This window comes from Lotus japonicus, chromosome 2 (genome assembly GCF_012489685.1).
Source record: "Lotus japonicus ecotype B-129 chromosome 2, LjGifu_v1.2".
Taxonomy (NCBI): domain Eukaryota; kingdom Viridiplantae; phylum Streptophyta; class Magnoliopsida; order Fabales; family Fabaceae; genus Lotus; species Lotus japonicus.
This window is the reverse complement of record NC_080042.1, coordinates 14,752,676-14,824,764: the sequence shown is the minus strand read 5'-3', so window position 1 is coordinate 14,824,764 and position 72,089 is coordinate 14,752,676. Positions and strand designations below refer to the sequence as shown.

General features: G+C 38.0%; 3 protein-coding genes across 4 annotated transcripts; 1 reads left to right on the top strand and 2 right to left on the bottom strand.

Moving 5' to 3' along the window:
* Positions 1-13,472: 13,472 nt before the first annotated feature.
* Positions 13,473-15,492, bottom strand: LOC130737652 (MLP-like protein 328). The gene is made up of 2 exons (XM_057589468.1): positions 15,232-15,492; positions 13,473-14,172 (listed from the first exon to the last, which is right to left on the bottom strand). Exons 1-2 carry the CDS (start codon positions 15,419-15,421, stop codon positions 13,919-13,921), a joined length of 444 nt encoding a protein of 147 aa, XP_057445451.1. The 5' UTR covers positions 15,422-15,492; the 3' UTR covers positions 13,473-13,918.
* A 14,708-nt stretch (positions 15,493-30,200) lies between these two features.
* On the top strand, positions 30,201-30,863 carry LOC130736100 (uncharacterized). Its single transcript, XM_057587948.1, has one exon. It carries the CDS (start codon positions 30,201-30,203, stop codon positions 30,861-30,863), a length of 663 nt encoding a protein of 220 aa, XP_057443931.1.
* A 12,722-nt stretch (positions 30,864-43,585) lies between these two features.
* LOC130737651 (uncharacterized) lies at positions 43,586-50,092 on the bottom strand. 2 transcript variants are annotated; one of them, XM_057589467.1, is made up of 8 exons: positions 49,682-50,092; positions 47,782-48,023; positions 47,573-47,695; positions 47,099-47,215; positions 46,817-46,999; positions 46,570-46,711; positions 45,183-45,287; positions 43,586-44,403 (listed from the first exon to the last, which is right to left on the bottom strand). In XM_057589467.1, exons 1-8 carry the CDS (start codon positions 50,034-50,036, stop codon positions 44,384-44,386), a joined length of 1,287 nt encoding a protein of 428 aa, XP_057445450.1. In that variant the 5' UTR covers positions 50,037-50,092; the 3' UTR covers positions 43,586-44,383. The 2 variants fall into 2 exon arrangements, with proteins under 2 accessions (XP_057445450.1, XP_057445449.1); XM_057589466.1 differs by lacking the exon at positions 43,586-44,403 and having other exon boundaries at positions 44,469-45,287.
* Positions 50,093-72,089: the final 21,997 nt, after the last annotated feature.

The following is a 72,089-nucleotide window of genomic DNA, read 5'->3' as shown; positions in this document are numbered from 1 at the left end:
GTGTGACAGTCTGTTATGATTGCGTGTAGATGTGCTTCTCTCCTGTGTGTGATTTGTGTATTTACTGATAATATCTATCTTTAATTTTCAACCGTTGATTTTAAAGTGCTTTTTGAATCAACAACGGTTATTTGTCAAAACCCACTATACACACACGATCTCTTTCACTTCCGGTTTTTACTCTCTCTCTCTCTGCTATTTCAAAACCGCTTATCCTCGATTTCTCTCTCGATCTCTCTTCATCTTTCAACCTTCATCTTCTACCTCAAACCTTCAACCGCTTCAAAAATGGTGAGTCAAACCAGAAGAGCTACTGCAGATGCAACCCAGTTCCCTCACATGGTAGTTGGTCTAGCAACGGGTCAAAGGGGCCCTGAGAATCCGACACAAGATCAAGGTCAAGCTCAAGAGCAGATTATTCCAATCGCAGAACGGGGCTGTGCCGTTCACTGCGTTTATGCTCCTGAGGAACTTCAAGTACTGGCAGAATGGAGATTCGACCTCGACAACCTTGCTACAAATGGGTATGATCTTCGTCCTGAAGTCCAAGTTCAAGGTTGGGGAAATTACTTCAACAGGCTTCGAGGACCGGTGTATGATAAACTGATCAAGGAATTCTGGAAGCACGCCGACTGCGATGATACTCAGGTGGTATCTCACATTCTTGGAAGAAAGATCATCATCACAGAGAAGTCTTTCGTGAACTTGCTGGGTGCAGAAACTGCTTTTGGGTATCGTTTCCAATTCACGGAATCGAAGCTGAAACCCAAGACGAAGGATGAGACCAACAAGGCCCTGTACACCAATTACAAACCGGGCAAGACGAATTACAAGGTGATGGACCTTCATCCCAAGCTCAGGATCTGGCACAAAATTTTGCTCTACTCCATAAACCAGAGACCAAAGGGCAGTTCCCCAGACTACATCAACTTCAACCAGAAGGCGATGCTGTTCTTCATCCAAGACAAGAAGAAGATTTGTCTTCCCTACTTCCTGTTCTCCTACTTGAAGGAGTGTATCCGAAAGTCTCGTACCACTGCCTCCATCAAGTCAGCAATCAAGTATATTCCCTTCGGGAGACTGTTGTCTGATCTCTTCATTGAGAGTGGCCTCATTCAAGATCTGATAAATGCTGGATGCACAGAGGATCTGACCACCATTGTCAGTGATGTCTTCACTGCAAATTCTCTAAAGAAGATGGGCCTAATCAAGAAGAAGATTGCTCCTGCCCATGAAGACACATCTTCTGAGATCAGAAGTAGAAGGGTGCCTCTGAATGACTACCCTCTGTGGACACAGGCTGACAATCCTGAAGCCATTAGGTGCAATGTTGAAGATCTAAGGGCTCAAGGATTTGAAATTGATCTCGATGAATTCTTCAGCAGACTGCCGCCAGCTCCAGAGTTTCCTTCTCCTCCCAAGAAGAAAGTTCAGAGGAAGATGATCCTAGAAGAATCTTCTGAGGAATCAGATGTCCCTCTGATCAAAAAGAAGAAGGCTGGTCAAACCAAGAGAAAGCAAGATGAAACCAGCAAGCCTGATGATGGTGATGATGGTGATAATGAGGATGGTCCTCCTAAGAAGAAGAAGAAGCAGGTCAGAATTGTGGTGAAGCCTACTCGGGTGGAACCAGCTGCTGAAGTGATCAGAAGGACTGAACCTCCTGCCAGAGTGACAAGATCATCAGCACATTCAAGTAAGTCTGCAATTGCTTCTGATGATGATTTGAATTTATTTGATGCACTCCCCATATCTGCCATGCTCAAACACTCTTCAAATCCCCTCACTCCTATTCCTGAATCCCAACCAGCTGCACAAACCACCTCTCCACCACATTCCCCAAGGTCTTCATTTTTTCAACCTTCTCCTACTGAAGCACCTCTCTGGAATTTGCTCCAGAACCAACCCTCTAGGTCAGAAGAACCAACCTCTCCCATTACCATCCCGTACAACCCATTAACTTCTGAACCCATCATTCATGAACAACCAGAGCCTACCCAAACAGAACCTGGACCCAGAACCTCTGATCACTCTGTCCCAAGAGCATCAGAACGACTGGCTCTCAGACCCACGGATACAGACTCTTCCACAGCCCTTACACCTGTATCCTTCCCAACCAATGTTGCTGACTCTTCTCCCTCCAATAACTCTGAATCCATTAGAAAATTCATGGAGGTCAGAAAAGAAAAGGTGTCTACCTTAGAAGAGTATTATCTCACTTGTCCAAGCCCTAGGAGATATCCTGGCCCTAGACCTGAACGTCTAGTTGACCCAGATGAACCTATCTTGGCCAATCCTTTACATGAGGCAGACCCTTTGGCTCAACAAGCTCACCCTGCCCCTGACCAACAAGAGCCTATTCAACCAGAACCTGAACCAGAACAATCTGTGTCTAACCAATCATCGGTTAGATCACCCCATCCTCTGGTTGAAACTTCAGAACCTCACCTTGGAACCTCTGAACCCAATGCTCAAATGTTTAACATTGGCTCTCCACAAGGTGCCTCTGAAGCCCACAGCAGCAATCACCCAGCCTCTCCTGAAACCAACCTCTCCATAATTCCTTACACTCACCTCCGACCCACATCTCTCTCTGAGTGCATCAATATTTTCTATCATGAAGCCTCTTTGATGCTACGCAATGTGCACGGTCAGACTGACCTAAGCGAGAATGCTGAACATGTGGCTGATGAGTGGAACAATCTGGGCACTTGGCTAGTGGCTCAAGTTCCAATTATGATGCAGCTCCAGCATGCAGAAGGAAGTTAGAGGATCGAGGCTGCAAAGCAAAGGTTTGCTAGAAGGGTGGCTCTTCATGAACAAGAACAGAGACATAAGCTTCTTGAAGCTATTGAAGAAGCTAAGAGAAAGAAAGAACAAGCAGAAGAAGCTGCACGTCAAGCAGCATCTCAGGCTGAACAAGCCAGATTAGAGGCAGAACGACTTGAAGCTGAGGCTGAAGCCCTTAGATGCCAAGCACTTGCACCAGTAGTGTTTACTCCTGCTGCTTCTGCTTCCATTCCAGATCCTCAAGCTGCTCAGAATGTTCCTTCCAGTTCTACTCAGTCAAGCTCGTCCAGACTCGACATCATGGAACAGCGTCTTGACACTCATGAATCCATGCTAATTGAAATGAAGCACATGATGATGGAACTTCTGCTCGAACTGATAAACCCTAGTTTTAGGATCTCTTCGTTTTTCTTTTTCTTTAACGTTGTTCTATTTTGTTAACTTCTGTTTCTTTTTATTCTACTTTGTTCGTTTGTGATTATCTATGCATATCTATATATATTTGTGTCACATATGTTTGCAAAAATCTTTTTATTCATAATCTCTTTATGTTTACATCATACATTCTTTCCCTAAAGTCTAGAATGGAGGATCCCTCCTCATTCTTCTGCACTCCTGGCGCTGCTCTGACCTATCCTTCTCCAGACGCTCCAGTGCATACTGGATGTTGCTGAGCCTGTCTTTTAGCTCATCCCTCTCCAGAATCTCTTCTGCAGTCTTGAGCTTCTCTTCCAAGATCTCTTTTTCTTCCAGCAGCTTGAGTTCAAGCCGGCTGAGTTCTTGCACCTCCTCCACGAAGGCAAGAAATTCCATCAGGTCTCTCTTCAACTCTGGACGTAGGTCCTCCTCTTCAAGCAGTGTCGTTGTCAGCTCATGTATTGTTCGTGTCCCATCCGGGTGCCGAATGTTCAGGAACATGTCTTCCTCGAAGGCCTTCTTCCTCAGCTCTTCTAGTGCTACGATGTATGATACCATTTTTTCCTTACTGAAAATTGTTCGAGTTGTGAAGCTTACCTCTCTCTCCCACTCTTTATATAGGCTTCACCTTCTCTCTGAAAGTTAATGCTCCTACAGTTTCTCGAGGTTAAGTTCTTGGTAACTGACCCTTCTCTTTACTCCCTTGACCGGTGGTAAACGTTCTTCTCTTGCATTAACTCTTCTATTTATTTCGCCTAACTCTGATTCTTGCATCGTTTTCATTTTCTTTAAACTTAGACCTTCTCTAAGGGGGTGTACCTTGTACTTCAAGCTAAGTTTTTCACACCCAGTTTTTGATGTGTAAGATGTGTTAGTGTGATTTATTTTTTCTTTTGGAGAATTTAAGAGTTCCACCTTCATGACTATAGATGTGTCACTGGGCAAATACAAGGAATACATTTCACTTCTTCTGAAGTGATTCTAAGTTGACTCTGATACCCAAGACTCTGATACCTTGTCCGTGACTCTGATTACTTATGCGCTCTGATTACTCGATTTTCATCTATGTCATAAGTTTTTCACTCTGAACTCTTATATCATTTAGCTCAGAATCTAGACTTTACTAACGTTTTCATCAAGTATTAGATTCAGGGGGAGCTAAGCTCAGAATCAAGCAGTGACTTGAATTCAGAATGAGCAAGATAAACTATTCACATCAGGATAAGTCTTATTCTATATCTCTAAACTCTGAGTGAATTTAGTTTAATGTTTAAGAATTGTTCATCAAAAATCTTAGTTTTGTCATCATCAAAAAGGGGGAGATTGTAAGATCAAGTTTTGATCTAGTAGTACAACTCTATGTTTTGATGATTACAAGTTAACCTTTTGATATGAACAATTGTGGTACTCTAACGTGTTTTTCTGAGTGTGCTATTTACAGGCTCTGACCTCAACTCAATCTCACACAAATCAGAAGCACTGTGTATAAAGAGCGACCCAAGCAACGCTTTCGCATTCACCATGTTCAGTATGAACAGTGGAAAAGCTTCAGAAGTTCTGAAGTTATACAAACTCTGATGTGGACTCAGTCACTAGAAGTTCTGAAGATCCAGAAAGTCTGATAACCAAGAAACACTGAAGGCTCAGATATTCTGATGGTGTAGAAGACTCTGAAGATCCAGAAGCTGATTAGTGAAATTCTATTGTCCAGAAGCTAGATACTCTGAAGACCATGTTCTTCCCTCTGAGTTCAGAATCAGAAGAAATAATGGTCAGAGGATCTGGGCTTTCCCTCTGACTCTGATCAACCGGCTTCACAAGTTCCAATATGAAGCATTCCCCTGATCAGAAGTCTCCTAGGTTTAAAGGTCAAGTCGCTATCCAAGTACAAAAGCAACTGTACCTTCCTGACGACCTACCTAACAGTCTCAGACATAGCAGAAGCTGGATTTTCCAGAACTGCCCTCCAACGGTAGCATTTTCCATGCAACGCTCAACCCTAATCCTTGGAGTATATAAAGAGGCTGAAGACTGAAAGAAGCGGCTAGAAGCATTCACATACGCGCAAGACATATTCAAATTCTTCTAAGCTTTCTTTCATCTGAAATTCATTGAGTTTACTATTAGCTTTTTAGAAGCAAATCTCTTGTAAACAATTCTTTGATAAATAGTTTGTTTAGTTCCTTTAGGAGATCAAGGTTGATCGGATCCTAGAGAAGACTAAGAGAGTGAATCTTAGTGTGAGCTAAGTCAGTGTAATTGTTAGTCACTTGTAGGTTTCAAGTGCAGTTGTAACTCTTACCTGATTAGTGGATTGCCTTCATTCTAAGAAGGAAGAAATCACCTTAACGGGTGGACTGGAGTAGCTTGAGTGATTTATCAAGTGAACCAGGATAAAATCCTTGTGTGCTTTTCTATCTCTTATCTTGAGCACTTAAAGTTCTCGAAAGATTTGTCAAAATCTTTAAGGTGGAAGCTTTATACTGAAAACATTATTCAAACCCCCCCTTTCTACCGTTTTTCATACCTTCAATAATCACACTTTTGATTTGGTGAAATTGCCAAAAGGCAAGAAGGCTTTGGAAAACAGGTGGATTTACAGGGTGAAGCAAGAGAGTAATTCTACATCTCCGAGGTATAAAACCAGATTGGTGTGAAAGGTTTCAGACAAAGAAAGGGTGTTGATTTCAATTAGATTTTTTCTCCTGTGGTGAAGATGTCATCCATTAGAACCTTGTTGAGTTTGACTGCTACTCTTGATTTGGAGGTAGAGCAAATGGATGTAAAAACTGCTTTCCTTCATGGTGATTTGGAGGAAGAGATTTACATGAAGCAACCTGATGGTTTTCTTGTTGAAGGCAAGGAGGACTATGTTTGCAGGTTGAGGAAGAGCTTATATGGCTTGAAGTAGGCTCCAAGCCAGTGGTACAAGAACTTTGAGTCTGTTATGTGTGAGCAAGGCTACAAGAAGACTACTTCTGATCACTGTGTCTTTATTAAAAAGTTTGCTGATGATGATTTCACTATCCTGTTATTGTATGTTGATGACATTCTTATTGTTGGGAAAAATATTTCCATGATTGACAGGTTAAAGAAGCAATTGGGCGAGTCATTTGCCATGAAAGACATGGGAGCTGCTAAGCAGATTCTTGGTATAAGAATCATGCGTGATAGAAAAGAGAAGAAACTTTGGCTGTCACAGGAACATTATGTTAAAAGGGTGCTACAGAGGTTCCATATGCAAAAGGCTAAGGCGGTAAGCACTCCTCTTGCTCCTCATTTTAAATTGAGTGCTAAACAAAGTCCTTCAAATGAAGCTGAAAAATTAGATATGCAACGGGTTCCTTATGCATCTGCTGTGGGTAGTTTGATGTATGCAATGGTGTGCACAAGACCACATATAGTGCATATTGTTGGTACAGTCAATAGATTTCTGTCTAATCCAGGTAGAGAGCACTGGAATGCTGTGAAATGGATTTTGAGGTATCTTTATGGCACTAGTAGTATGAGGCTTTGTTTTGGAGGTGATAAGCCTACCCTTGTGGGCTATACTGATTCTGATATGGCTGGAGACATTGATTCCACAAAGTCCACTTCAGGCTACTTGATTAAGTTTGCAGGGGGAGCTGTAGCATAGCAATCCAGATTGCAGAGGTGTGTTGCATTGTCCACTACTGAGGCAGAGTTCATTGCCATTACAGAAGCATGCAAGGAATTGATTTGGTTGAAGAAATTCTTGCAGGAGCCTGGTTTCTTCTCTTTTCTTCTGAGTTCAACAATTCCTCACACCTACTCTTCTTTTAAATTCTCTCTTTTGTTACTCTGCTCTATTTTTGTCTCTTTGCAGAAATCCTCTCCATCTCCCTTCCCTTCTTCCTTCCCAGAACCATGAAACTTTTCCCCATGGAAGCCACCATCATGCTCAAACTGTTGGGGTTTTGGGCTCCCTTCCTATGTGGAGAAAGGCCCAAATATGTAAGCCCACTTTGTCTCACTTAAACAAGTGGAGAGGGATCAGCTAGGGTTGAGAGAGAGGTCTAATTTGGCAAGAGAAGCAAAGAGAAAAGTGAGAGAGAAGAGAAGAAAAAGGATTTTCGCACAAAGTCTGAGCAGCGTTTTTAGATCTTCTGCCACGCCTTCGTTCACCGTCTGATCGGGCTGAAATTTGGACAGCAAGTTCGTGACGCATGGTTATTCAATCTGAACGGTGTGATTGGCGAGATGATTCCTGTGTTGGGAGAAAACTGCGTCGGACAGTAGCTGCAAAATCTGGTTTTTTCTGGTTTTCTTGGTTCTCTGTTTCATACTTGTTGCTTTGCTGTTTGGCCAATTATTGTGCGCGAATTGTGCTGTGTATTAAGACTCTCTTGTAACCTGATTTGACAATAGTGGGGCTCTATAACTGGCTTGGTCCCATGGATGTTTTCCTTCTCACATTGAGAAGGTTTTTACCACGTTAAAATCTTGGTGTCTCTTTGTTTGTGATTTTTAGTTGCTGCATTATTTGTTGTTGCTCCTCACAGATACAGCAAGTTGGGGAAATTATTATCCGCTGTGCATTGCTTTGTTAGAGTTGTTATTGTTATTTGTGTTGAATTTCCCATCACAAACTTTACAAAATCTGTCCAAACTCCTCTAAAAATCACTTAATCTTGTTTCTGGAAGTCTGAAAATCAATTCTGGAAATTTTGACATGATTCTGGGTTGAATTGGACCAAATTTGGGTTCAATCTTCATCATATTCATCGTGTTCTTCACGTTCAAAGTTGTCCCTCTTCTAATCCTTCCTAAAACTAGACCAAATCCCTCCAAAAAATGTATCATCGTATTAAATCTGAAAGGTTTGGTGCAGTTCTGGGCTGTTTTGAGACGTTTCTGGCTGTTGTTCTTCAGCTCAAGCGTGAGGTTGAAGATTCCGGCGAGCTGGCCGAAAAATCATCACCTTCAGACGTGTTTTTCCCCCTCATCCGACCTCCGATTGAGACAATTCCAAAACCTAAGTTCTTATGGAAGAAAGTAGCATCATTTCCCCTGCCCAGATCCGATCATCGCCAAACCTCCGCCGTATCCAGTCATCTTCTCCGGCGAGTCCTTCGCCGGAAAATTCATAACTTGCCCATAATTTTTCCAGAACTTTTATTCTGTAAGTTGTCGATCCTATGAGTTCATTTCTGACCTCTAATCTTCGAATTACCTAAAGGAAAGTAAAAGAAATCAAGTAAAAAGTGATTTTTAACTATAAACCAATATTAAGCAACTTTGAATTGAGAACAAATAAGGCTTAGAGGAAGATTTTTATGTTAAGCCAAGCCAAAAAAGTGATAGGGAAAAATATGAAGAAATTGATTCTGAAGTTAGATTTTGAAAAAGTTGAAGAGTGAATTTTGAGAAGTGCTTTTCCAAAGAACATAACTTTTGAACCCTTAATTAAGTGGAAAATAAACATGAATTTAAGATTGAGATCTCAACAGTGAATATTTCCATCAAACTTAGGATTGTGGACTTGACCATTTATGACCTCATGGGAGTATGTGATTTTGACGGACTATATGGACTTTGAGGCCTCAATAAGGACTTAAATTAAGCAAGAAGACTTAACTGGTTAAGAGGATTAATTAAATTTAATTAAGAAATATAATATATTTGTATGATGATTATTTTGCGCAGCGTAAGCGGAAGGAATGGGTCAAGGCGTACAGGTAGCAAGGTGAACAGGTAGCAAGGAATACAAGTAAGAGGGGAGAAGTCATCAACTCAGGATGGAGAATAGTATGAGGGAATGGATTTGGACCCTCCTAGGTCCTTGTGTGTGCTCTTTGAGAGTGATGATTGTCTGAGTTACAATCCTTATACTTAATCTATGATATTTAATCTGTGATGTTTGATAGATGATTCTTGATCTGTGATGATCATTGATGTTGGATCTGTGATGATCTGTGATGTTTGATCTGTGATAGTTGTGATGGTATGATTGTGTGCCACTAATGATGCACGTTTGATGATATTTGAAGATGTGTGACTATAGTGATGCATGAATGAGCTTATGCGTTATGTTGTTGTTTTGATTTGATTATTGAGTGGTGCTACAGATTCCGTGCTCATTCTTGATGTGATGCTTAAGAGGAATACCCCATGGATGATATGGCAAAGGAACCCTATTTGGAGAAGAAATAGTGTTTCAAAAAGATTCTTTAGCCTTTGATCCTTATTCATAAAATGCTTTCTAAAAACGCTTTGAAAATGACTTTCGATACTTCTTTGAAATTATTCTTTGAAAATCCTTATGGAAAATGATTTGGAAAGATGATTTAGAAAATGATTCTTAAATGATTTCTGAACTTACTTTAAAAAGAATCTATGAATTGTTTTGAGAAGGAAAGGTTCTAAATAGGGTGTCCAATTTCCTAAAGACTCAGTTGGAATTTCAGATGTTGTTGTTCGGGAAGGTTTCCTGAACGTTGTGGATTAGGATATATTCCTACTGAATGTGAAATCAGAGAATGAGGTTTTCCTGTGGTGTTAAACATGCATCATTTGCATTGGCCTCATCAAGTGGATTAGGTGTTGGTCGAAAAGCTATTGGATACTAATGCCATGGTGAAATTGAGAGATCTAAGGGTACCAGGCGTAGGCATGCGGTCCTTTGGGTTTGGCTAGGTGGACACTCCAAAAGCTGTTTGAGGTTTGCCCCATCCGGAGAGCCTTGTCATTCCGCAGGCCCCCTGATGATCATCATGGTCGGTCAAGAAAAGTTCGATTGGGGATTCCGAACTTTGTTCCCGGCGGCTTTCCGAGGAGACGGGATGAGTTGTTCCCCGTATGGGCCCACATGCATAGTAGTGTGCATTGCATATTGTCATGTGATTGTGTGTTTGGCTCATTTACATTATGCTATTCTCTTGTGTGATTGGTTTGAATTGCTTCTCACCCCTCTGTTGTTTGCTTTGTTGTTTTTCTCCTCTTTTAACAGTGATGGAAGCTGAAGAAGGAGATTGTGTTGCCAAGAGACGCGGGGCAAGACTTTGGGCTTAGATCGAGTTTTGTGCGCAGAAACTATTAAGCCATGGTGGCTATCGGTTGGTAGGAGCTTTGGACTCAGGATCACACTTTTGTATTCACTAGGAATTGGTCTTGACTACACCTAACATATTTTAAAAAGTATGTACTTGGAAACTAATAAGCCTTGATGTTTTGGTTAAATAAAGAAGAAAAAATCGAATTTTTAGCCAAGTAACATAATAATATTCTTAGTTGTATCACAAGTTTGGGCGTCACATCTGAAGCCCCACCCCTCTGGAATAGTCTCTGGTAGAGTCTGGCATCTCTTGAAAATCTGGGTGATCGCACACGCTTTCAGGTTGTCACCTGGAAGCACGGGGCGTTCCTCCTAGGTGGAGGTGAACCCACGGACCGGTCCGCCATCAAAAGATCTGTGTGGACTCACTACTTTGATCGGAACTATTGGTATGGGCTCTCCAGGCTCTACAAGCTCATCAACTGGTGGAGTCTGCTGCTGAGAATCACTCGGCATCCGTGGGCGGACTCTCCATGCATGTATAGGTAGGAAAAATGAGAACATCACGGGTGAGGACAGTGGAAAGCCAATATGTGCCGCTCCTGGTTCCCTGCACCAAAACACAATGAGACCATAATACGAACAGAAACCAGTGTTAGGCTCCATATGCCAACCAGCACGAGCAAGGAGGTCAGCGTGGATCACAATTACCGGAGGGTAACTCATCTAAGTTCTTGTGATCTGCTTTATAAAAAATAAGTGAAAGGGTGAGTCAAACACAACATTTCACTCAATACACATCATATAAGATAAACGTTAGAACTCCCGTTAACATATCATCAAATACATATATGCTAGCAAACACAAGGAATATAATGCATTATGGTGAAAGCCCCCTTATATCTTCGTCCTTCAGTTGAACTTCTCCCTATGACTTATTAGAAGTATAGAGTCCCTCGCCAACCTTTTTAAGTTGAATTATTTATCATGTGATGAGTATGTTTTTGAGCCCGAAGCCGTAGCTTCATTATCCACAGAAAGTCGTCTCGGGAACATGGACATTCCTCACAATCCACTCTTTACCAGACAATGATTGCTCAGTAACTCACAGACAAAAATACATGACGCAACACTTAGCCTTAAACAACATACCAATCCCGACCTCAAGGGTCCTATCGGGACGGACATGAAAGGTGTATTGTCGTGTAGATCCCGGGTCAATTCATCTCTGAACATGACCACCTTTAGCGTCTCTGTATTCCTACTCTTCATACTGGTAGTGGAATCACTTTCCTACTCCTTGTTACTCCAAGGGTGTGTTTACAAATATCACCATCGCCCCCCTTATTCATCCATTAAGTTTCTAGCGAACTAGAAACAAGCATCAGCATCCTTACTCCTAGAGTAAGTACACCTCGTGTATTATGAAGGTGGGATCTCTTGTAAGATCAGGTAGTTTAGGAATATAGGCAGGAAACCCTACTCCACCGGTAATGGTTATGTACGTTTGATTTCTTATGAATTAAAGGAAACATAGAAGTCAGACAATGAAATTTTATTCCCAACAAAACCCTCTGATATCGAAAAAAGTAGCACAAGAAAGGGGGGGTTTGAATTGTGTTCAATTAAAACTTGAGTTTTTCAAACGATTATAAGTTTATGAAATATTTTCACAATCGTTTGATACATTGGATATAAAGTATGAGAGTAGACGATAAGTACACAACAATATATTCTGGTTCACCCACAAACGATGAGACTACATCCAGTCCTTGACTTAACCAAGATTTCCACTAAATAAGTATCAAGGACTTCTCCTACACCAAGTATTAGACAGGACTTCTCCCAACCAAGTATTAGATAGGACTTCTCCCAACAAGTATTAGACAAGACTTCTCCTTAAATCTTTTTTAAGATCGTTTGGCTCTACAAGGTTCTCTTATCACAAGAGGGATAGTAGAAATTACAAAACTCGGGAGCTACAAAGTTTTTGAGTGAATTTGAATCTAAGGAATACTTTGTGTTCTTGATCTAGAGAGTTTGGAAGTAAAGATTTGACTCTTAGGTATTTCTCTCTTTGAAGCAGACGATATCTGAAAGGTTTGACTCTTAAGATTTTCTTTGAATATTGCTTATTTCTTGCTTAACAAAGATTTTCGACATGGATGAAATTTCTAACTCAGTTTCTTACTTCTGAAATTCTTCAAGTTCTCCTTCAATACTTCAAGAGCTTCCAGGGTATGTTCAGAGTCGTTGGAGCGTGTAGAGCATCTTGAGTACTAGTCGTTGGATCAAACGGTCTTCTTGTCAGGTGCATTAAATACATTGCATGTGTCCTTTGCTGAAGCCAAATGCGAGAAAGTGTATCTTGTCAGTTGGTTGGTAGCATAAACAACAACGCTCTAGTCCTTTAGTGAGAGAAAGAGGAAACTTTGATGGTGACATTATTGTACTTGTTTTCTTGTCCAATGTGCTTTGTGAGATATCACGTGATTCTTTGCACATGACTTTCTCTTTCAACAATGTCAGAGAGCTTTCAATTTGAATATTCCTCTCTTTCATAAGTGTGGTCTTCTCTTCTGACTGATGATCAAATTGCTTGGACGGTTCTTGTAACATCCCGACTTTCGAGTGTCACAATAGTAACCTATCATAAACTATATGTAGAAAATGCAAGTAATTTTTTTTCTTATTCTTTTCTTTCTTAATACAAAGCATTCAATACATGTGATGCATTACGTAACATAATATATAACCAGACCCCAAAGTGATAAAGTAAGCCCGAAGGCATTCAGTAACCAAAGTGGATTGAAGTTAGTGTAGTTATAAATACAAGATCCTGAAGTGTGGGAGAGTCAGCCCCAAACGTCCTCCTCCATACCTCTTAACGTCCGACTACTCCCTGTGATTCCCATACAGAGAACCATACAAAAAGAAAAATATCGGGAACCTACCCTTCCCCAAAAGTACAGACACGACTAGTCAGAGCTATGACAACAACACCCAAAATCAGTAAACTCTAAACACTCATACCCTACACCACTATCATCGACCCTCATCTAATCACGCGTGTAGTCCGGGTCCTCGTCGCAAGGCTCAACAGTAGTCATTCCGCTTCGGATCCACCCCGAGCGACGAATCATCTCGAACTAGCTGTCGATCGTCTGGCAGTTTGCCGACCGCCCAAACACAAACAAAGCAAGGCGCGAGGGACAACTCACAAAATAATGTAGATAATACAGACAATAGATGAAGTATAGGGGAATAGATACTTAGATTAAATATGTCTTATCATACATAGCATGTAAGTATCATATCCTCAAGTTGCAATAAGTGTGGCCTCCAATTAAACTCTAGAACTAAAACCATATGTACTCGTAGGAACCTACATTTTCATAAATAAACATTTTGGAATATTACATTACTCACACCATCTTATAAAGGTTTCATTTATTCATATATAATCTATATAGGAATGGTAACAATATATTATTTGACATGCATGATTTTTTTTCCAACAAAAATTCTTATTGGGTAATTTAGATTACTCCCACAAAATAGTGCATTTTTTTATGGGATATACATTAAATTTACCCAATAAAAACGTGTGTATGTAGGGAAAAAAAATATAGCATATTGTTAGCATTTCTTTATATTTTTAGACAATCATATGAGAAACTTGATCCACAACATAGGTTAACCTTTGACAAGGTTTGCATCAATATCTCTAACAATATTACTGACGAATTGCTGATATTTTTTTGGAGGAGGGGTGTCTTCATGGAGCTTCTCATATTCTATTCTCAGTTTCAATATTCCATTCTCAACCTTCACGATTGTCTTGTAGGTTCTATACAACTCCAACACATTTCCTCCCACGGCAACATAAGTTATAGTTCTGTTTAGATCATCCAGTTCAATCCTTTCCTTGAATACCTCCTCCTTTCCCTCTGAAATAAGTGTAACAGTTAAGAAAATTATAAACTCGATCTATCAGGGTCTCCCAAAGTTAGGTAAAATATTTAAAACGAATTCTAATTAAAATGAGATATGTTTAAAGTAAGATAAATAGTTTATTAAAATTATTATATTTGTATTCAAAATTTATCTTCCATTTTTTTGTATCACCTGTTGTTGAGAAGCTCCGATCTATCCATCTAATTTCTGCTTTGGTTGGGGGTACAATGGATGGAGCCATGGAGGTTATAATTTTGGTTTGGTGGTGAGAGCGATGGAGGTTCTAATTTTGGATGAGTGGGGGAGGATGAAAGGGAGGAGATGAGGAGGAGGTGGAGGGAGAAACGAGAAAGTTTATGTGCGTGGGCTAACAGTGGATGAGTCATTGTGGTCCGTTAGAAACAATGGTGGTGGAGAGAAGGGCAATCACCTGTGGGAGGACGAAGAGGTAGAAGGTGAAAGGGAGAGAAATGAACAAAACTGATTAAGGAAATATTGGAAGGAGTAAAAATGATGTGGAAAAGCTTACATGAACTCCCTTTAGTTGAAGAAACTCACTATGTAGATTGGTAACTAGGTAAACAATGAACTATGTAATCATTATGATGTCATTTATCCTTATTTCAAAAAACATCTTTAGGGACAAAAAAGTGTGCAAAAAATTTAAATCATTTAAAAAAAAGATACCATCTCTATATGTCACTTTCTTAGTTGTCAATAAGCCTGGACAACCAAAAGTCCAAAACCCTATTATGCACGCATGACAATAATCTACTTGGTAACTTAATGCGGATATCACATACAAAAAAAATTATAGGTACGACAAAATTAACTAGTTATGTCATGCATGTCAATTAAAAAACACCATCTATATGAGAGTTATAATCTTATGTGTTTGTGGTTATAAAATGGCATAAAACAATTTTATTATTGAGACACGAAATATGACACTAAACCAAACATAAGATTTCGATCAATATATGACAAACGAGAAATGAATCATGTAAATTTTCTGTATATAATTAACCCCCTAAATTTAACAACTCACGCACCTATGCAGAACTTCCAAATCTTGACAGAGCCAGGAGTCTCCCAGTCGCCTTTGTGAATCTCAACGCCATGCAGTTTTTCACTCTGAGTTTTCTTTGGAATGTGCTGGTTTTGGCTCTTGAACAAGTTGTATAACTTTTCAGGACACGATTTCAGTTGAACAGCCGTCTCAAGGACACAAATTTGAGCCATGATTACACACTTCGTGCTCAACAATACAAGGAAAAAGTTCTACACGATCGAGCTCAAGTTGAGAAACACTTTGAAATCTGCTGCTACATATATAGAAGTTACGGAGAATGTTACTGTTACTGTTAATTATTTATTTATATTTCAAGATAGGCTTTCAGGATATTTCATTAAAAAAATAATAGATGCCTCCCCCATTAGCTGTTAGATATACACTCTCTGGTCACTATTATAAGTAAAAAATAAATTTTTAAATTCATTCAATAAATGATGTATCTAGTCTATAATAATGACTAGATACATCATTTATTCAATGAATCTAAAATGTTATTTTTCCACTTATAATAGTGATCGGAGGGTGTAATGTATTAAATTTGATTTCAGAACCATTTTATCAGAGTCCCACGATGTTGTATTAACGTTAGTTCTTCCCGGAGTAGAACTATGAAGTCCTCTTCGTTATCTTTAGCAAAACTTGGCCAACAGCGGCTTTGAGAGTGTGGTGGTGGTGGTGCCGGTCCTTGGTAAGAGAGAGGGTAGCTGCAGAAGACACCCTGAAGCTCAAGTGAAATGGAGAGCAAGGAGAGATACCCCGAGTCTTAGAAGGACTCACGAGAATGCTAGAATGGATAACATGTTATGTAAATGAGCGACCACGCGTTTATTGATAGGCTCGAGTCCATGGCAGTTGTCTTAGAAGATATAAGGGAAGTCCTTAAGTGGAGCTTCCAACAAATATTAAGCATCGAACTGCCTTGTTTGGCTCGTCGTAGCTCGACCTCCATGTGGCTGCTCTAAACACAGGTTGGGTTGGGACGTTACTTCCCTAAGTCATGCAGTCCTCCCTCGTGGCGCTTACTTAAAAACAAACCCTTGGGTCGACCAAGATGCTTTTAGGCCTTAGGGCTTAGAAGCATAACAGAATGAGTCCCACACTTGTTGTGTCAATCTTAACATGTCATGCATTATTACATGCCTTTATTGATAGGCTCAAGTCCATGGCAATTGTCTTAGAAGATAGAAGGGAAGTCCTTAAGTAGAGCTTCCGACAAATAATAAGCATTGAACTGCCTTGTTTGGCTCGTCGTATCTCGACCTCCATGAGGCTGCTTGAACACAGGTTGGGTTGGGATGTTACTTCCCCAAGTCATGCAGTCCTCCCTCGTGGCGCTTACTTAAAAGCAAGCCCTTGGGTCAGCCAAGATGCTTTTAGGCCTAAGGGCTTAGAAGCAGAACAGAATGAATCCCAGACTTCCTGTGTCAATCTTAACATGGCATGCATTATTCCATGTCTTTATTGATGGTTTATGAGAAATTTTCACCTGACCCTCTCGACCGCGTTATCTATCTTTACAAATCTCTAATTGTGAGATTCCTAGATTAATAAACCCTATGACTTCCTGTTTTTCCCATTTCTCGAGTGAATTCTAGTTTTTCTTTTTTCTTGGGTTTTCTAATGCTTCTTATATTTTGATTCTAAATCTCTGAAAAAGCACATTCTCCCCTACACTCCTTATCTTTTCAAAATTTCCGTTAGAAATAAGGTTCATGGAGAGATCATTGTTTGCTTGTTTCGCTCCAACCACCCTAACAGTTTTTCTTTTCTGAACCCAAGAATGGCTCTTATTCTCTTCTCGTTGTTTTCACTTTTCAAATTATGGTTCCCTTTCATCCCTTTAAGGAAAATGATCTCGAAGATGCAAATCCTCTTCTCTTTCCTTCCTTTTATCTTTCCTTTCTGCAATTTCCTAATGACTTTGATAAGATTCATCTTCCTGTCCCAAAATCGATTGCTTCTCAAGTAATCATTCAGAATCTTTTTGAAGGATCGCGCTCGAAACACCTTTTATGGAGTTTCTTCTCACGAACTTCTTGTCTCTAATTTTACAGATTCAACTTCCATGGCTACCAAGAAACAAAAGCAGACCCTTCGTCTGATTCGCAGCTTTAAGAAGATCTTGGAGCAATATCCCTAAGATAATTGGTCCAATGACAAGTTTTACTTCATTTAGCACAAACTTAACGTAATTCATTGTGTTCCGCCTTTTCTGGAGAGGTCATCATACAATTGATATATCCCCTCAAAGTTGGTTGGAACATTATCAATTTGAAGTCAATAATTGGGTCGTTGTAGATGAACTCCAGCTCAATGAACACACGCCTACTCTAAGTTAATCTTGAAGTTTGTTCAGGATAATGAGATGTTTTCTTAAAAGTATTGCTTCATGCTCCTTTCAAAAAAGTCATCGGCTTGCTAAGTAAGCTCTTGTCTTAATGAACTCCTTTTTATAACACCTGTGGAAAAAAAGGAAGGGGAGTGAACTTCGGTGCAATGAGGCATAGACAAGGAGTGGCTTCTAGGCGGACAGACACATTAATGAACCGATCTCGCACCCGAACAAGAGGTATTCTGTGGCTGTATAAGTATGGGACTATACAACTTATGAGGGCATTAAAGATTTGATTGGCACTACTCATGACAACAAGATGCATGAGTGACCTCCTGTGAGGACAAACTGTGCTAGGAATACTCATGTTATTACCATGAGTCTAGTCGCCAGATTGGCTTGGAACTTACAGACTTCGTTGTCCGACATTGGTAGGCATTCAGAAGGTAGGTTCACAATGTCGACCCTTGAATAAGTAGACAAGATGGTCAATGATTTGGGAAATGACTCTCCCTAATCGGCATCACCTGAGCTTATTGAAGATGATAACAACAGTCCCATGACTCGCAGTCATATTCATCATCCTCTTATCCCAATCTCAACAATTCACAGATTCTCTCGTACCTATGGTTACTGAGCACTTATTTGTGAGCTTAGAAAATAGCCTTGTTACCAACATGCATGAAACCGACTTTGACTCTTCTTCTATACCGCGAATTATCATCCCCAGGTAACAAACCTCCCCCATATGAAGGTATATTAACGGGAAAAAAGGAAAGAGCCCCTCATTTCCTCTTTTTTGAACTCGCGAATTTAGGCAAGGTTTGGCAAGGGCCACTCAAGACTTGATTCATCTACTTTACTTGAGCACTTGAGTGCTGAGGAAATTATTGACATGGCGGTGAAGGAAAACTTAAGAGCTTTGACCATTTACTTTAAATTTATATGCTCATTCATTTTTCCTTTGTAATCCAATAGTGCTGAGATTAAATGGAAAACTCAAAGGTTCTTGATTTATGTTCGTAATTGTTACCCCTATCAACCTCACCCTAGGTTTCCAAAGTATTTCACTTGGGGAAGAGGCCTTAAGTAGGGATTCTGATGTAAGGGATAACAGGAGTTTTCGAGTGCATGGTCAGCTTCAGACTGCCCTACTTTGCTCGTCGTATATCGACCTTCATGAAACCGCTCGGACACTGGCTGTGAAGGGACGTTGCTTCACTAAGTCATTCAATTCACCTTCATGGCGCTTACTTAAGAGCAAGCCTTTGGGTCGGTTGATATGCTTTTGAGCCTTAAGGCTTTGATTGTTAGAAGACGATTAGAACAGACGTACAATCCAAGAATAAATCTGGTAAAAAAAAATGAGACCTAAGTTGTGAAGATCTCTTTCTCATACTCACCTCTACTTTTAAGGTTGTCTCTTATCTTCAAAGTCTTCTTTTCATTAAATTGTGCCCAAATAAATGCCTTGAGTGTCCCCTAAGTTAAACTTCATCTTTATCAGATTATGTAATTAGAGGTGTACTTCCTCTAAAAAAAATTCAATACTACTCTAGTACCTAGCATAACTGTTGAGGGAGACACGGCGAGGTCCCATGGGCCAAGGCCGAGAGGAGACACCAAGGAGATCTTGGACACCACATCTTAACCCAAAACCTTAAGGCATTAGGTTTATGGGTCCATCTCCTTATAAACTCTCCCTCTTACCTTGGCTTCTCCGATGTGAGACTTGACTCTAACACTTGATTCCAACAATCTCCCCCTCAAGTGTGAGTCCCTCAACCACATCACCCATGGTCCTCCCGTCTGCGGAAGCTATCCACCTTGCACCGCCGTTCGCTTCACCGCGTCAACGGAACCCGTCGCCTAGCCACACCGCTAGGAAGACTTTCGACACAAGGAGTCGTAACCATGGCTACACCAACCATCGGCTCTGATACCACTTGTTAGGGAGAGTCACGGCGAGGGCCCGTGGGCCAAGGCTGAGAGGAGACACCAAGGAGATCTTGGACACCAGATCTTAACCCAAAACCTTAAGGCATTAGGTTTATGGGTCACATCTCTTATAAACTCTCCCTCCCACCTTGACTTCTCCGATGTGGGACTTGACTCCAACACTTGATTCCAACAATCTCCCCCTCAAGTGTGAGTCCTTCAACCACATCACCCATGGTCATCCCGTCTGCGGAAGCTATCCACCTTTCACCGCCGTCTGCTGCCAACGGAACCCGCCGCCTAGCCACACTGCTAGGAAGACTTTCGACACAAGGAGCTGTCATGGTCCCACGAACCAGGCTCTGATACCACGAAAGTCTTCCTAGCGGTGTGGCTAGGCGACGGGTTCCGTTGACGCGGTGAAGCGAACGGCGGTGCAAGGTGGATAGCTTCCGCAGACGGGAGGACCATGGGTGATGTGGTTGAGGGATTCACACTTGAGGGGGAGATTGTTGGAATCAAGTGTTGGAGTCAAGTCCCACATCGGAGAAGTCAAGGTGAGAGAGAGAGTTTATAAGAGATTAGACCCATAAACCTAATGCCTTAAGGTTTTGGGTTAAGATGTGGTGTTCAAGATCTCCTTGGTGTCTCCCCTCGACCTTGCCCCATGGGTCCTCGCCGTGACTCTCCCCATCAATAACACATATGTATAGCAAGTTATTCCAAATTTAAATTTTTTTTCTAAAATTGAAAAAAATTAAATAACTACCACTTTGTGAGAGCTATGCATCGAGTCTTCCGTATTACAGGAGTAATGAGCAATTTGTCAATGGTTAAGACTTAAGAGATCCCTGTAAATTAGTCCGTCCATGTTTATGAGGGAACACAAATTAATGCAGCATATAGTTTATTGGATGTTAAAAGAATATGTCCTCAGAATTGTTACTTTCATAGTGCCACTCCGGATTCGGGCTAGGTAAAAGATGGCAATAATATGAACCAACGGGCTCACATTACCAAAAAAGTGGTAATCAATCGTGATCTAAAATTCTCTGAAAGTGGCAGACAAGTGTGGGTAACAAACACCAGCTCATAATACAGGAATCAAATAATCGAGATCAATTGCAGTTTTAAAATGAATGGGCGACATTATTGGGTGAATAAAGTTTATAGAAACACAAAAGCTTGACTACTTGTACTTAAAGATATTCACCAATTGGTACTTGGCTACAAATGTTGGATAAGAAAAAAACATTTACCAATTGGTACTTAAGAAAAAGGGAATTGTTATTCAGACCACTCCGATAGTTATTTGGACCCCGGAAAAAGTGCAAAAATACTAAAATACCCTTAATGGAAAAAAATATAAAAAAATCCTCACCCCCCATCCTCACATTCCCTCTCCTCTTTCCTCTTTCTTCCACCCACCACCTCCACCCACCACCACCACCGCCCCCACCGTCGCCGCCACCACTGTCGCCGCCACCACCGCCTCCACAACCACCACAGCTGCTACCACCACCACCACCACCACAACCTCAATCTTCTGTCGTTTTTGAAAATTTCCAACTGTAGGGAGTTGTTTCTGTTGTTTTTAATTTTTTTCTGCAAATAAGCGCACTTTAGAAGTGCGTTACGCACGCACTTTTAAAGTGCGTCACTCACGCACTTTAAACGTGCGAAGTGAACGCACTTTAAACGTGCTAAGTGAATGCACTTTTAAAGAGCGAATTGCTGCAAATTTGTACAGAACTGATATCAGATGATTTTTAAAAATTATGAGACTCCACGGTAAATCAAGATAGAATATTTGGAGATTTATGGTGGAATAAAAAAAAATTAAAATTCAAAATAAAATACCAGATGAAGGAATTTGGCTAAATTACACAAATCATAGGACCTTCAAAGAAGGTGCTAAGGTATGATTGCTTGATTTTTCTCTTCAACTTTGCAGTTGGTCGCCTAAGCATCCGACGCCAAAAACTGTCCAATCGCACCCCTCCTGATTGTGAAGCGACTACTAGAAGGTGTAGGATTTTGGAGATTCTGACTGCATATTTGAGTTCAGAATGGTCCTATTACCTTAACCAAGAAGTTTCAGTCTCAAATTCCTTCTAGAAATTAAACAGGAAAAACAGAAAGAAATTTGTGCGTTCCGCTCGCACTGTGAAAGTGCGACCAAAACGCACTTACAAAGTGCGTGATGGACGCACTTTGAAAGTGCGAGCGAAAAAAATTTAGAAAGAGATTTTTCGGATTTTAAGAATTTAACAGAGTTCAAATAGCTATCGGGGGGGTCTGAATAACAATTCCCTAAGAAAAATGGTCTTTGTGAATAAAAAAAAAATTCGCGACAAAAGTTGGATATTCTCAATTGAAACGTGATTTTTATTTCATGAAATACATGTGCTGAGATAAGTGTCTTGCTAAGGATAGAAATAGGTTAGGCTTAGCTAAACTTAGCATAAATAAGTCTGGTTTGCATGATAATTCAAGACCTAATTAAGCTTAGCATGTAACTTGAAATATGTATTTCGGGTCTGACCTAATAGCTTTTTTTTTTGTCAATGGATCATGTTTCCATAAATGAGAAAGGCTCGTAGGCAGTACATCAAGCAGATCAGCCCAACTGGGCTCCCCAAGAAATGAAACGCTACACTCAGGGGAACAACGAAAGCCTGAACAGAAACTACAAACTGAATGCCGGAAAATTATAGTCCAGGATTAATAGGGTGATGTTGGCCTATAGCTTGGGACGAAAAGATCGAGGGGCTCCCTCGAGCTGCATGTACCCAGAGTCTGGTGAACGCACTTTTAGCTGCATCATGAGCATGTTGATTGCCTTGTCTAGCAACCCACAAGAAGCCACTAACCCTAAACAAGCTTCTAAAGCGTTGAATGTCCTTCAAGATAGCATCAATCATCCATATGGAGCGGTTTTCCGGTACCAGTGTAACCAGAAGGTGGCAATCAAAGACAATAAATATTCTTTCCAAGCCCAGATTTTGTGCCACCATGAGTCCTTCACGAACAGCAAGTGCCTCCGCAAACAGGGGAGAATTGGCTAGCACTCTTCTGGTATGAGTTAAAATGAGCGCACCCTTATCATCTGAGAGAACAATTGCTATTGATCCTCTCCCATAATCCTGATCATAGGCAGCATCTACATTGATTTTGACAGTGTCAGGTGGAGGCTTGTGCCACATGATCTGGAACTTGTGGTGTCGAGGGGGGGCTGGCTCAGATGCATGTGCTTGCCTTGGTGGTTCATCATCAGCGAGCCTTTCTTCTAATGAAAAATTAATCTTCATCACTATGGCCACTGGGTCAAGATTTCTAATCTGGAAATGGCAATTTTTCATTTCTTTCCAAATTCCCCAAGCAGTCTGGGCTAAAATGATCATTCCCCTCTCCACCGAGCCTCCCTAGAGTTGCGTAGCCTCTATCATTCTTTCCAACCAGTCCCTAAAAGGAAGTCCCGAATCCTCATTTGTAGCAATAATCAAGCCCGGGGCTAGCCACACAGGCCTTGTCCAATGACAATCTATCAGAGCGTGTTTAACGTCCTCCCTTTCTTGGTTGCACATGGAACAGATGGGGTCATGAGCTACTCATCTCTGATAAAGATTTGCCTTGACTGGTAAAGCTTCGTGACAAAATTTCCACATAAACATTTTAACTTTTTCCGGGGCCTTTGTGTTCCAAATGAGCTTCCAGAGCTTGTTTTCTTTGTGGGAGTGAGCCTGGCTGCTTGGGGGGCCATTCTTCAAAGTGTAGGCAACTTGATACCCTGTTTTAACTGTGTAGATTCCATCTGGAGAATGGGGCCAGCATAGCACATCTGCTTCCTAGAAGAGGCTTAACGGAATTTTCATCACATTATAGGCTATCTGAATTGGTAGAATGGCCCTTACCCTTGCTGAATCCCATTGAGGTAATTGCTCCTGGATAAGATAGACCGCTATCAGTTCTGGGTCTTGTGAGACCCAAAATTTTAGTTATAGAATTAAATAAGTAAATTATTATTCACGATTAGGTTTCGATGTATCGTGAAGGAAACTTAACGAGTGCTCAATAATTGTAATAATTAAATGAAAGAGAAAGTTCAGGAAATCACTAAGAATAGTACTATAGTTGTTATAGGTTATAGAACGAGCCTTATTCACTTCCGCCTTAGGGCGAAATCGTTATTTAAGGTTTAATCTGCTCTTAAAGCACTGTAGAAGCAAAATTCAAAAATCTTCTGAGGAATATAAGAATTTCTCTTATTCCTTTCCATGACTAGTGTTTCGACACGAAACCCTGGAATGTACGAACGATCGATTTCAATTCTCAGAAGTTTGCCGAAACTAAGTTCCTGATAACTCAAGAACCTTAAAATAAACTATAGATGAAGATTTTTTCTATTCAGAGCTTCTAACGAAGATTCCACACGTGTACATCGATTTCTTTCGATGTTTCTAATCTTTCTTCAGAAGAATGTTTTCTGATCCGACATCAAGTGCAAAAAGTAACTTTTCGGGATAAATCGTCTAATACCGTTATTGGATCGATTACCTAAATTCCAAGAAACCTGTTTCGATTTCTGGAATTCTGTCGCCAGATTCTCACTAATAATTCACAGAGGAACGCACAGGAAAAATCGGATTCACGAAATTTTCATTTTCCCGCGTTTTCCAACTCCTATAAACAGGAGAAAAACTCAAATTTTCTCACCATTGGAGCACCAAACCCGCGAGCACCAAGAGGAGAAGAGGAGAAGAATATTTTCGTCGTGTTGCCAGTTGCTATACATTGGCGTCGAGATATGTATGCTACTTCTAACCTCTGATCGTCAATTCTGTCGTTTTTCTACATGTCCTTTTATGCTCAAAGTTTGTAGCTTTTTGTAAAAATGTCCAAATAACTTGATTCTTCTATCTAAACTTCATCCCTACCATTTATATGTCACAAATACTCCGTCAATGTTCGCCGATTCTAATCGGATCGTCGTAGGTATTCAAAACTGTGGAAAAACCCATTTTTAAGCTGAGGTTACGCTTTTTAAATCAAAAATTCTCGACTGAGCTTAGCGTCAGTATGATTAGTCGTCATAAACGTCGTTAGTAAGAACCTCGTCAAATTTATTTTTCAAAATTCCGACTTTAAATTTCTGAGCTAAAAACCTTGACCAAATTGTCCCTATTTCAGTTTTCGACCCAATAATTTTTCCGAGCTTTAATTTGCCCTAGAATCGACTAATGATAACCTAGGAATCAAGTTTGATCGAAGAAAAAGTGCCGGAACACATTTTCATGTGTCATGGCCAAAGCACCTCCAAGGGGGAGGAGAAATTTCTCTTTTGCGAAAACTCATCTTATCGTGTTAGGTTATCGTACTCTGGAGCTTATAATTCTTCTCATAAATAATTTTTTGATTAGTTCTGACTTGAATTGGTTGAATTCTGTTATGTTTTGCTCAAAGGTTCGATTGAGGAACTCTTGGGTGCTGTGAGTGAAGCGAGTGAAGAACTCTTGTTGTGTGAAGCTGGAAAACCTAGAGGTAAGGGAAACTTACCTTGCTAGCTAATGTCTTAGGCGTCGATCAATTCGACTTGATTTATTGTTTATGCTCTTGTTGATTATGTGATCTGGAAAATGTTTTATGAGGCTTAGGCCGTTGTTAATCAATAGAAACGTGTGTCTCCAATTTCTGGGGCTTCAGCCGACATTTGTGTTATTGCTTGATTCTAACTGTTGATTGACTCACATGCTACGTGCTAAATGATTAATCTTAGGATGTGTTGATATATGTGTCATGATTTGGTGGATTGTACTAACTATGCTGTGCAATTATACATATATCTGTTATACGTTTGAGTGTGGGGAAACGGGAGGAGAGTTATGCCATACTAGTGACGAGATTTTGAGAGAATGTTTGATGGGACGAACCGAGGTTCGAGCCTTGGACTGGGCGAGACCCTAGGGTCCCTCGCCCGGGCGCGCCAGCCCATGGCGACGTGCAAGCCAAGATATTGGGCCTTCTCCCGGGAGGCCCAACTGGCCCATTAAGAGAGATTAGGGGCGCCAAGCCCAACCCCCAAATCTATAAATAGGGGACGGTTACCAATTGTAAGAGACTCTTAGCTCATTTGAGAAATAAAAGCTTGAAATTCAGTTACTTTCTCTCTCTAAGCGGTTACGCTCTAAAACTCTCTCTAGATTCTCACATCACGATCCTTTCACTATGGGTACCGTACCTCATCTCTATGTTCATGGATAGAACAAGCCTTTATTGTTTTAATGGATCGTGACCTTCTCGAGGAATTATTTGGGTTGATGGGATCTTTTGAACTTATAGAATTAGAGACAAATAGAAATGGAAATTATTTCACAAGGAAAATTCATAATTCACAAAAAAAACATTCAAACACCTTAAATAATTATAACAAGCTTTGAAGAAAGTTTAGGGCTTGGAGTTAAGTTTTGGAAAATGAGAAGTGTCGCTGAATCCAAGTTTAGGAGAAACCATGTGTGCTTTCGCACTTTGCTCGAGGAGCAGCTTTGTTGTTTGGCTATCCAAAGGATAAGTCGGGGAAACTATAAGTTTCTGAGTACGTTGGTACTCTTTTAGTCGATGAGCAGTTTGTTGTTTGGCTATCTAAAGGATAAGCCGGAAAAGTATAAGTTTCCAAGTACATTAGTACTCTTTCGCTCGCTGAGCAGTTTTTGCCCATCAAAATTGGATGTGTCAGGTGACTCAAGAAGTCATCAAGAGTGATTGCACTCCTTTTTATAATTACTTGTCTTTTGTCTCAGAATCGACATTTACCTTAGGGTATTTTTAGAGACAATATGTTAATTAGAACACGTGAAGACGTGGCGGGGGAGGTCGTACGTTGATTGGCTATTCATATTGCATCATTCATACATATTGAGGTTAATACATGAGGGGATGTCGGACCTCGGTGAATCCTAAAATGGTCATAAGACCCGAGTTTTCACATAAGAACACTGCGTGTGGTTCTTAGTAGCAGACGGAAATGGCAGACTTGCGGGTTACGAATGATCTAACTACATTTGTTTGGTGTAAGAGACGCCCGAGCAGAAATGGTTTAACACTAAGCCAGTGTTAGGACTGACTCAATGGTCCCCATCTATTCCGGAGCATTTCTTGCAGCATGACATACATTTCATCATACATCTCTGACTTATTGACTTGATATCGTGGAATATCGTTATGTTTCTTGATAACTGATTGGGTTGTCATTCATTGTCTACTGTTATTTCGTTTGAGGTTATGATACTTACATGCTATTATAAGTCTATTGAACCTAAGTATCTATCCCCGTATAATTTACCTGTTGCGTGCACTATGTGTACTATTTATCTATTTCCGTGAGTTGACCCTCGCGTTTGCCTTGTTTGTCTACTTGTGTTTGGGCGATCGTATGCCTGCTGTCAGATGTCGATGGCAGACTGGTTCGAGCTGGTTTACCCTTCGGGGGGAACCCGATATGAGATGCTAGATCGGGATTCCCCAGCCGCGTGGGTGACCGATCCCGCTAGTCACCGGGTTATAAACATGGGGAGGATCATGGAGGATCGGATTGACGAGTTTGTGAGATTGACCAAGGGTCTGTTACGATGTTCTCGGTGAGCTTCAACTTGCCACCCACTGTTCACTGTGGTCCCGGTACTGGAGCGCCGCCACCACCACCATCGTCTGACGACGAGGATCCCTTTGAGGAGGAGCCTGCCGATGGAGCATCGTCTGGATCGAGCTCTCCCGCCGCTGATCGTTTTGATGCCGCTTCTTCCTCTAGGCATGCAGAGTCTGAGGATGATTCTGACACTGCTACCATCATTCGCTCTAGGACATATGCTTCCTCCCGTGGTTATAGCATGGTACCATTGGTACGCTTGACGGAGGGGGATGTGATTGTCAGAGTAGTGGATGCAGGGTCAGGGGTGTCTAGGTTGGTGTCTCGGTTTGAGATGAGGGAGATCATTGATGTGGACAGCGAGCTGATCATTCTAGACTCTGATTCTGACTCCGACGAGGATTATGCCGAGGAGGAGGAGGAGGAGGAGTATTGAGACACACTCTCTTAGGTAGTTAGGGTAGGAGTATATGTCGTAGCTCTGATGGTCATTTTCATTTTGGGACAGGGTAGGTTCCCGACTTATAGCTTTTTGTGTGACTCTCTTTCATGAGGATCATATAGAGTTGGTTGGACTTCGGAGGTCTTGTTGAGGCCGTTTTGAGGCTAACTTACTTTCTTTTGGAGAACTGTACTATCACACTTTGTCACAGATTATGGTTTGTACCTATTAGCCTGCGAGCATCACTTTCAGACTACTTTTCTGTCACTAGAGGTTACTCGTGCGTTGAATTTTATTTTACAGAAGGAGCTGTATATATATATCTCTGTATATTATTTTATGTTCGTCGCATTGGGTTGAGTCTTTATTCCGACAAGTCTTTTAACTGAAACAAAACGAAAAGAAAAAAATATACCTGCTTTTCCGCTTTATTTTGATTTTGAGTTACTAAAGTGATACCCGGAAATTTGGGTGTTACAGGTCTCCTCCAGTAGGTAGTTGTAAGGGATGATTAGCTTTCCAATTATCACTCCATAGCTTGACTCTCCCGCCATTTCCTATAATCTACTGGCCATTCTGCCTGAGGAATTCTTTGCCTTGCAGGAGGCTTTGCCAGCCCCAAGAGGCCCCTCTCTTCCTTGATGCCTGGAGAAAATCAGAGTTCGGGTAGTAAAGTCCTTTTATTATTTTAACCCAGAAGGCTTCTAGCTGCTTGTAGGCGCGCCAAGCTTGCTTGGCTAAGAGTGTTGTATTCATGTCTGAGAAATCTTTAAACCCCAATCCCCCACGACCTTTAGCTTTAGTGATGAAGGACTAGTCCTTCCAATGAATTCCCCTCTCTTTTCTGGGCCTCCTCCACCAAAATCTGGCAATGCTCGAGCACACTGAGCTGCAAAAGAACTTTGGGAGTCGGATAATTGACATAGCATACAAGGGGATTGCTTGCAAAACTGATTTGACAAGAGTCTCCTTCCCCGCTTGATTTAGCAATTTCTCCTTCCAACCATCAATTTTGTCAAGAACTCTAATCTTTAGCCAGTGTAAAGTATTGGACCTGGATCAACTTACGTACAGGTCTTTTTTTCCTTAATAAGATATTTCGGCGGGACTAAGAAACTTGTAAAACGGGCCAATGAGTTTATAGGCCAGTGAACTAAAATATACTAAAACATATCTATATATAAATAGGTCGAAACGATTATGAGTTAATAGGTATGGATGAAATGTGCACGGTTGTGTTGGATTTACTCACTTGAGAAAGTTGTTTTCAAGAATCTATCCGTTCCTATGCTTTAAACCTCATGAAAGTGAAATGTACATACCCTGAAAACACTAATATGGCCGTGGAGAGCGTAACGCCAAATTGGCAATGGCTTAAGGCCCCCACCCCAAAAAATACTTACTTAGGCCCCAAAAAAATTTACATAGGCCTAAAAAAAATAGTTACTAATTATTAATGTTTGGATATCAATCTATGTTCCTTTGAAAAAAAGAAACTTTAGTCAACTAAAATATAAAAAACTTGTGAAAACATAATAGTATAATCACCTATAGATGTTACTGATAATTGTGAAAACGCGATGAAACACCTATGGATAATATTGACACCTGTGAAAACGTGATACAACTATCTAAATTAAAATTGTTTGATTATAAAACTCTTGATAAATGATTTTGCAACTAAAAAAACTAGAAGATTAATATAAAAATTATCATAAAAAAAAACTCACTTCAATATTTTCGCCTTAGACCCGAAAATTTATGTACACGGCCCTATACATGATTTTGAATGAATTTTGGTATTTAAAGTTAGACGTTGTTTGGAAGTTTGGTCGATTTTTTAGCCATAAAAATGACATGAAAATACCTAGGAATTAATTAGTTTTGGAAGAAAATGTTAGGAGCTCATGAACTGTTGGTGATTTTAGAATCATCAATGTATTTTAGTAGTAATGTGATCTACTATAGGCTGATGCAATTACGCGTTAGGCTCGGAATCGAGTCAGGTTAGTGCGGAGTGCACGCTCGGTGGGCCAACGCATAATTGACCGCGAATACGAACCGGGGTCCAAGGGGCGGAGCCCCTGGCTGGGGTCCCGCTGAACAGTTGTGACCCTAGTTTGAAATTGTTTGAACAATTGTGACTTTTCGGAACAATTGTGACCCTAGTTTGAAATTGTTTGAACAATTGTGACTTTTCGGAACAATTGTGACTTTTCTGAACAGTTGTGACCCTAGTTTGAAATTGTTTGAACAATTGTGACTTTTCGGAACAATTGTGATCATTCGTGCAAACACAACCTTCTATATAAGGTTGCTTGCAGCCTAAGGAAAGGAATACAGAAAACCAGAAAACAGAATTCTGAAACAGAAATTCGAACAACACAACATCTCTCTACTTTCTTAATCTATTCTCTTGTGCCAAGAAAGTGATTGATTGTCAAGCATTATCCCAACAAAGATTTCGTGAACCCAGGCAATTATAGGGTCGAAATAATTTGTTCGGAAAGTGGACGCTCACGATTCTTGACTTTATCCAGGATTATCACAACCAGATTTCTAACAAACGAACAAATTATTTTACTGATAATCATGGCTGGAGAAGGCGCTGTCAAGGAGATGACTACTAAGTTCGGGAAATTGGACAAGTTTCAAGGACAAGACTTCAGGCGTTGGCAGAAGAAGATGCATTTCTTGTTGACAACATTGAAGGTGGTATACGTCCTGTCTACACCGATTCCTGAACTTCTGGAGGAAGAAACTGTTGAAAATATAAGAAGCAGATCAAAGTGGGAGAATGACGACTACATATGCAGAGGACACATTCTTAACGGTATGTCTGATCCTTTATTCGATATTTATCAAAATGTGGAATCTGCAAAGGAATTGTGGGATTGTCTTGAAGCCAAGTACATGGCAGAGGACTCATCCAGTAAGAAGTTCTTGGTGACTGATTTCAACAATTACAAAAAGGTTGAATCAAGGTCTGTCATGGAACAATACAATGAACTTCTACGAATTCTTGGACAATTCACACTGCATGGATTGAAGATGGATGAAACAATATTTGTCTCAAGTATCATAGACAAGTTGCCCCCTTCATGGAAGGATTTCAAATACAATTTGAAGCATGGAAAAGACGAACTGTCTTTGGTCCAACTTGGAAGTCACTTGCGCATAGAAGAATCTCTAAGAGCGCAGGAGAGAGTGACAAGGGAAAAGGAAAAGAAGTTGTTGGTCCCTCGGTTAATATGATCGAGGAGGGTAGCAAGAACAATAACAACAAAAACAAAGGAAAGAAGCGTGCTTTCAAGAACAACAAAGGAAGTTTCGGTTCTAACAAGAAACCGAAACTAGAATGCTGGAAGTGTGGTAAGACAGGCCACTTCAAGAGGGATTGCCGTTCTGGAAAGAAGCATGATAACGCGAATGCAAGTGGTTCGGGAAAGGGGTCTAAGGACCAATCCCAAGAACAAGGATGATGCTATTGCGTGGTGGATTGATTCTGGCGCCACAACACATGTTTGCAAGGATCGTTTCTGGTTCAAGACTTTTGTTCCAGTGGAAGATGGATCTGTCCTCTACATGGGAGATCATCACTTTGATCCTGTTGAAGGCAAAGGAAGCGTGGTGTCAAATGTACAATGGAAAGTCTAGACACTTGGGTGTTAGACATAGTATGATTAGGGAATTAATCTTGAATGGGGTGATATCCATTGAGTTTGTTCGTTCGCAACAAAACTTAGCTGACCACTTGACGAAGGGGTTAGCTAGAGACTTAGTGAAGAAGTCGGTAATTGGAATGAGATTAAAGTCCATTTAAATCTACTACCTATGTTCTACCCAATTCCCTTCTAATACAACGTTAGAAGCTGAATTCAATGTGGAAAGATCATAGTTAGAGATTGGAGCACTTGTGTTTATCTTCCCAAGGTATGTGTTCAGACCTGCAAGTGATGGCTAGGTTGAAGTATATCTTCTTAATGGTTCTTTTGGAAAATTGTAAATGCAGGTGCAAGATTAAAAGGATCACCTATGTAAGCATGAAGTTTTGCCGCTTCAAGAAGCTTGGACTTGGCTTCCTATATGCTTATTAATGGATAAGGACACATGGCTTGTAAAGTGTCAAGTATGAATAGTAGAGTGTTGTAGAAACATATGTGTACAGTATCTTTAGATATTCAAATGGGTTGACGGGTTCAATCTTTAAAGACACCCCGATTCTCGAGTATTGGGAATGTGTATTTGTACTAAAGTGGAAATTCAATCGCAAGATATTTTCATTTATGCATTTGTTTGATCGTTATATCTGTGTGTTATAAACTGAGTAGATCAAGGATTACGCTAAAATGGGGGGGATTTGTTGGTGATTTTAGAATCATCAATGTATTTTAGTAGTAATGTGATCTACTATAGGCTGATGCAATTACGCGTTAGGCTCGGAATCGAGTCAGGTTAGTGCGGAGTGCACGCTCGGTGAGCCAACGCATAATTGACCGCGAATACGAACCGGGGTCCAAGGCGCGGAGCCCCTGGCTGAGGTCCCGCTGAACAGTTGTGACCCTAGTTTGAAATTGTTTGAACAATTGTGACTTTTCGGAACAATTGTGACTTTTCTGAACAGTTGTGACCCTAGTTTGAAATTGTTTGAACAATTGTGACTTTTCGGAACAATTGTGACTTTTCGGAACAATTGTGATCATTCGTGCAAACACAACCTTCTATATAAGGTTGCTTGCAGCCTAAGGAAAGGAATACAGAAAACCAGAAAACAGAATTCTGAAACAGAAATTCGAACAACACAACATCTCTCTACTTTCTTAATCTGTTCTCTTGTGCCAAGAAACAGATTGATTGTCAAGCATTATCCCAACAAAGATTTCGTGAACCCAGGCAATTATAGGGTCGAAATAATTTGTTCGGAAAGTGGACGCTCACGATTCTTGACTTTATCCAGGATTATCACAACCAGATTTCTAACATGAACCATGTTAGGCCGAGAGCTCACTATGTGTTTGGGGGGTGAAAAACTCATTTTTGAAGCATAGAGTTAAAGAAAATGCTAAGTGTAAGTTGCACGATTGGCCTTGTGTAAGTCTAGGACTGAGTTCTAATTTGAAGATAATTGAAAGAAAAACTTGTACATGATTTGGAGCTTGTGGCCGTGGGCTATGTTTGGTTAATAGAAGAGAAAAGTTTTTGAAGTCACCTAGAAACATGCTTTGGATTGGAACTTGGAAAAATGCATGACTATGTATGCTTAGGTGAGTTTAAGGTTCATGAGACTTAATGAGTAAATTGATGCTTTGAAAATGCTTAAGAATGGAAGAACTCACAAAAAATTGACTAAGTTGCAATGCATGAGAAATTCTTCAACCTTAAGGGTAAACGGGAAAAGTTTCTAAGTTAATTTGGCTAAGGTGTAACTTGTAGTCTTTGGGTCATAACTCTCACTATAGTAACTCAAAATTACTGAATTTGGTCTCAAATGAAAGTTAACTTGTAAACCTACATGTGGTATCTTCAATCCTTAATTTCTAAATCCTGGTTACTGTTCACGGGCCTTTTTTTTTGGGACAAATACATTTTTCTTTTGTTCTCACACAACACAATGGCCCATGTTGTCACCCAATTGCATCATCCCTTCACAGGTCGACGTTGGCAACCATGTCTGTCATCATGCGGTCGCTGGCTTTGCCTTTCCCCCTCCTACTCCTTTAGGGGATTTGGGTTTGGCACCCCACCTATTGGGGTTGGCACCCCATGTATTCAATACGGAAATTTAATTTCCGTTTTCAAAACGGAATTTAAAATTCCGATTTGTTTTTTATATGCAATGAACGGTTGAAAATGTGCCACATATGCTAAAATACATAACGGTTTTTTAATTTCCGTTTTTTTCGTATTAAAATCGGAATTTAAATTCCCGTTTTTAATAAAGTGGGGTGCGAAACCCAATAGGTGGGGTGCCAAACCAAATTCCCCTCCTTTAGGTGTGTTCAGGTTCTATTGCTGGCCTATGGACGTCTTTGGCGAGGTTGTGACGTTTTTTTTGGCAGATACTCAAGGATTCTTGAAGAAAGGGCATGGTTTGTATATGCAATCAGCCTCCCATCTCAAAGCCATTTTTGCCTCCCATCTCTAGCTGCAGAATAACACATTTTCCTCCTCCTTCGGCTATGCCTTCCCTACCTATACGTTGTATTGTCCTACATGTATCATCATCATCTTCTGGATTCTCTGGATCTCCTACAACCTAGCAGCTTCGACCTCCCCTCTGCCGCTATGGTCAGTTACCCCGTCATTTTCCAGCGAGCTGCAACCCTACAGCGAGGTCATCATCTCTTGCTGCCAAAAAACAGCTGTCCAAGTTGCTTTACAGGTCTTTTGCCTATACTCTAAGCTGAATTTTTTATTTTTAATTTTAATTTTAATCCAACCCCATCGTTTTCATTCAGTGCATGAATATAACGATTCTTCAAGCACCAGAAGAAGAGCTCACAACCCAAGCAAAATACTCTCTGCAAATGCCTCCACAACGCAAGCCCTAGCCTTCTCTCGCTGCATTGCTCCTTCCGGCACCCGTCTCTCTCCGCCGAGGCTCACCGGAGTTTCACACTCTGTTACTCGAGTTGCGACATTGAGGTGCTCTGCACTGCCAAGCTTAGCTCACGGTCAGTGATTTTTGGCTACTGTGTTGTTTTGGTTTTGGTTTAGTATTTTTAAATTCCCGCAATAAAATGAAGATTCATCTCTTAAATTATAAGACTGCATTTGATTTATTTGGAGTCACAAGCAAATTTGAGATTTAAGGCTTAGTTGGGTAGTATGGAGCATCTTTTCTTCATCATTTTTGGTTTATTGAAGATGACCAGGAGGCTCCTAGCTTTCTCTTTGAATCTGCAGAGCCAATTTTTCATTCCTCGAATGTGGTAAGTGTGTTATGGCATTTCCATGATTTTGAGTTTTAGGTTTAATTGTTTATTTAGTGAAATTCAGGATTGGATTGATTGCAGGGTCGCTATAGTGTTGTAGGAGCACAACCAACAGTGGAAGTTGTGGCAAAAGAAAATAAAGTAACAATAATGGACCATGAATCTGGGCATTTAACTGAGGAAACTGTAGATGATCCTATGACAATTCCCAGAAGAATCTCAGAGAGTTGGAAACCTTATCTCACTAATAAACTTCCAGATGCATTCTGTGGTAAGAGTAGTATGATCATAACACCCATCGTGTGTCAAGATTGAATATTGGCAAATTACAGTTCAATTATGAAATTTTCAGACAAAATAATTTGTTTATGAAATAATGAGGCTGGATTGTTTTTTGTTTAATTCGGTTTTTTATATGTGAATCATGAACTCTGACCTATGATGCATGATGTCTGCAATGCAAACAACTTATTTTGCAATAACAGAAAATCCTAACGGTTAGAATGTGTTTAGTAAGCATGCCTCAAGTACTTCACCTCATATTGATCCTTTTAAAATAGTGAGGTTAATGGCGGATGGTGGATTATGGCGGAAAGCCATAAACAGGTCACATTTGACAAATAGTGGTGGCGTTGACGGGTTTCGGCAGCATATGGCGGAATATTGGCCAAGGTAGCTTGCTAGAATTCCTCCATGAGATTCAACCTTGGCGGATATTTGACAACACTCTTTTAAAACCACTAACTTCTTTTAAGCTTCAGTAAGCACAACTATAATTCTTAAAAATTAAATGAAACATTATATCAGCAGTTGAAAACGTTGGTACATTTTTCTTTGCCTATTACTGTGATGATTTGTTTAGGTGCCCCGCTTTCATCCTTTTACTCCAATCCGGTGTTATCTTTTCTTGCACAAAATTCTGAACTGAATCTTTGAGAGTTTCTGTAATCTGAGTAATTGTAAATCTTGAAATGAACTCTAGATAGAGTTCTTATATCTATATAGTCTGTTGAGAAACTGACTCCAGTGTAGTTTTGAGTCTGTTGTAACAGATTCTAACAACAGAATTAATTGTCTGAATTTTTATAATTCATGTGCGCTCTAAGTATGATCATTGACCAATTTATTATATTGTATTTCAGTCAGTTGAATTATACATGAGTTGAAAACCATAAAAACATTTGGGGTTAAAGTTATTTTTGTTGGGGCAAAAGTTTGTTCTTTTTCGGTGTTGGAGTGTATAAAAAACTTCATAAGTTTATGTTCTTGTAACATATGATGCATTGCAGATAAAGTTTTAGTTAATTTGTCTCCCGTAATTTCTATTAAAAAATTATTGAGAAATCATTTTACTTCTGAAGTGATAATTTTGTATAAATTTATGAAGCAACTTCCTGCTATGCGTTGTGAAAAAAACCTTGACATGAGACACGTATCAGAGACATTATATGATAATCAATCATGTTGGAGCCATCCGTGCTGAGCATGATGATTTCACAATTCGTTTTGCTTCAGTGATGAATCAGGTGATGCCCTCTGCTTTGTTTGGGTTGTAAAAGAAAAGCCCTCCCTCAAATAAAATTTTCCCTGTTTCTGTTAATTGTTCCTTAGCATGTAAATCTCTGGTTTTGCAGCTGTTATTGTTGAAGTCCACCGATGGTTCTGATGTTGATTGGAGCAAAGAAGTCAAGGGTAGCTTTTGTTTGTGTACTTCTTTTATATTGCTGTCCTTTTGTCCTTCATCTGATCTTAGTCCTTTGTTTTAATATGTTATAGTCACCCCTTCGTACTCAATTCTACATGAAGGATGCAACACAATTTTTTTTGGTTTTCTTCGTCTAATGTTTGAACCTGTTTATTTTCTTTTTACCTATCACAAAATTATTAGTTTATTTTAATTATCTATGTATTGAACTTTGATGCATTAGCTTGACATCATTCCTTGTATCAGTAGTTTAAAGTGTAGCAATTTTTTGATTTATAGAGACTCAAAACTGCTATACCTTTCTTCTGAGTACCCCTTAGTTACAAGTTAATCAAAATATATGGGATATCTTGATTGGGACTGGGAACTTCTGTACTTATTATTTATAGTAAATTTAATCATGTTTTTTTTTTAAAGAGAAGACTTTATTGATATAAGGAAGTCATGAGGAAACCTTCTCATGATATCAAAAGCACAAAACGAAACACCCACCAAGTAATCAACCTCACTTAAGAAACTGTGCCTCATTAAAACCTCCCTAAGGAAAACCCAGTGGGAAAAAACATTAGGAAGGGAAAAAAAGTACACAAATCTAGAGTTAATCAAGTAAAAACATACAGCTCCCTACCCATTGAAATATATGTATTCTTTCCCTTGCCATACAATAGTGTCATATCTACCATACTTTGTAACCCAGCATGCCTCAAGTCACATGAGATCGCGCCTTCATGCATCCGCTAGCTTCTTTCCTTAACCTATGTTCCATCAATTCCAGATCACTCAAACATTTTTCTACATTTATTCTCCATGCATCAAATCTGATCTGTCCTCCAACCTGAGCAGTCCACCAAATCAAGAAAAAAACATACCCCACCATAGGTAACTTGAGTGAAACCCGCCAATGCACAACAAACCAACAATCAGAATACAATCTTAAACAAACAGTCACAAGAAATTAGCTTGACTCCTCCTGCAATAAATTCATGCGGTAGCACCTGAGTCATTGATGTTGTTACTTCTATCAGGGAAGGATCTTATTCAATATTAGGTGAGAACTGTCTTCTCATTCTGTGGAGTTGTTTGGGTTATGTCAGTCATTTAATTATTTCTTTGACTCTGTGTTCATCAAAGTTCCTAATCTTTTACATATCTCTTTGTTTTCATAAGTTGAATGAGTTGTCTCTGTGAATGTATCATATCTATCCTCCGCTTACCTAATTTTTATGAGGCATCTTAAAACAGTCAATTTTTATAACATAGGTGACATCTTTGAATTTTTGTAGCATTTACTAACTTTTAGAAGAACTCATAGGTGACAGATGGTGAGGGAGAACATGCTGCCCATGTTGTTGGATATGGAGAAAGTATCAATGATAGTGCTCCTAAAAATTGTGAAAATAAAACTGAAAGTGTCTGGGAGTGAGCTTTATGAAGATGCAGATAGCAAGTTATGAAAGGTTGAAACACACGTGGTGGAGAAGCTAGAAATCAGTCGTCATCACTTGGCCAATGCTGATGATGGAATGTTAGGTGAAATTAATCGCTTGAAGGCAATTAAGATAACTGATGGGGGGTCCAACTGCGAGGGTCATTTTTTACCAATTGCTGGGCTCAAGGCCCAGGAAAATCTTGAACCTAAGTTTAAACATGCTGGCTTTTAGAGGTTCATTACTTGATGGTGGATATGGCTTAGTTGGGTATTATGTGTTAGCATTATGTAGGTCCCTTTTTTTGTATATCTATGGGGCCACTGAACTAAGTATTGTATTTAATTAAGTATGATGCTGGATGTCCTATGTTACAAGTACATGTAGTGTGGTAAACTTGGTAGTTGTAACCTTTGGATAATTGTGATCTGCAGAACTGTAGTTTAAGTAACCCTATTATCAATATAAGTTGTTGTGTTTGTATTTGAACTTCTTATTATGTTATCTTCATTTGTTTGTTTCCCAACAATATGCTTATAAGCATGATTAAATCATATGTAAGGCTAATTTTGATGGTCATGGGAATGAAATAGACTTCTATCATTTCCTTCATTTTATTTAATGATTGAATCACGGAACTCAGATGCCAACAAATAAGCTTCTGCTGATTTTAGCAACATATAAGTAAGAGAAGTCATCTTCCAGATTTTGATGTGGTTATACACTTATAATTGGTTTTATTGAAGATGGACTTCAATTGCCGTGAACCTTCAAAAAAAAATATAAATTAATAACTTTTTTCAATTTATGGGCAAGTAAACATCAGATAAAATTTTAAAAAATCCATTAGTATATAGAATACTTCTGTAAAACAGTGCTAAGGAGAAAATAGTCCTTTTTGTATTAATGTTAGGGAAAATATTTGGTTTTCTTCATTTGTGCCTAAATGTATACGTACATTTTTCCAGTCTGACAAAAGGAGAAATTATAGTCGAATTTGATATAATATAGTTTTAAATTTCATTCACAAAAATTTATAGTTGCACTAAACTTTGGAAGAAATTAGTAATATTCCTGAAAAAAATTAATATTCCTTTTTGTATTAATTTTGTTATTTTACTATGAAAAAATACATGATCTCTTGTGTATTAAAAATGATTTTGAATTTAAAAAAATTTATTTAATGTTTCCTAAAATTTTACCAGTTATTCCTTAGGGTAGTAGAGCTGAGGTTGTTATGGTTACCATCCATTCATCCCGCTTGGGGAGATTCTGCAAGATTCTACCATTGACAGAAAACATGTGTTTGCTTGGTAACTTGAACAATCTTGAGATTGAAGAGGTTAAGTATTTCGTTTTGCTCCTAAACTCTTACAATTAGTTCAAGCCAGATTATCCTTGAAAGAAACACCAGTTGTGGCCATGCTTGGTTGACATCATGATACATATTCTAACCATTTCTTTTGTATAAATTGCAAAAGAACAGAATTGATAAAAATTGTGTTTGTTGTATGTATTATAGGTTTGTCATGATTTATATCAATATTGAGGTTGATCGTGTGTACACACTGTTTTCCATCAAATAGTGTCATAAATCAGTGATTAATATTTATATTTATACGTCATGTGATTATATAAATTAGTACAAAATTATGAAATATTTAAGGTGACTATATATTCTTCATATTTATGCTTTAGGTTGAATAATTTCTCTTCACACCTCTCATAGAGGTGGAGAGAGGTCGAAGGAGGAGAGAGAAAAAAAAAGTAAGAGACAGAAAGTATGAGATGTGATAGATGATAAGACGAAAAAGATAGAAACAAAAATAAGTAGAAATAAAGTGTTTAAAAAATGAGGTGTGTATATATCATTGTTTTTTTAGGTTTATAGACAAAATCTAATTATTTGGTTTTGTCATTTACAATTCATAAATAGATCTAATAAAAAAAGTACATCGACTTCAATGGGTAACAAGAAACAACTCTTTACAAAAATCCTTTAGGAATGGTTTGAAGTCAAGTGGTGGTATATTTGGTTTTGATTAATCAATAATATACCAGTTAAATTTTTCAAATATTAAAATATATCTTAATAAAAAATAATTTTAAATTATTGTTTAATTTTATTATAGTACAAAATTATAAATATTAAAATATCTTAATAGTCAGGCTAATTAACTGTTCATCTTAACTATATAATTACTCTTAATTATATTGTGTGATACATTTGATAAATTTTTTTGATGAAATTAAAACGAAATCAATGATTTAATCTCTCTGCATCGCTCGGGTTAACAGGAGCTATGAATTGATATTTTTTTTGTATTATGCCTCTGTCCTTGCTAAGAATCTCAGCTGGTTAAATAAAACTTCAGGAATTGAGAAAAGGAACTAGAAAAAGTGGCAAGTCAACCTCAACTTCTGTTCTAAAGTATTTATATAAATACGTAAATTTTTCATTATTGGCTTATCTAATGCAACTTTATTTTCTACATATACTTTTCTCTCACCTCTCATTCTCACATAGTTTGGATATGAGATTGTTAAATGTTTATTGTTGATTAAACTTTACACAAGTTCATCCTTTTCTATGCACTGGTAGCAATCCTATATAATCATCATTGTATAGCTTACTACCGACTATATTAGGTGTATTTTCACTCTAAGCCTTTTTGAAAGGTTGTAATCCACTCACATCATTGATTATGCCGACATTGTGTACCGTGATACATGAATTTGATATGTGAATGATCATCACAAGTATTCTAATGAAAGACATCTACTGAGGTAAATATGTAAAGATTTTTAATTTGTCCGTTGGTAACGCTAAGTAAACATAAATTCTTGACATATCTGAAGTCAGTTATTATACATTTCGGTTAGATCTTAACCCATAAAAAATTACGTATAAAGACCCCGTGCATAGCACGGGTCACAATCCTAGTGAATTACAAGTGTTGTGGTTCCTGGACTAGTCACAATTGCAGGTTGAAGTTGGGAACATTTCATATTGTTTTGGGTATAAATCCTTGTGTATGAGTCCAATTCCTGTGGAACCACTTTTGTTTGAAAGATAACTTGATGAGCTTCAATCTGTGAAAATTTCATGATTTTTTGATGACTGGTTCAATACCAGTTTTGATTTTAAGTCTCCCCTGTTTTGCTGTCTGCATTTCTAGAACAGTTGTAGTGTGTGAGTTTTAATTAATTTTATAAGTGTTCAAATCCTATGGAACTTGTATGGTTAGAAATAGAACTTAAGGGTCTATTATAAGAAATATAATTATATTTTTCAAAGTTGTTGAAAATGAGTCGATTGCAGACTAAAGTTAAGTATGCTTTGATTAAGGTACGAGGAGTTTGAGCACGGAGCTAAACTTGCAAGCGAAGAGCAAAAAGGGAATCGATCAAGGTGAGGACAATTTTCTGTTTACTAGATATATACAATAATGTTGCCATGATTGTAAGATTGGGAGTGCCCATGTTGGTTGATGCCTAAGGCATGTTTATATACTTGTTTGTTCATAATGGATGATAACTTGTAGCATGTTGATCACTATGATAATTGTGGTTGAAGCATGCTTGAGTGCTTAAGATGCATGAATATGTACTGTTGTTATTGCCTGATTATGATCATATGATGTTGATTGCTAACCGATTGTGAATGCAGAGTGTTTACAAGTTTCAGCGAGTAAGTTTCCGACGGGAGGTCAGAACTGCTGTTGTTGGAGGATCAGGACTTTGCCTTGTGAAAATTATCCATGCGGAGGAATGTTTGAATAACGTAAAGATTTGATAATAATTTGTCATCATAAAGTTAACTTAAGTGATAACGCTTTCATAACTTCAGAGACTTGTTTTGACAAGAGAAAAACTTAAAGGATTGGAAAGATTTTGAAAAAGGGAAAGATCGACGATCCAAAAGTTGACAAGATAAATTGAGTTGGAATTCCGTTCATCTAGAGGATGAACTGTCGCGATGTGAGAAGCCACTTAGAGAAGAGAACCGTGGGCAAGAAACACGAATCGTTGAGAGGGTGTTCCATCTTTTGGCTAACCATAATGCCCTACATGCATAAATATCTTATGAGGTTGGGACAGACGGAAGATCAGACCTTTACGAGGGTTGAGACGATCATAGGACCAGCCATCAATTGGAGTGTGCCAAGAGGCCATATCTCTCAGCATACGCAAGTGACATTGTCAACAAAGAGTGTGGACCAACTTGACGAAGCTAGGTTGTAAGTGACACCCCGAGTCTGAGATGATCTACACTAGGCATGTGCCAGATCGACTAGGAAGTGCTCTGCCTACGAAGTGGCATTTATCAGTGGCGTTGATTGTCCCGCCTATCTTACCAGGTTTGGCGTAGATTCGGATCATTTGAGAATATTCATTACACGAGCATAAACATTCAACTAACTATAAGATATTGATTATGTATGTTTTATGACTGTGTTGGGGTGATAAAATGTTGTTTGGGTTATGAGGATATGAGATTATATCTTGTGTTGCCTAAGATTAGAGATATCGTACATTGTTGATTATGTTATTTATATGGTTGTAATTTTATACGCTATTGGTTAGAAGTTGACCCTTGCATACCATTGTTTCTATATTTGTGTTTAGGTGGCCGACAACCGCTAGAGGATGAGCGACTTTTGGGCGAGGATGCGCCACTCGGGGCTTACCCGGATGAGTAAATGGACAGAGAGGACTGCGCTTCTTGGATGGTAGATAACGCCACCAAGAGAGCGACATATGCAGGACAAGTGGTCGAGGACATATACGACGTACACGACTATTTGATAAAGAGCGTTTATCGACAGACAGTGAGGACACACATGCCACCACCTTTTGGAGAAGGAGGAGTTGTACCTCCACGACCACCTTAGAGACGGACTCGTCTGAGGCGTTGTTTTCATTTGCTACTGCACCTCTATTACTGTCAGCTGTTGTTCCCGAGCCGAGTTCCATTACCACCACTTCTACGCACGGGTGAGTGTTAGTGATGAGAGAGCTACTCTCTCCACTACCATCTTCATACTATACCCCCTCTTCGCATCGCGAATACCGGGTCAAGTATCCAGTGCGTGTAGAGGAGTGGACCAAGAGGGTGGAGATTATGGATGTGGATGCGAAGATGATTATGTACGAGGACAAGATTGTTAGAGTAGAGGTCGTGGACTTAGAGGTAGAGCTGTGAGGACACGGTGGACGAGTCTAACTTCTCGAGCGACGAGGTGCTGATGATGTAGAGAGTGGGGTAGTGTGTACATAGGTGGTAGTGCCTACTTGTAGTAGTAAATCGTTAGCGTTATCAAATAAGAGTTTGTATTCATAAGCAGGGTAGGCCCCGATATATTTCTTTTTGTGTGGTTCTCCTGCGAGGGAATCATATGGAGTAGTCGGACATAGAGGTCTAGGTGGAGGCCATTTTGGGCTGACTATTTCCTTTTCGAGCATTGTATAATATTTATGTACAATACTTCTGACGACTTAGTTATTGTTGCCTTCGTTGCTTGTTTATATATACGCTCGGTATTTATGTATGTATGGTCTCATTATGCATTGCATCTTTGAGAACTTTAGAAAAAAAAAAAAAAAAAAAAAACTACCCGCTTTTGAAAACTACTTATGAAAACAGGTTGCATATCTATTTGAGACATGTTACAATTGTGACCTCTAAAAGATGGGGTGTTACAGGAAACCTCTAGGAATCTAGTCTAGAAATATTGTACTTCTGAATTAGTTATTATTAATTAAACATCTAGGAGTGTTAATCAAGTGTTAACAGTTATTTATTTAGAACGGAAATACTTGTTAGTACAATGAATTTCCGGATGAAAACCAAACCAAGAATGCGTGTTTTATGGTATCTTTTTTTTTTTCTGAGTTTCCAATTATGCATTGTTAAAAATTTCGGAACATTAATCTAAACCACACTTCTAACAAAGAATAAGGGCTCGTTTGACATGTCGTATTAGGCATGATAGTATAAGTTTATACAATACATTATGCACTTATTCATTGTTTGGTGCTGACATTTTATTGTATAGGCTTATACACCAATCATCTCTTATACATTAAAATGATTGATTATTTAATCCACCCTATAGATGATGTATAAGCCATGATAAGAGTGTGATGTATAAGCCACCACCAAAACCCTCCACCATCACCACCACACCACCCTCCACCATTTCTACCACCACTCTCCACCACCGCCCTCGCCACCACCACTGCTGCTGCCTCCGCCACCACCACTGTCGTTGTCATCATCGCTATCGCCACTGCCACCACTCACCACCACCATCACCATCACATTCCACCACCACCGCCTCCACCACCTCACTCTCCATCGCCGCCACTACTACATATCGCCATGACCCACCACCATTACTACCGCCACAACCACCTCCCTCCACCGCCTCCACCATCATTACTGCCACCGCCACCAACATCATCACCATCACTTCCAACACCACCACCGTCGCCAACACCACCACTACCACTACCACCACCACAACCCTCCACCATCGCCACCAGAACCTGCCTTCACCGTCGCTGCCACCACCCCACTACCATCATCACCATCACTTCCAACACAGTCGCAGCCGCCACCACCCTAACCACCACTCAGCATCACCGCTGCCACCTTACAGCCACCACCATAACCATCACCCTCCATCACCGCCACTGCCATCTTTACCGCCCTCTTACACCATCTACATTTTTATAATATATCATTATTCAATATTTCACGAAACATAGGTTTCTATTAATTTAAACAAGATGATAAGTTATACAGTGTATGACCAAACGCTATATAAGTATTAAAATTTTATCTAGCCTAATCCTATCAGGTCTTATACTATCAGGCCTTATACTATACATCATACCAAACGGACCCTAATTTGTTTAGGTCAGGACTAAGCAAAAGCATATGATAGAATAACAAGCCAAGCATAGGCCCTGGATTTATAGAACAAGTCACGCCTATTTAACCAAAGTGTGGTATGGCCTACTTCTATGCCTAGTGATCATGTGAACACACACATATATATATATGGACCTCAATGATGTATTTGGATGAGAAATTTTTTTTGTGAACATTCTTACAAAAATGAGATCTTCTCTTCCCAAGGTTTCAGAATTTTTCTCCAATGAACTTAAAACTAATTTTTAAAATGGATTTTAGAATCCCCAAAAATGATAGAAAGTACATAGATATAGAATTTGCATCTAAAATTTAGGACATTTACAGGAACATCCATCCATTTTGATACAGAAATGATTTTGTATGAACTTTTTTGAATGAGCTGAAATTCTAGGCATAAGATTAAATGGAGTAGAAAAGGCTCTAGGACTATAGCACTCTTCAACAAGAGGCTGGTTTTTGAACTAAATAATAAATATATACAGGAAGGTTACCCAAGAAACCTCTATTTAAAAATATCAGAGGCATCCTTTATTGGACTAATGATTATTGTGGATGTAGACAAACCTTTCTTTTGGTCAGAAATCATTAGGTCATCATCTTTCTTACTTCGTTTTTCTTCTCTCTTAGACTTACTTGAGGTTCCAAATATCTGAACTGCTAAGCTTCCACCTACAGAAACATTAAAAATAAACTTAAAATCCAATTAAATTAAATTGAAATAAAAAATCAAATATAAGCATGTCAGGAATATCCCTTAGTGGCCACCACACAACTTATAAAAAACTCTGGCTACGCCATCGATCAGTAGAACATTTTTTAAATCGATGACACAAAATTGTTGTGCCTTCTTTAGGCCACAAAGTTGTTGCAATAGCATTACCAAATCATATTAATCAACAGCTGACTCAGCATGTTTGGAAATATTTCTAACATTGATTCTACAGTTAAAATCAATTATGAGAAGCTTTTGTTAGTAGTTTCTAGGTGCCAGAATTAATTCTGATGAAAGAGAAATAGATCCAAATATACTATCACAGTTGGAGCGGATAAGCTTTATGAATGTGCGGGTGTTTTTTCAGAAAATGGTCATGCATGAATATAAGCAAACATTTTAACAAACATTTCACACTGTCACGAACTAACTATTCCAAAAGGTTAAGTTGGGTCCATTGGGTTTGAAATGTGAACAATGCACAGACTCACCAAATTTTCATTTGAAAATTTGAGAGGCAACAAGGATCAAAACTCTAGACCAATTGGTAATAAAGACTTTGATACCATGTCACGAACCAACTATCCCAAAAACTTAAGATGTTGGGGAAATGATAATTGATAATGAATGGTTTTATACTATATTTGACAGTACAAAAACGACCATGGTCACATCAAATGTGCAGCGCTAATGATCAGTTAGGAAAAGATACAAAAACAATAGTTGTGTTGGTGGCCACAATATTGCAGCGCTATAATTCTCATTCAAAATTCATAATGTTCTTCAGAAATATTGGTCTTCTTGACATAAACTATTGAGCACTTAGGGGGGTTGAGGTGCTTGATGATGGTACACATATGAGAATATACAAAAAGAGTTGAATGTGTGAAGTGTAATTAAGTGAGCATATTGCCGAGCACATTTCATATGATTAAAGATTAGTTGGATTTAGTTTGTTACATTTATAAATTAACTTTTTCACTCTTAGGATTACATCTCAGTATGTCAAATTCACTGAAATATCTGGTCAGTTTGGTCACCAGAGGATTAGACGATCAGGAGAGAAAATATAATATAACTAGCAGTGTTGTTAATGGCGGAAAGCCAAAACCAGGTCATACTTGACAACACTGATGGCAGATGCGGCTTGCTGGAATTCACCATGATATTCCACTGTGGCGTCGCCATGGCCTGATATTTGACAAAACTGATAACTAGCATATAAAATTTATATATTACCTAGCACAAGGGAAGCACCAATCCATCCTGTGGGACCCCACCTTTCACCAAGAAGAAACCATGCAAAACCAGCACCCCAAACTGGTTCCATACCATAAATTATAGCTGTTTCTGTGGCTGATACATCACACATTGCCGACATCTGCAGTCATCCATACCAATATCAATCAATATAATTTTATTACTTCCAGTACCTTCTCCTCACTCTATACCAAGTCTAACCCTATAACATCAACAATAATTTTACCTCTATCCACAAGCAAAAACCAGTTGAGAATATCCCTGTATAAATTGCAGGTATCCACGGAAAGCCTACCATCCAATCCCTAAGCATTGACCATGTCCAAAATGATGGTAAGGGATGTTGAGCCCCATCAGTGGAACTTCCAATAAGACACCATATGGCAGAAAACAAAGCAACCATGCAAATCTGAAATTATCAATAAAATTAAATAATGTAAAAGGAAGACAGCAAGGCACTTAATTTGATAGACAGAAATATATGTTGATGCAAGGACAAGAAACTGACCTCATATCCTAGGAGGGGCAGATACCTCTCTTTACTTATGCTTCTTGATGTATGTTCAGTTCTCAACATATGAATGCCAAAAAACACTGCGCTTAAAATGTTCAAAAGATCTCCAACCTGAATTCAGCACAATATTTAAAGAAGTTATAGGAAGCACAAAAGGGACTATCAGAACAAGGCATTAAGCATTCAAGTACCTTCAAATGTAGTCCTCCATCAAATACATAATGATAGGTTTTGAATTAACAGAGAAATTTAGAAGGGAAAGTGGAAAACAACTAATAGAAGAAACAATTACAAAAAGAAAATTGCTACACTTCCCAGATTATTCCCCAATATATCCATGTTTCCCCTCTCCTTTCTACTTTATACATGAATCAGAGGCCCATAATTTATAGGCTCATTATGTTATCAACCCTACTATAAAACAGAAGATAAGATGGGGGAAACCATAATGATCAAAATAAAACTTACACTTGGGGACGACCCACTGGTTTCCAGCATTCCGACTCCAACAATGGACATGAGAGCACCAAACCAGGTTATAGCTGGAACCACTGCTCCTAACATGCCATCAAGTAATGGAACCACAATTACCTGTTATTTCACCAAGATGTTTAAGATTGTACATTTTTCATAATGTAAAAACCACTCACATAATGTAAAAAATTCAATTATCTTACAGTGAACATAGATATAAATGATGCACGACCAGCATCGGAGGTTTGCAGTCCAAGTGCCTGCATGAGGTATCCCAGACTGACCCAGAAACCCAACTCTATGCCTGCATTTCTAGTACTAGAATCTTTCCATCCTCGCAATAAAGATGGAATGAAGGGAATGGCAGCAAGACTGAAGCGCACAAATGTGAAAGCTGCTGGATCCATAATTGCCTGAACCTCTTTGACAACTGGAATGTTACTAGCTAGACATAAATTGAAAAGGAAATAGTAAGATTGTGAAATATACTAGGGCACAATGATCACTGGAAAAGCTTCCGTAAGTTTCTTTACAAAAATTATATATAATTAACAATTTTACAAAAGCAAGAAATATAATAGCAAACATACAGATCTGCACAAAAGCACTCAAACACAAACACAAATTTAATTTGTCGATATTTGATAAAATAGCAAAAGCTTATGCCCTTGGCTACAAGGAACAATAAGTGCATCAAAACCAGTTACAGTAAGTGCACCAAAACTTGTAAATTGTAATGAGTGCATTAAAACTCTTATAACCAAGAATAATAAGTGCATCAAATCATTATAATACACCAAAACTTCTACAAGAATTAATAAGTGCAACCTGTTTCTTAGCTTAGCATTTTCTTGTTTTATCTAAAGTTATAGTCGATATTTTCATAATTTTCTAGTTTTATTCATAAAACTCCATATAGAATGACTAAACCACATATTATTTAAAAAGTATTAAAGTTCAAGCCTCAAAGAAAAGATAGTGCACAGGGATCGTTACCAATTGTGAGTAGAAGCTCTTTCAAATGAAAATACGGCGAGGTCCGCAACTGGATGGAAATCTAAGACGGGGTAATGTCTTTTGGTAATTAATTTGATATCATAGAAGAGTAAGAAGTAGAGCATGGTAGCAAAATCCAATGCAGAGGTAGAATACCATAGCATGGCTCAAACTACTTATGAACTCATGCAAGTAAAACAAGTGTTGGGTGCGAATGGATTTGATAACCCCTTATGAGATTTTGGTGCCATAACTAGACTATCGCACACATTTCATCAAATCCAGTTTTTTCATGAGAGCAAAGCCGTGTCATCTAGACGAAGAGTAAATTTAACAAAACCATATATCTGCCTTCCATCTTAGGACAGATGACCAACTTGCAGAATCATTTACATTTATAACTACCTAGGCAGGATTTATATCTATGCTCTCGCTTGAGGGAGAATGTTAAGAGTTACTTCTAGAGTTAAGTGGACCAGCCTCTGTTAGTTAGGCCTTTCTAGTCAAAGAATCTGCTACTTAGCTCTCTAATTGTAGTAGCATAGATAAGACCAAATAAAAGTACACTTGCTACAATGTCCCTGATATCAGTGTTTTAAATTGCAGTCCGCAACACAGCCTTGAATGCAATCCAAACTTGTCTTCACTCTTCCGCACTTGAACACCTTGTAAGTTGTAACATAATCGCAATCATAACCGCAGTTTAAACCCCTTAATCTAGACATCATTCATCAGCAGTTAGTGCTGGGCCAAATTAAAGGAGATGATTTAAAATTGGAGGATAAAACTCCACATTGAGCTAAATAGCAAATGTGAGTTAGACACCACATATTTCACCCAAAACCTTAAAGCATTAGGTGTATAAGTCTCTCACTTGTAAACCACCCAAAGTTATCCTTATCTTCCAATGTGGGACTTACTCACACTTGATACACAAAAGTTACAAAGACCAAAAATATTACAACATTAATCAAAAAGAAAGCTCACAGCCTCACACATTCACTTTACAGAGACCCAACATTTTCAACATTTTCACTTTACAAATGAGCAAAACAAAGAACAAGAGAGCAAGAAAGGAAGCTAAGTTATAAAGTTAAGTTATGTTACCGTAAACAAAAGTGATGACATTGAGCAGAATGATGCTTCTGACTTTCTTCCGCAACAAATACCGCTTCCCGGATCCGAACACGGACTTCAAACTCCGGGTCGGGTTTCGACTCAAACGGGTCTCGGAGGCGGTGGTGGTGGGACCTGGATCGTCGTTGTCTAGAATAACGTGCTTGCTCAATCTGCGACCAGAAGTGGATGTGATTGGCGAAGAAGAAGAGTGGTCTTCTAAAGAACAAGAGATGAAACGACAACGTTTTGTGTACGAGAAAGAAGAGGAGGAAGAGTTTCTGGGTGGGTCGAGGTAGATGGGTCTGGTCGAGGTGCAGAACCGACTGTGCGCTTGGGAAGCCATGGTTGGAGAGTTAAAAGATGTTATGACTTCTGAGATAAGTGAAGATTTGCAAAGATCATAACAGAACAGAGTTATTATAACACGTTTTTTTTTTTTTTTGATTAATATAACACGTTTTTTATTATTATGTATTGTAGGACATCATTATCTTATTCTTACACATCATTTTCAATGAACTTAGATTATTTTTCGCATATACAATAAGGCAGAGAAAATAAAGATAAGAACAAGAAGAAGAAATGAAATAAATTAATAGATAACATCTATAATTGGTTTTTTGTTGGGAGGGTCAAATTCAGTTTGTGTCCCATCTAAAGTTGTGTCATTGTAAAAATAATGTGTTTATTCATAAAATAACTTAAAAATCTTTTGTAGAACCCCTTTGTTAGCGGTGGATAATAAGTGAGTGTGTAACAAAAGTAGAGAAAAGAGAAATGACACATGCAATTTATATTGGTTCATTTGAACTCGGGCAACGTTCCGTCCTTAGCCTTTAATTAAGATTTTCACTCTTATGAGTCAGGTATTAATAACTTCTTATTTACAAGTATTCTTAAATGATTTCTCATTTTTCAAATGTTTTCGTGATATCTTCCTCACCAAGTTTTATCAATAACATCTCCTAAACAAGTATTCTCTAAAGGATTTCTCCTTATACACTCCTTTTCAAAAAAATAATGTTTTTCTCTACTCAAATTCCCCTTAAGTGGCTCTTTTTTTTTTTGATAGGCAATGATATATATATATATATATATATATATATATATATTGAATGAAGTACAAGGGTACTTCAACCCAATACAAGGAAAAGGAAAAATAATTACAATAGCATAAGAACCTAATGTTAAAAAATGGAAACCCACCCCCACCCCCACCTTAAGTGGCTCTTTAGTATTTTGAATGAGATTTAACTCTTAGGAAAAATACATAGAAGCTTATATAGAGAAGAGTATTCGACTTTGAAGCTTATGGGTGTTTTTTGCTTTTCGTTGGAGAGAAAGTTGCTCAACTTAGATTAAAAAAGATTGTTAAGTTGAATTTTCTCCAAGTGTTCCTTTAATAGTTCTCCTTAGACGATGACATACTTGAGCGAAGAATGAGAGAGTTGCTCCAATGGATACTTTCTATACATGCACCAACTGATAGAATTTTATTCTAATTTGGGCTTATATTGATTGATGAGTTTTGTATTTGATTAAAATGAGTTGAATGTTACCTGATATATTTGTCCTTGTGAGCCCATGTGTTAATGTGATCCTTGTGGGTTATTTCGGGAATCGCCATGTGGATATAAGTTTATTGGGTTGAGCCCAATTGACAAGTGTGCGTAAGCTTTTGTGTAGGGCCCAATGGGTCTAATATCCATGATGGATGGACATTAGGTTTTCCATGTTTTATTAATAGAGGGCCGGATCCCCACTTGACGTTCTTTAACGGCTTGTGCTCCATCGAACGGGTCAGTTTGCAAGAGACGAGAGATTAAGTGGAAGATCTTGTTCTGGCGCATACTTGTGTGCCGACTTCCGCGAATTAAAAGGGTCTTCAAGAGGTACGCGATTTAAATTCTATTATAGTTTTACTAGATTTCATAGTGTTCTAATTCCTAGTATAGATCCAATTATTATGTAATTCTTACATGTGGTATCAGAGCAGGTTATACTAGGATTAGGACCTAGAATTTCTGGATGAATTGAAATTATGGAATTAGAAATTAGAAATCTATTTCCACGGATTAGAATAGATTTTCGTTGATCAATTGAAAATTTGTAAAATAATCCCATATAAAAACCTCTAGTGGGTATTTGTAAATTGTGATACTCTTGTATTTGTCCGTGTGTCGATGGAAATATGATCGTGATGAATATTTTACCTGGGTGCCGTTTTTTTTTTTTTCAAGAGACTATATGCCTCTCTTTTCTAATTACGGGTGATAATTGAATTTATGGTGAAGTCGATCCTGTTTAAAAGGATTTTCAAGAGAGTGGTGTATTGAATCCATATTGTTTGGACTGTTTGCGGTGTGGCTTTAAGTGGTATAATGAATCCATATTCTTGTGAATTATTTTCTCCTCTTTTCTGAACTGCGACCGGTGAGGAGATTGGAATTTTTTTTTATATTAAAAAGTAAAAAAAAAAAAAAAAAAAAAAAAAGAGAAGGGAGAAGAAAGTCTGAGATTTGTTGGATTTATTAATCCAGCGTCACCCTTAGGATTCGATGGGCTTAACATCCCACCCCATGGCGCTTAACATCGCAGCCCCTTGAGGACTCTGTGCTATAAGGAAATAAAGTTGCGCCCTCACTAACAGCAATTGCTTTTGGCGTAGTGGTAAGCGCTTGATCCAATAAGTGGTATCAGAGCAAGGTCATGGGTTCGAATCCCCCGGCTAACACTGGGGGGGGAGATTGTTGGATTTATTAATCCAGCGTCACCCTTAGGATTCGATGGGCTTAACATCCCACCCCATGGCGCTTAACATCGCAGCCCCTTGAGGACTCTGTGCTATAAGGAAATAAAGTTGCGCCCTCACTAACAGCAATTGCTTTTGGCGTAGTGGTAAGCGCTTGATCCAATAAGATTGATATTTGGTTTTCATTTACCATGATTTTGTAGTGTTATTTAAATTAATGTTGGATATAGTTTGTTCTATATTGCATATCTGTTTTATCTGTTTGGTTTCAAAAGCTTCAGTTTTTTTTTTCTTTTTTTAATGAAAGAACAAAGAAAAACTAAAAACGAAGAAGGACCTGTGGGCTGTGGCTGTTTATGTTATTGATGATCTTGGTCCTTATGAAACTAATGGTATACTAATTCACATGATTTATTTTCTTGAACCTTTTACCTAAACTCTTGATATGTGAGCGATAATAGAACTCTGGATTCTTTCAGTAAAACAGATTTATATATATATATATATATATATATATATATATTTTGGGAAATTTTGGAGCTGAATGAAAAAAAAATTGGGCAATTATATACTCTGTTGGAGTTTCACTAATCTAATAAATGTCCCACCACAGTGTGCCATTTAAAAATTAGTGGGGTTACTTGTTTTTTTTTTATATGATTGGGATATGATGTCATTTGAATTAAATTGTGTTTTACCTCGCTCACAGGGAACTAACTCATAATTCATTTGTGGTGACGTGTTATTTTGTGGGATGAACATGACAGTAAAATTCCCACCCACAGGTGTTGGATTTTTGTAACTGTTGATTTTGTATAATATATTCTCCACCCACAGGGGAGTTTATATTATGTGTTATCCCTATTGAATTTGGGTAATTGTTGTTACCTGTAATTTAGCTCATGTTAATAATTTGCTTGGTAATTTTTTTTTTTAGCTCTGTTTTTTTTCCATGAATAACTCTGTGAATTATATGGAGTAATTAACAAGAAATAATTATAAGAGGTGGAATAATGATTTTGAGTTGACCCTCAATTTGTTAGATATTGACATGGTAATTAGTGAAACTGAGCCTGTTCTAATCCCTGAAAGTACTGCTAAACAAAAGACTTATCATCAGGAGTGGTTGATGTATCTTCACGTAATTGTAAACTGTTGTTTGATATTTTAGTGAAGGACATGTTTATATTGTTTAATATCCTTCCAAAGGGAATGAGAATTAAATTGTTTGTTTTGACAATGTTATGAGCTAGTTGTTTTTTCATAAAAGATGGTATTAAATAATGTACTATGTTGATGTATAATGTGGATAGGAATAAAAGTGATGCATGATTACTTGTTTTAAAGACATAGAAGATACATTTCTTTTGCGACTGTGTTCCAGTCGAGGGAGAGAATTTTAACTTGGTCATAAAATTTTATTATTTTGACATGCAACAGAATGTGAAATATATTACTATATTTATACCATGTCTTACATTTTATGGTATATGGTTGCATGTTTTGTTATAAGTTTTATGACAAGGGTGTGATGTTAATAGAGATTAACTGAATGTTTGCTTATATGTTTCTTGGGAAACATGATTTTAGGAAAATATGTATGAAGTTGAGAATGACTGTAATTTCATCTTTGTTTTTTTTAAAGTGCTTTTAATGGATATGAATGATCGTCACCACAGTGACTAGTTCTTGATGTTAATGGAAGGTACTTGTCGTTTTAACTTGAAGATGATGATGTTACTTGAATCAAATAGTGCATTAGGCTACTCATAAGAAGTTTATTGCATGAGTTCTTTTGAGTAACATGAAATTTTATTTTGGGATTCTGTGGCAGTGAAAATTATCTGCCCACAGGAGTTGAATTTTCTGAAACTGTTGTATGTGGTAGATTTTCTACGCACATGAGAACTTATGTTCAAAACTCATTGAATCTCTATTGCCGAGACAGTGAAAATTTCATCCACAGGTATCAAATTTTCTGAAACTGTTGTATATGGTATATGCTCCTCCACAGAGGAGTTTATATTCATATGGTTTAAAATCCTTTGACTAAATAAATATTGCCCATTTGATAAGTTTGATCGTGTGTTTACTCTCAATTTCATATCATAATCTTTCTTGATAAATGACCAGATAAGATGTTTTAAAAGTTGAATTATAAATCTTCAAAATGGTAGATACCTATAAAGTGATGATCTTTTGTCATGATGGATATGAACTTTTATCCATGAGAATATGCTTAAGTTTAAACTTAAGTGGATTTTCTTCTTTACAAGAAAATGTTAATTGGCTTGAAAAGTGGGAGCTATAATATGCTTTATACATTTTACTCATAATAGGTTTTACATGCATATGTTTGAAGTTTATAGAGAATATGAGTCATGCAAGAAATTTGACAACATGAATACAAAGAGAAGCCAATTGTTTTGGTTCCAGAGTGAGAGATGTGCAAAACACTCTCTTCTTAAGAAAGTGTGATAGTTTAGTGATATTGTTAATTTATCACTTATATAAACCTATGAAGTTTATGATTTCTTGATATGATGGGTTAGTGGGAGTTGATTAGAAATTGAGATTAAATCTATCTGTAATTGTAACTCTCATGAATATCATGATTTTGTTGTTATATGCACAAGGTTAAAAATTATGATGTTAAAATGATAATACCTTGGTATGATTATAATATCTGGAGATGGCTATGTTTTCCTTGTAACATTGATCTTTCACTAAAAGACGATTTGTTCATTTTAAGGAATGATGTTTCGTTAAGAAACATGTTTATTGTCTCCTTGGGGGAGATGACGATGTTTTCTTGGGAAAACATTGGTCTTTAACCATAAGATGTTTTGTTCCTTTTAAGGAACGATGTTTAATATAAAACATGTTTACAGTCTCCTTGGGGGAGATGTTGATGTTTCATGTGAAATGTGAAACATGTTTATTTTCTCCTTGGGGAGATGTTGATGTTTTCTTGGTGGAAAATATTTGATCTTTCATTTGAAAGATGTTGGTTTCCTATATGGAAGTTTCATGAGAAACTTGTTTGTAATCTCTTGGCGAGATTGATTGTGTATTCTTGGGAAGACACAATGTGGATCTATACACGATAGCATGAAAATGATGATCACATACTATGCTATGTTGTGTACCTACATTGCACACTTGTTTTATGATCATGTTAATGAGATTGTTGGTTATGTAGTTATAGGTGAACTAAACTTGGAATAGTTTATCTTTGCTTATGGCTCTTAGCTAATAATTTTGTTGGCTGTGATGGTCATGTATTTTATGGTGATTATATCAGGTTGTTTATGTGGCCACAGTTATTCAACTCAAGAGTCGTTTTTTAAAATTGAATTTGAAAAATAAATAAAACTCAATCAATATCACCCAAGTGGGAGAATGTTAGAATTTTATTCTAATTTGGGCTTATATTGATTGATGAGTTTTGTATTTGATTAAAATGAGTTGAATGTTACCTGATATATTTGTCCTTGTGAGCCCATGTGTTAATGTGATCCTTGTGGGTTATTTCGGGAATCGCCATGTGGATATAAGTTTATTGGGTTGAGCCCAATTGACAAGTGTGCGTAAGCTTTTGTGTAGGGCCTAATATCCATGATGGATGGACATTAGGTTTTCCATGTTTTATTAATAGAGGGTAGGATCCCCACTTGACTCTGACGTTCTTTAACGGCTTGTGCTCCATCGAACGGGTCAGTTTGCAAAAGACGAGAGATCAAGTGGAAGATCTTGTTCTGTCGCATACTTGTGTGCCGGCTTCCGCGAATTAAAAGGGTCTTCAAGAGATACGCGATTTAAATTCTATTATAGTTTTACTAGATTTCATAGTGTTCTAATTCCTAGTATAGATCCAATTATTATGTAATTCTTACACCAACGTCTCCCTATTGTGCATTAAATGAACTTCCTGTGTGTAGAGGGAATAAGTTTATTAGTTTAAGGTCATGGACACAAGAGTCGCTCCCACATGAGATTATGCAGGTTATAGACCTGAATCTGCTGGAGGGAGAAGAGCAACTTAGTTCTGCCAAGGAAGCAGCTTTATCAAATATCATGGTGTTGGCATTGAATTGCTCCGCAGATTCCCTTGATGAGAGAATGAGTATGGATGAAGTCTTACATCGCTTGATCAAAATCAGAGCCATATTTTTGCAAGGAAGAAACTTAAGATGAAAAAACGATAAACTACTAACAATTGTTAGTAGTTTTAGATGGAAATACGGTATATGTTCAACTCATGTTTTCCGGTTTCCTCCACTCACGTACAAACACGAAAATTCTCTCTCACTTAGTTAACTACATTTGGGTAATAAGATTTGCTGAAGTGAATAATGATCAGCAACGCTCATGTGTGTTTGTTAGTGTTGTACATTTTTTATTGTATTAAATGGTGCATGGTTCCATTCCTCCTTTTGAAATTCTTTTGTAAATTTTGTCAATTTAATCAATTACTTTATTCCTCCCCTCTCTTTCACTATCTCTAGAACCATATTGTAACATTTCGACTTTCAGAGAGTTAATGCAGCGACACATCTTAAATGAATATCCAACATGTCTAAAAATGCAATTATAATTTTTTTGAAATATAAATAGTCATCTGCCACTTTCAAAACATGACATGCATAGATATTTATATACAACATATCTCAACCCGAACATGTATACATAATGCGCCGAAAGGCGAGTTCCAAATAGTTAATTTTCCAAAGTAGTTTAACTCTTCGAATTACATAAGTTTTCAACGAATAGTTAGTTAAAAATAGTCTTGCAGACCCCTACGTCGACTATTCTTGTGATTCCCAAAAGAGGAGAACCACGCAAAAAGCCACGAACTCATCTCCATCAGTCCTCATGAACCGGGTCCTGCTCTCCAGCATCTGGCGGTTTGCCGACCGTCCAAACACAAACAGAACAGACATGACATGCAAGGGTCAACTTCCAAACAAATGATATAATATATAATAACATGTTACATATACAATAAGAGCATTAATAAATGAGACCAGTCACACATACGGATAAGAGCATGTGACATAACAAAAAAATTGTTATCGTACCACAACCTCAAACACCACAACAACATTATAAGTTAGTCTCACGTATGCTCAAAAGATTATCCGGTTAAATGTTTTACGCCTCACCAACTGGCGACAGGTACCAGAGATAGCAAGTGGTGCGAACCATCAATCGACACCTCATAATCAGTTCGAACCACCTATCGGTTGTTATGTTTGCATATCCTGGAAACACTATTGCGCTCCAAAGGCTCAGACCTGATCAAATATCAAGACCTAGGTGAAACCGTGTCACGACCCGAAATCCTTAATCGTGACCGGCGCACAGACTAACCCTAGTCTGGCAAGCCTGATTCTCACAAAAATCATTTTCCACACTATTATCTAAAGTTACATATGTTTCTCTATATTTATAAAAATAAATATACAAGATCTCATCTGTTGACAAAACCTGTCAAATAATGATCTCCATTTTCTTGCTTCCATTAAAAGGAAATTTCCACTTTTAGCACTCAAGTGCAACTTTTACAATAAAACAGTAAATAACAATCCCAAATCTAAATCCTCCTAAGACTCCCTATAGCGGCAAATAACTAGAATCAAATACAAGAGAAAGACACTAATCGAGCCACCAACCAAAGGAGGCCTACCAATAAGATAAATTGAACGATCTGAATCTGACATCAGCTTACTACTTAGTTGCTTGTGAATCTGTGAAGGGAAAATAATGAATGGGGTAAGTCACAAAGACTTAGTAAGGATTTAATAACCACCATGAACAGGAAAATGGAAACATATGAAGCACGGGTTTTTCACTATCAGTTCAGAGTGGATAATATATATATAATATTAATAAAATTAATAAGAACCATTTCAAGTAAGAGGTGATCAAACTGCCAAGTTTATAAATAAGTGTTTCAATGAAACTGAATAAAAATCATGTCAATCATATGAAAGCATTTCAAAATCAGAAATATAATTTAATAGGGTCACACATGTAGAACCGTGAGGCGGCTCCATCTCGTTAATAACCCTCTCCTCCTAAGGGATGACCTCTCCGATAGGGGCGGCTCCATCTAACGGATAGCCCTTTCCTCTCTCATATCACATGTCACATTGTATCATATCATCGGGGAAAGCTACATCTCGTTGATAGCTCTCTCCGTGCACTAGCGGCTCCATCTAACGGATAGCTCTCTCCTCCCGGAATCAAACTAGCTAGGTGCACCTAGGTCGTTACCCCCGTTAACGGCTACGGGGTTCTATCAAGGATCCCCCAAACGGTTTTCTCAAACCAGTTCAAGTCTCGTCAACAGTCTCAAAATCCTTTCCAAGTTCACATGTCAGTTCAGAAACAGACTCAAATCAACTTCAAAAATCAGCTTTCATAGAATTCATGAACTGTGGAACATGTTTCCCCAATTTAGATAAATAGGAAATATAATAGAATAATCAAATCGTTAGTTATATAATTATAAAAATAAGCCACAGTGATTGGAAAATCACTGACAGCTATGACGAATCAATTGGAACGTCCTCAACTGTTCCGCGACACACAACGAACCTCCGCCCGGAAAGTCTGAACACCAATAACATATTCCAACCCTTCAGCAATAATTATCTTATGTCGTACTACCTGTGAGCAACTACGAAATCCCTAATTATGTACCCAAAGCCCTCAAATAATTCTACCTAATTCTAATAAACATTACAATACCATTCTATAAAATAGGTTGTAGGAATACCTCAATAACCAAATAAGTAGTTTTGTAAGAGTGGGTACTCCTGTTCTTCCTCGTAGAAAAACTCCTAAATCCCAAAATTATTCCAGAAGCCTTTATATTGGACTACCAAAATTCTGCTTCATAGGTGTAGTGGGAATGCAATCTTCATAATAGTATTTGGTGTGGGTTTTTATTTAGTGTATACTAGAGAAGAAAAGGAAGAAATAGTGAAGAGGATGAAGGTCACGCACATGAAGGCAATTCCGAGAGAAAAGAAAGAAAGGATACATGTCTGCGTTTGTTTTTGGAATTGGTAATGTTAATTGGGGTGTGGGGCTGCAACGTGGGTTAGTGTAAGTTAGGTTTAGTGAATCCTCTTTTTTTTTCCTTTCTTTTATCAGCATTATTTTTTAAAAAAAACTCATCCCATTTAACATTTAGACGTTGCGTTTCAAACCGGTTCGAGGGACTATCGACCGCTCCACCCTAAGGAAAATGTATGCAAGAATTCATCAAAGTTAGTCAAATAACGGATCATCCTCCTATGATACATCTTTAACTGCAATCTCAGTCTCTAGTCGTGCCCTAAGGCAATATGATTTCAGGTTACTTCCACGAGTTACGAGTGTCATTCGAACTTTTGTGACCCACTTGTCACTACGGTCCATCCCGCCTGATGTCTGTAACTCAGCAACAAGGAGCGTCTTACGCGTCAGCAAGTTCTCTATCATTCACCGAAACGAGGCCTACCCACGTTCATAGTTCGCTAATCACTTAACTCCCTCTATTAAGCCTACTAGGTGATAAACTCTCAAACCGAAATCCATTTTACTAATGTCAAGTATTCACATCACCTATGACCCCACACCGATCAAAAGAATACTTAGGATCCCCCTAACCTCGAATATCTTTACTTGACTCATATTTTCCGGGACGGTCATACAAATCAACCAGACTTAGGACCTCTTAACTATAGGTGTTATTCCATAATCATAAACCTCCATAAACTAAGGTATCGATATCAGGGACGATCAAAGACAACACTTGCAACCATGAACAACAATTCCTAAATTCTCTCATGTAGTACCACAAGATTCAACACACTTTCAAATCCCAAAGTTTCTTTATAAAGGTTCTCTTGACATTTAGAAATGGGTTATAACCGACATTAGTGCATTATGAGAATTTATTCATTAAGACTTTGATTTCTCATTTCCTCCTTCATTCAAAACAAATTAGTTCAAAAGATCCCCTTCCTTAACAATGTAGTTAACAACTCTAGGAAGTCCCGATACAACAACACTAGTAGTATCTAACTCGCGTCGAAATCTACCTTCCAACTCTCAACAAGGAATACTAATCTAAAGCGAACGATCATAATCGATAAGGCTATGGACCCGCATCATATAAGTACACCATAACTTCAGTATCAATAAAACAACTCAAGCAACATAAGTCTCAGTAGAACAATAATCCAATCCAACGGCATAAGCCTCAGCAGAACAATGATTCAATGAATCAACTTGTCCTATCTAGTAGCAGTTCAATAATTCTCAATATCACATTTGTTGTAAGACCCGTGATTAGGAAGTGAAATAAACTCGGTTAATTTCTCAAATTAGTGCTTTAATGCTTGTTTAGTGTGATCTTTATGTGTGACTTTGTATGATGGATTTAATCCAATGGAAGTAATATTTTGATTATAAAGATCGAAGTTATTTTCCAAGTGTTTTATTCTAGTTATCTCTCTCTAGATGTGGGTGGAATTGTCTTAAATTTTCTCTTTCACACCCAATTTTACCCACTTCTGGAAAGATATCGGAATTAAAGAGAGATAAATGAAACAAATGATAGACTGTGTGATAGGAAAAAAAAAGAATATATATAAAAATCCATAACATAAATGGTAAATATGAACCATAAAGAAAAAACTTACATGACATATGGTGGTACCCGATCGTCTCGTTGATCCCGTCAATGAAGATAGTACCTCTCCTCCGCCACGCTCCGTCCTTGCTTCGATACGAACCGCCCACCTCCGCCTCCATGACCCTTTGATTGCCTCAGCATCAGCAACGTCTAAGGCCAAAATCAGACCTCCCAAGACGCTCTCCGCCTCATCTTGTTCCTCGTTGTTGGCTTTCGTCGTTGGACCTTGTCTAGATCCTACACCTGTCGCCGCAATGTTTGCTTGGGTTAGGGAAACCCTAGCAGAGGAAAAGCTCGTGCGACGCAGTTTTTGCTATTATCCATTAAGGTGTAATGTAGAATAAATTAGGGTTTCATAAGTCACATGGGCCAAAAGCCCAAAATATACACAGCATGGAAATTTCTTATGTTAAACAACAAAACATTGTTGAATAAAAATAAAAAAAGTACTATTGTGATTAGTAATAATTAAGCATTGGTTCTAAATGGGAATTACAATTCCTCAAAGTTTTTATATCCATTGTTGAATATTAAAATTAAAAAAAATTGGAAAAAAATTCACATACATTTTTTTTGAAAGCGATACTTATTAAAGCTTTAACGAATTACAATTCCTATTAAGAACCAATGCTTATTTATTACAAATTACTATAGTACCTTTTGTATCTTTTTGTCAACAATGTTTTTTTGTTTAAAATATGAAATTTTTGCGCTGTGTATATTTTGGGCTTTTGGCTCATGTGACTTATGAAACCCTAATTTATTGTGAATTACAACATCAAGGGTATTAGCAAACATTGAGCTGCACGAACTTCTCCACACACCAAGTTGCACTTTTTTTGGTATATATTTTTTTTAACTTGTTTACATTCTTTTGAAATAAATAAATATATATATATATATATATGAATATATATATATATATGAACTCCAAATGAAGAGACTATGCTATGCTAGGGTATCCCTGACCCAAGCAACACTACGACGGTAGGTGGAGGATCTAGACAAGGTCCAACGACGGAAGGCAACAAAGGGGAACAAGATGAGGCAGGGGGCGTCTTACGAGGTCTGATTTTTGCTTCAGACGTTGCTGATGCTGAGGCAATCAAAGGGGCATAGAGGTGGAGGTAGGGTTGTCCATGAAATCCTGAACCGAGCCCGACCAAACCGACCAGTTTTTTAATGAATGGGTCGGTTCAGTTCAGTCTCGTTTTTGGCCGGTTTAAAAAAATGGGTTCGCTAGGGTTGAACCGGTCGGTTTCGATTTGGTCTCTGGCCCGACCCAACCGGTTATAAGAAGAAAAAAAGCGCACAAACCCAGGCCCAATATCTGAACCCTAGCAGTCACCATATATAAATACTTTCTTTATTCACAAGTTCTGAACCCTAGCAACTTCCAACCCTCAATCTCCTCTCAACCCTCAAGCTCCTCTCAACCCTCAATCTCCACTAACCCTCAGCCTCTCAACCCTAGCCGTCCCCCACCGCTGCCATGTCTTACAGCGTTGCCGGCCCTTTCTCATCACCCTGCCCAACGTCGAAGTTCACGTTCGCGAAGAGGGACGAGATGGTGACTAAGCGAAACAGTTATGAAGAAGGAGCAGATCAAGAAGCTGACTACGGAGCGTGAGGGGGCTCAAAAGATGGCGGATAATCTGGAAGAGATGGAAGCTTCAAGCTTCTAAGTTTTCTCAGGTGAAGCAAAATCGAAGGAAAGAAGTCGATGGTAGCCGAAAAAATGGTTCCAACGGTGAGTATTTAAAGTCTTCTTCTCTGATGTTGTACATATCTATATTTTCATCTTTTCTCTAATGTAATTTTTTCAGATCGGTAAAAGATTTTTCTAATCTTCTTGATTTTTTTTGAATTTTTTATGGATGTGTTAACCGAACGAAACCACCAGAGGTAACTGGGCACCTTTCAACCCGAACCCGAGCCACCCGCTGCTTGTCGGCGGACGATGGCGGCCTGGTGGTTTGGTGGCTTTTCAACCTAGGTGGAGGTGGGCGATTCGCATAAGAGCAAGGACAGAGCATGTAGGATCAGAGCTACTCTCTTCATTTACTGGATCGAGGAGACGATCGGGTACCACCATATCTTATTTTTTCTCTTTTTCCTATCACATAGTCTCTCATATGTTTCATCTATCTCTCTTCAATTTCGATCTCTTTCTGGAAGTGGGTAAAATTGGGCGTGAAAGAGAAAATTTAACACAATTCCACCCACATCTAGAGAGAGATAACTAGTATTATCAAACTCGGACTGGATTTTCTGACCAAATTGAAAACCAGATCAGAGTCTGATCTAGTATTTTATAAAGCATTAGTATGCAAGCCTCACGGTATAAGACCAGCGAACCAGATGTAATCTGGTTATAACTAATACAATATTAAGTTTATTGACACCTTGTTTACTCCCAGGAGGTATGTCATGACTACAGAGCTCCACCATTCATGTCTCTTTCTTCTTTATAGATTAGTTATCAGGACCCACGTCCATTAGTTGGTGATAACAAAGAAACAAAAATAAAGAAGAGAGTAGAAAGAATGTTAGTCACAAGACAAATAAGAAAAAAAATTGTCGTTCTCTCAAAGAAAAACAAAGTGCAACTTGATGTGTTTGCTAATAGGGAAGCTCGTGCGGCGGAGTGTTTGCTAATACCCACGATGTTGTAATGTAGAATTAATTAGGGTTTCATAAGTCACATGGGCCAAAAGCCCAAAATATACACAACGTGGACATTTCATATTTTAAACAACAAAACATTGTTGACAAAAAAGTACAAAAGGTACTATAGTAATTTGTAATTAATAAGCATTGGTTCTAAATAGGAATTGCATTTCGTTAAAGTTTTCATAAAAGTTTTAATAAGTATTTCTTTAAAAAAATGTATGTGAATTTTTATCCAATTTTTTTATTAATTTTAATATTTAATAGGGGGCTTTGTTTGATATTTCAACGGCTGCGATTGGGACTGGTTCTGAAGTTAGCCTTAACATATATTTGAAGATTTGCTGCTGGCTCGTGCAAGAAAAAGAGTGGCTCTTTTGGGCTCTTAGTCTTATTTTTCTTGAAATTGGATTATATTTTTTCAATTTGGTGCATGGTAGTTCGTTATATAACAATTGAGTTTGTTATACCAATTTGTTGGGGTGTTTGCTCTTTAAGGGATTCATTGTATGTTTTACTATATACTTTATTCCTTCGTTGGGAGAGGTCGTTCCAAACTTGTTGTCTCTCTATTCAATAATATATTATGTTTTTTAATATATATATATATATATATAAATTGACGAATTGTAATTCCAATGCTTATTTATTACTAATTATAATAGTACTTTTTGTATTTTTTTTTCAACAATGCTTTGCAATTTAAAACAAGAAATTTTCACACTATGTATATTTTGGGCTTTTGGGCCAAGTGACTTATTAAACCCTAATTTATTATACATTACAACTTCTTGGGTATTAGCAAACATTGCGCTGCACGAGCTTCTCATGAGATCAGTTGCACTTTTGTTTCTTATTTTATGTATTTTTTAAACTTGTTTGCGTTCTTTCGAAATATATATATATATATATATATATATATATATGAACTCCAAATGAAGAGACAATGCTCTGTTAGGGTTTCCCTAACAAAAGAAAACACTATTGCGGCAGGTGGAGGATCTGGACAAGGTCCATGGAAGGAAGGCAGCAACAAGGAACAAGATGAGGTGGAGGGCGTCTTGGGAGGTCTGATTTTTGCTTCAAACGTTGTTGATGCTCCGGCAATCAAAGGGGCACTGAGGTCGAGTTGGGCAGTTCATATCAGAGCAAGGACGGAGCATGGCAGATCAAATCTACTCTCTTCATTTACGGGATCAGGGAGACGATCGGGTACCACCATATCTCAAGTACTGATTTTCCTTCATGGTTCAAATTTACCATTTATGTTATGGATTTTTGTATATCTTCTTATTTTTTCTCTTTTTCCTATCACACAGTCTATCATATGTTTCATATATCTATCTTCAATTCTGATCTCTTTCTCGAAGTAGGTTAAATTGGGCGTGAAAGAGAAAATTTAACACAATTCCACCCACATCTAGAGAGAGATAACTAGTATTATCAAACTTAGACATGATTTTCTGACCAAATTGAAAATCGGATCTTTGTTTGATCTTGTATTTTATAAAGGATTAGTAAGCAAGCCACCCTGTATTAGACCAGCAAACCAGATGTAATCTAGTTATAATATATACAGTATTAAGTTTATTAACACCTTGTTTACTCCCAGGCAGTATGCCATGATTATAGAGCTCTGACATAAATATAATGGTGAGAAAAATTGATCATGCCCTAATGGAGGTAGGAAACCCTTAAGATCTAGAAGCTCTACTATATAGAAGAACATGAAGATTACAATAAGCTCATCGCCCTTTTATAGGAGTGAGAGTGTAAACCTAGATACATGGATTTGGGCCTTGATGCTAAAGGACCCATACAACCATAACCGCACATAGAGGGGCGGGGTCGCCTAAGCTTATAAAGTGCATAGATCGCCAACATGGCGTAAACAATACATGAATCGCCACCCTGGCACAAGAAATGCATAAATGATGTGGGACCGCCCATTTGAAGAAGGAAACATGATGACTCGCCGGACAGAGACTAGCTCGCCACGTGACAAGGTCACACGCCAAGTAGTGGGGTCACTCGCCAGGTAATGATTGTCAGTCACGCCTTACCTTCGCTCCTCGTAGTGTCTTTATAGATCAAGTTGATTCTTGGACAATTCCCCTATTATGACAAGGGGGCACGCACTGTCCATGAACTGAGATTTTTTATGTGTGGCAAAAATTTCCATTTAATTACCAATTACATTATATTTAAATAATTATTTAATAATATTAATATTATTTTCCTATTCTAAAAATTAATTACTCTATATATTCTCAAAATTAAGAAATATGAACCGATAGTAGGAAAGATTCAGATTTAGCTATTTCCTAATGCAAGACGGGATGCACACAAAGCCATTATTTATGGTACGAGAATTAGGATAATGTATTTAAAAATAAATATTTGAAAACTATAAACGAAATTATTATTTAGTTTGTTGTACATTAAATAGGATGATATATTTAGAAAATATATGTTATCAAAAATGACAAACTACTCTTTAATATAAGAATAACCTTCTATATTTTTTTTATTAGTAATTTTTATTGGAGCTAGTGTAATTTTTTTAGTGAACTTTTATTATAAATATTAATACACTTTTGGTGTATGGAAGATTAGATTTATATGATTTTTATTAATATTTATTATCATTAGTCTGAATTCTTCGTACTATTGATCTTGTTATACGAGGTGACAACTTGCATAAGTATTACTCATTTTCCTTTTTTACCTTTTTGGTAACTGAACTATAGTTTTCAATAGTTATGTTCTTTTTTTTTTAAAAGAGTGCGAGATGAGATGAGGTTCATAATCATCTCCTCTATCATTCGAAAAAAAACCGAGAGCGGAAGCTTCCAATGTCTAGCGCCATGAAGAATATTAACAACTACATCTTAATTTCAGATTATGAGGATGAAGAAGAGATTTTGATTTCAATGAAGAGCCTGATGATTCTCCCATCAATAAAGTATTTTTAATTTCTCAAGTATTGTTTCCTCTTCATGGTTCAAATATACATTTATGTTATTGTGATAGGGAAAAAAGAAAAAAATAAGAAGATATATAAAAATCCATGAAGAGAAAATAGTTCTTGAGAAATAAAAAAAAACTTTATTTATGGGAGAACCATGAGGGTTTTCATTGAAATCAAAATCTCTTATGCATCTCCATCATCCTCAGAATCTGAAATTAAGATGTAGTTGTTAATATTCTCCATGGTGCAAGACATTAGAAGCTTCTGCTCTAGGTTTTATTTCGAATGATAGAGGAGATGATTATGAACCTCATCTCACCCCGCACTCTTTTAAAACAAAGAACATGACTATTGAAAACTATAGTACAATTACCAAAAGGATAAAAAGGAGAATGAGTAATACTTACGCAAGTTCCCACCTCGTATAACAAGATCAGTAGTACGAAGAGTTCAAACCAATGATAATAAACATTAAGAAAAATCATATAAATCTAACCTTCCATATACCAAGTGTATTAATATTTATAATAAAAGTTCACTCAAAAATTACACTAGCACCAATAAAAATAATATAGAAGGTTACTCTTATATTAAAGTATAGAGTAGTCTGTCATTTTTGATAACATAGATTTTCTAAATATATCATCCTATTTAAAGTACAATAAATTAAATAATAGTTTCGTTTATAATTTTTAAATATTTATTTTTAAATACACTATCCTAATTCTTGTACCATAAATAATGGCTTTGTCTGCATCCCTTCTTACCTTAGGAAATTTCTTAATATGAATGTTTCCTACTATCGGTTCATATTACTGAATTTTGAGAATGAAATTATGGCAACCGTAGGACAGATGTTCTACTAGATGTCTAAGACATCTTGTACAGATATGCAAGTTAATGAACAAAAATAACAAAATCAACACAAGATTTTGGTAACCCAGTTCGGTGCAATATCACCTACGTCTGGAGGGTTTTCACCCGAGAAAAATAATCCACTATTATAGAGAAACAAGTTCACAAAAGGTCTTAAGTGAACAACCCCTATTCACTGCCTTTTCTACCTAACACTACATGTGGTTATTACATAGACCTCTGCCTAAGTATGAGAGCCCTTCTCACTTTCTCATACACAATCACTGTCACAGTAATCAGTCTCTTACACAAGATTAAAGACAGATCTCAAGATCAAAAGACAACACAACAACTCTCAGCTTAATACAAGAACATAAAGCTGCTGAGAGAACAACAAGTATGAACTCAGAATAAAACTCTAATCACACACACGAAGCACACCTAGCAAGTAGGTATTGGGTCTTCATAAGTAGCAGTCTTTTTTGGGCTTGAAAGATCAAAGAGTCCATACACAAAACAGGAAGTTGTTTCACTAAACCAGCAACAAATTTGCAGCAAATCATTTTACAAAAGATATGAATAACAGATAAAAAAATTTACATTATCTTCAACCTGAAATCGATTCTATGACACTTATATTCCTTGAACGGTGCACAAAAGCTTCTTGAATAACCCTAACTTGATTATCAAGAAATCAATTCAAAGCTTCTAGAGCAAAATAGTCAAGCACACAACACATTCCTAGGGACAAATGTCACAACACGTTGTTACAACATCTTGTCCCACATCTTGGCACATAAAATACATGAGCTAAAATGTAGACAACCATAAAAAAGGAAGAACAAAGAATATATAGAGTAATTAATTTTTAGAATAAGAAATAATATTAATATTATTAAATAATAATATTTTTACCACACATAAAAAATCTCAGTTGTTTGACTTGGCATACCCCCATGTCATTATAGGGGAACCGCCCAAGAAGCAACTTGATCCATAAAGACGCTACGAGAAGCAAAGGCAAGGCGTGACTGGCAATCATTACCTGGTGAGTGACCCCCGTACTTGGTGCGAGACCCTGTCACCTGGCGAGCTAGTCTCTGTCTGACGAACCATCATGTTTTCTTCATCTAATGGGCGGTCCCACATCATTTATGTAATTCTCGTGCCATGTTAACGATTCATGTATTTTTTTACACCATGTTGGCGATCTATGCGCTTTATAGGCTTAGGCGACCCTGCCCCTTTATGTGCGGGTATGGTTGTATGGGTGTTTTAGCATCAAGGCTCAAATCCATGTATCTAGGTTTACACTCTCAGTCATATAAAAGGGAGCTGAACTTATTGTAATCTTCATGTTCTTCTATATACTAGATGTGACGCCCAGGGCCGACGAGGGCGGGGAGTGATCGCCGGTGCAGTGAGGCACGGACAAGGAGCGGCTCCTAGCAGGCTTCTAGGTGGAGGGGCATATGAATGAACCGATCTCACACCCGAACAAGAGGTATTCCGAGACTGTATAGGGATGGACTATACAGTTGAGGAGGGCATAAAAGATTTGATTGGTACTACTCATAACAACAAGATGCATCTTCTTTTCGGGAGTCCAACTAATAAAAACTCCATGGTTAAGTGTGCTTGCCTTGTAGCAATATTGGGATGGGTGACCTCCTGGGAAGTTTTCCCGGGAAGTGCGCAAGTGAGGACAAAGTGCGCTGAAAAGACTCGTGTTGTTAGCGTGAGGCCAGTCGTCAGATCGGGATGTTACACTAGAGCTTCTAGATCTTAAGGGTCTCCTACCTTTATTAGGGCATGATCATGTTTGCTCACCATTAATTTTAGGTGAGTGTTAGAATTCGTACCCCCACTATTAGAATTGCTACCCCCTAATTCCTGTTAAAAATAATTCTTGAGCTTTGGGACCTTGGGAACACCTCGAGCCTTAAGTCGTAGGACATATTATAATTATCCCGATGAATTTCCAGAGCTTTGGTACCTCGGGAACATCATGAGCTTTAAGTCTCGGGATATATTATAATTTTCCTGAGCTTGGTACCTCGGAAACATCCTGAGGGTCTAATTCCCAGAATCCTTCCGAGGGCTATGCCTAGGTAATTTATAAACGTGGATTTTTCGAGATTTTTCAAGCTCGGAATGTGAAAGATGTGTTCCCGAGGTTGCCAAACCTCGGAAACCTTCCTTGAAGAAATTAAAACAATTCCCGAGACTTAGACCTCGGTAAGGAAAACGTAAGGAAACAACTTCTAGTCCCAAGCCCTAAAGTTCGGGAAATAACTTCTAGTCCCGAGCCCTAAAGTTTGGGAAATAACTTCTAGTCCTGAGCCCAAAAGCTCGGGAGAAAGTGATGTGGAACGTGATGCACTGTAGAGAACGTGAAGGCTCGGGTAAGGGAGAAAAGGGGGTGTTAAAACATGGGGGAAATTTTAGGTTTTTTAGAAAATAAGGGGGTAGAAATTCTAAAAGGGGGCCAAATTCTTATTCCCTTATTTTTATGCCGGAACTGTTCATCCAGATAATTATTTCTTTAATTTATTATTATTATGACCATCAATTTTCGAATTATTATATAATTAAAAATAATTATTAGTCATAATATAATAATAATATTATTATTTGATTGGATGATAATTTGTTGATTTGTTGGTTGTTATGATATTGATGGCAGATTGTTATCTGTTTTACTGTTCTGTTAGCTGACTGATAACTGACTAGTCGAAACGAATAAAGAAATAAGTGAAATTAATTGTGTGCGTGAGTAAGAGTGTATTTTAACTTGTGGGAGTGTTGGATTCTTCAAATATACAGATCTGCACAAAAGCACTCAAACACAAACACAAATTTAATTTGTCGATATTTGATAAAATAGCAAAAGCTTATGCCCTTGTCTACAAGGAACAATAAGTGCTTCAAAACTAGTTACAGTAAGTGCACCAAAACTTGTAAATTGTAACGAGTGCATTAAAACTCTTATAACCAAGAATAATAAGTGCATCAAATCATTATGATACATCAAAACTTCTACAAGAATTAATAAGTACAACTAGTTGCTTAGAGCATCTACATCCATCATACTTACCAAAATATCTAAACTTCATTTTTTACTCTCCCCATAATGCCACATCATCTACAACATTTTACTAACTTTTTACTCCAACCCAACAACTCTTAAAAATTTCTATAGTGGATCACATCATCAACATCACATTTGTATATTTTATTTTTTATCTCTATTTTAATTAATTGTAAGTGATTGTAATAAATACAAGCTCATCACTTTTCAAGTCTAGTGTAGAGTATCTATTCCCACATACTCATCTTTGTCATGTTGGAATTGAATATGTACTTCAATGGTAATAGATACTCATATGAATATGTATTTAACATTAGATACTACCATCGAAGATGCTATTAGCTTATAGCATTTTCTTGTTTTATCTAAAGTTATAGTGGCTATTTTTATATTTTTCTAGTTTTTTTCATAAAACTCCATATAGAATGACTAAACCACATATTATTTAAAATGTAATAAAGTTCAAGCCTCAAAGAAAAGATAGTGCACAGGGATCGTGACCAATTGTGAGTAGAAGCTTTTTCATAAGAAAATATGGGGTCCGCAACTGGATTGAAATCTAAGACAGCGTAATGTCTTTTGGGAATTAATTTGATATCATAGAAGAGTAAGAAGTAGACCATGGTAGCAAAATCCAATGCAGAGGTAGAATACCATGTCATTGCTCAAACTACTTGTGAACTCATGCAAGACAATGTTGGGTCAAAATAGATTTGATAAACCCCCTATGAGACTTTGGTGCCATAGGTCATAACCAGACAATTGCACACATTTCATGAAATCCAGTTTTTTCATGAGAGAGCAAAGCCATGTCATTTAGACGATGAGTAAATTCAACAAAACCATATAACTGCCTTCCATCTTAGGATATATGACCAACTTGCAAAATCATTCACAACGGCTTAAAGTGGAGCATGCAGTTCTTACATTTATAACTACCTAGGCAGGATTTCTATCTACGCTCGCTAAGAGTTACTGCTAGAGTTAAGTGGGGTTAGCCTCTGCTAGTTAGGCCTTGCTAGTTAAAGAATTTGTTAGTTAGCTCTCTAATTGTACACTACAACATTTTGGGTCTATAGCAACGCCCAAAAAACGTAGCCTAATCCTAAAAAAGCGTTGCCTTTGGCTTTCGAAACGCTTCTGCAAGTGTGGTCGTCTGAGGCGTTGCTAAAACCTAAGAGAACGTTTTTCATCACATAGTGCAACACATGGGGTCAAAACGTAGCCTTTGATGTGATACGGAAACATTTTTCTAATTTTCCTACGGAAACGCTTTCCCGGGCGTTTTGGTACATGACTAGAGAAAAGCGTTCTCTTATGTGTTTGAGAACAAATCTTAAAGTGTAGACGTGTAGCATTAGCATT

Excerpts from the sequence above, each read along its gene's own strand:
- LOC130737652 (XM_057589468.1), bottom strand. The coding sequence starts at position 15,421 with ATGGCTCAAATTTGTGTCCTTGAGACGGCTGTTCAACTGAAATCGTGT. Across the intron at positions 14,173-15,231 it reads GATTTGGAAGTTCTGCATAG|AGGGAAAGGAGGAGGTATTC; the intron begins GTGCGTGAGTTG and ends CACTTATTTCAG.
- LOC130737651 (XM_057589466.1), bottom strand. The coding sequence starts at position 50,036 with ATGGCTTCCCAAGCGCACAGTCGGTTCTGCACCTCGACCAGACCCATC. Across the intron at positions 48,024-49,681 it reads TGTCATCACTTTTGTTTACG|CTAGTAACATTCCAGTTGTC; the intron begins GTAACATAACTT and ends ATTTATGTCTAG. Across the intron at positions 46,712-46,816 it reads GTTTTTGCTTGTGGATAGAG|ATGTCGGCAATGTGTGATGT; the intron begins GTAAAATTATTG and ends GGATGACTGCAG.
- LOC130736100 (XM_057587948.1), top strand. The coding sequence starts at position 30,201 with ATGGCTGGAGAAGGCGCTGTCAAGGAGATGACTACTAAGTTCGGGAAA.